Source organism: Cryptomeria japonica, chromosome 3, assembly GCF_030272615.1.
Source record: "Cryptomeria japonica chromosome 3, Sugi_1.0, whole genome shotgun sequence".
Lineage (NCBI taxonomy): Eukaryota > Viridiplantae > Streptophyta > Pinopsida > Cupressales > Cupressaceae > Cryptomeria > Cryptomeria japonica.
In genome coordinates this window covers 856,619,086-856,691,174 of record NC_081407.1, presented here as the reverse complement: position 1 = coordinate 856,691,174, position 72,089 = coordinate 856,619,086, and the positions used below count along the sequence as shown (strand labels likewise).

At 37.4% G+C, this 72,089-nt stretch overlaps 1 pseudogene; it reads left to right on the top strand.

Annotated features, from left to right (window-relative positions):
- Positions 1–32,709: 32,709 nt before the first annotated feature.
- On the top strand, positions 32,710–66,319 carry LOC131066649 (transcription termination factor MTEF18, mitochondrial-like; annotated as a pseudogene).
- Positions 66,320–72,089: the final 5,770 nt, after the last annotated feature.

Genomic DNA, 72,089 nt, shown 5'->3' with positions numbered 1-72,089 from the left:
AAACCTTAACCCCTAGGGTAACCATGAGGTCTTCTCAAGCATTTAATGCTTCTTACATCTTCTCTCAACCAACCTTATGTTGACAATTGTCACCATTTCATTGGTGCCAATTGCAAACATTGATTCCCAACTTTCAAAGTCAACCTTTGATTAACTCTTTCAATCCTGGCCATCCATTGCCCTATTTTTGCTATAAATAGAGCTTTTATTCCTCCATTAGATATATCCAAGTCTTTAGCATCATACTTATACTAAAATCCATCCAAGCTTTAATATATCATTATGCTCATCATTTAGCCTCTCTTTTAAATAGGAATTAATCTAAATATGCATGTTTAGAGTATTTTCCTTATCATTTAGCTTAATCATAGACTAATATAGCATGCTAGGATAGTCTTGTTACTAATCTTATCATCTTATAAACTAGTTTATTGCATTTATAGGATCATGAATAGCTTAGGATGCATTTCATCTTAAAATCAACCAAAGCATCCCTCGTTCTTGCATTTGTCATCCCTAAACCACTTTGCTCAGTGATCTGAGAGCAAAGACATTGGTTTGAGGGACCTTGTGAGATAGAGAACAATGGAACCAACCTTGGGAAGCTGAGCCATACTTCATGACTCCATAGCTTGCACCAAGAAGACCTGTGGCTGTGTGAGCAAGGCTCCCTAGAACTCCATTTTTCACATTTTGAGTTCTATCAACTCGCTTTTCCCGCATACAGTAACAAATTGTTTTAGCTTGTAGAAGATCTTTAGGTTCTTGTGGTGTTCTATTTCTCAACATCAACATGGTATTAGAGCTAAGATCTGCAGCTATCTGTTCCTGTTTTTGAGATTTTTGCATTGGAAGCAAATCTGGGGTTTCAAGCAATTTTTTTTGTGTGTTTGAGGTTAGGCCTTTTTTCTGAGCACTTTGGCCCTAAACGGACCTCACCATCATGCTCAGAAGGCCCAAACACTCCTATAGTCATATAAAATTTATCTATTTTTGACTCCTGAGCAACTGGGTGGTTTTTTTCTCCAAAACTAGGTCGTACGACTCTGGCAATTCAATTTTTTTTGCCCTTTTACGACATGCAGGCCGAATTTTTGATTTTTTCTAAAAAATCACAAGAAATCAACAAAAAATCAAAAATCCCAAAGGAAAAACAAAAGGAAGTGTTCTAAATTTTTTTTTTTTGGCATTTGGGGTTTCCCGCAAGTACCGATGACTTGACAGTCCGACTGTCATATGAAGACCGGACCTGTCCGTCCAGCCCCCCTATTGGCTCGGCCCCGGCACCCAGTGGCCCTCCCTTTGGCTCCCGTCGCACTCTGGCCCTTGCCAGCGCCGCTTTGCCGGCCCCCGCTGGCCCTCCAGGCACCGCCGTTGGAACAGTCCGCCACCCCACTGCTTGATTTTTATCCACCACCACCCAGATTCTCTCTGCCTCCGCCGCTTGGCCCGCCCACCACCACCGCCACCATTCGACCACCTCCTCTTGCCTCCTCCACCGGACCACCACCCTCTAGCCTTTTTGAGGGGGGGTTGGTTTTTTGGTCTTATCTTTCACATCTGGAGTTATTTTGTGGAAAACAGATAGGCGTTGGAAAGATGATTCCAAGACGGACGTCGTGGTGCTAGATTTTTTTTTCCGACTCTACTATTTGACTGTACTTTTTTTCAGTCAAAGTCGGGCTTCATTTTTGCACTTTCGGGGCCGTAGAATGTGCAAACAGACTTCTTTTTTTGAAAATGAATAGGTGATGGAAAGATCTCAACATTCTCTATTCAGATTTATGATCTTTTTTCTCAGAATTTTCATCAGGTACATGAGATATCAGTTTGAAGTTTTTTTGCTTATGCACTACTTCTTTCTCATCAGTATGTACTAGGGTTTGAGTTTATCTATTGTTGGGGGGGTTTTTTTGCTTTCTATCATTTATATCAGAAATACAGAACACCAAAACTCTCAAAACAAACAAACCCTTCTACATATTTTGTCTATTCTAAAAGATCACATAATAAAAAACCCAACAAGCAGGTGCAGGTGCAGGTACAAAGTTTTTTTGTTTTCATGGTAAATCCTTCAGTTGAGTTGTTGACTTCCCACAACTATCACACCTGGAAGCCCCACATCATGAGGCTTCTTAGGGCATGGGGTTTGTGGTCTTGTTTGGATGAGGTTTAGCCTATATTGCAGCATCCTTATGAGCTTCTTCATCACAGGAACAAGATGGATGAGGCCATGGGTTTTCTCTCCTTGCATGTTTCCAACAGTCTTCTGTTTCACCTTGATAAGTTGCTCACTCCTCGGGCTATGTGGTTGAAGTTTGATTCTCTATTTGGGAGGGTTAATGAGATTCAGGCATTACAAATTGAGGCAGAGTTGGTTTCTTTGTTTCTTGATTCCTTTCCCACCATTGAGGATTTTTTGAACAAGTTCAAGACTACCCGATCTGTTCTTTAGGGATGTGGCAAGATCAATACAGACACATAGTGCATTCATTTGATTCTTTCGAAGCTTTGGGGTCATTTTCACTTTTTTGCCTCTACTTTTTACTCCACCATGGATGGCTTGGGTGCTCGTTTCACCATGCCTACCTTTGACATCTTTTGTGAGTATTTGTCTCGTGAGCAGTCTCATCTTTCTCAGCTGGATATGCTTTCAGGATCCAAGAACAAAGCATTGGTTGCTCAGTCCTCTAAGGAGAAACAAAAGCAGAAACCGAAGCCGAAGAAGCCTTTTGCAGGTAGTGAGAATCCCTCCAAGCACGCTCATAAGTCTGAATCTAAACCACCATTTCCTCCCAAGCATGGGAAATCTTCATAGTCTGGTAAGTCTTCCTCCAAGACTAAGAAGAAATCAGGAGATACTTACAGTTTTTGTGGCAAGGAAGGACATCCCATTTCTAGGTGTTGGAAACATTTAGAGGCTTTAGAGGAAGCCATGCAACAACATCACATCTCCTCACCTCAGGCATCTTATCCTTCCACAAGGAAAAGGTCATTCTTTCACTGCTTGAGCTTTGACCTATGAGTCCACATGGATACTTGATTCTGGTGCTTCTCACCATATGATTCACACTCAATAGTTGGTTACTTCTCTTGCCTCTTGTGGTACTTCACAGATTTTAGTGGGTGACTCAGTTCATCTTTCAGTCTTGGGTTCAAGTTTTGTCTCATTGGATGGGGGTACTCTACATGATGTTCTGGTTGTTCCTAACATCTTGATGAACCTCCTATCCATTTATCAGATTTTCCACTCTGGCTCTGGTAAGACAGTTGAGTTCTCACCACATGATGTGGTTATTCGAGACCTCCATGATTCTGATTTGGTTGTAGCTACTGGGAGTGTGGATACTGCATCTCGTTTGTATAGATTTGATGGATTTGAGCCCTCTGTAGGTGTTAGTTCATCTCTGATAGGACATGCAGATTCAGTGAGTAAGCTTTGGCATGAGTGCTTGGGCCATGTCAATTACAAATATCTTCAGCAGATGAGTATAGAGGCACTTTCTCTTGGGCTCCCACAGATTTCCTGCACTAATGGTGTTTGTCAAGGTTGTGTGTTTGGCAAGCATCACAGAGATCCCTTTCTGAAGGGAAGAGCCTCTCGTGCTTTGGCACCCTTGGAGTTGATTCACAATGATCTCATGTCATTTCCCACTCCTTCTTTTTTTGGGGCCAAGTATGTGCTCACTTTTATTGATGACTTCTCCAGACGCACATGGGTGTACTTTCTTAAGTCCAAGTCTGATGTCTTTGATTCATTTCGAATCTCCAAGACATTTGTTGAGAAGCAGTCAGGTTGTTCTATTCGGTAGATACCTACAGATAATGGGGGGGAGTATGTGAATGAGGCTTTTAGAGATTTTTGCAATGAGCATGGTTTGCAGCATCAATTTACTGTTCCTTACACCCCTCACTAGAATGGTGTCGCTGAGCGCAAGAATAGAACCTTACGGGAGATGGTGAATTGTATGATTCAGTCCAGGTCCATGGATTCATCTTTTTGGCTGAGGTATTCAATTGTGCCAACTATATTCAGAATTGGATGCCTCACAAGGCTATTCGACATATGACTCCTAAGGAGGCTTGGTCTCATGACAAGCCTGATGTTTCTTTTTTCTGAGTGTTTGGAAATGAGGCATGGGCTTTTATTCCTGATGCTCAGAGGAAAGCCATGGAGCAGAAGAGACGACCACTCATTTTTGTTGGCTAATGTGAGGATGTTAAGGCATACAGGTTGTTTGATCCTGATTCTAGAGAGGTCCTGTTTCAACGGGATGTTTATTTTGATGAGTGCCTTCCCACAGTGGATACCCCTACTCTAGTGTTTACTCCTTTGCCTCCTCCTTCCACTACATCTCTTTAGGATCTTTTTGAGGATGATTCTAATGATGGTGATGATGATCCACCATCCCCACCTCCACCTGATCCACCTCCAATGCCCAAGTGGGCTCGCTTTACTGTTGAGGCGACAGGTCCTCTGGTTGGTGATCCTTTAGATACTCATCGAACCCATTCTCATACTATGGATTCTAGTCTTTTAAGTCGTGCTATTTCAGATGATCCTCAAAAGTTTTCAGAGGCTACTGATTGTCTTGAGTGGGATTGTGCTATGGAGGAGGAGTATTCTTCTTTGATGAGGAATCATACTTGAGATCTTTGTCCTCTTCCTAAGGGTAGAAAGATGGTTATGTGTTTTTGGTTGTATCGCACTAAGTATGTTGTTGATGGTTTCATTGATAAGTACAAAGCACGTCTTATTGCGAAGGGTTTCTCATAGGTTGAGGGTATTTATTACTTCGAGACCTTTGCCCCTATCGCCAAGATGAACTCCATTCACTTTGTACTCTCACTTGTAGCTTCTCGGGTTTGCCCTGTCTTTCAGATGGATGTGAAGAGTGCCTTCTTGCATGGGGATCTACAAGAGGAAATCTACATGGAGTAGCCTCAGGGATTTGTGCAGGATAGTTCTTTGGTTTGCAGACTTCAGCGTTCATTGTATGGTCTCAAACAGGCCCCTCGAGCTTGGCAGGAGAAGATGGATTATTTCTTTCTCTCCACTAGGTTCACCCACAGTCGTTCTGATCACATAGTGTACATTCAGCTTTTTGAGGGTGAGATCCTGCTTCTTGTGCTCTATGTTGATGATCTCCTCATCACCGGTAGCTCATCCTCTATCATTCAGAATACTCAGCGAGCCTTGATAGATCAGTTTGAGATGACAGATCTTGGTCTTCTGCACTATTTCCTTGGTCTTTAGGTGATTCAATCTTCTGATGGGATCTACATTTACTAGCAGAAGTATGCTCTTGACATGCTTCGGCACTTCGGCATGCTTGATTGCAAGCCTACTCCCACTCCATTTTAGTCAGGGGTTGTTTTGACCATAACTTGCCCCACTTAGCTCATCTTCCCAAGGGATGTTCCATTGTTCTCTATCTCACAAGACCCCTAAAGCCAATGCCTTTGCTCTTAGATCACTGAGCAAAGTGACTTAGGGATGACAATCATGAGAATGAGGGATGCTTTGATCAATCTAACATGAATGCAATCCTAATGTGCATGATATTAATAAAAAGATGAACTAAACTAGCATGTATATGATGATAAGATGAAAGGATTAGTAACAAAACTATCCTAGCATATCACACTAGTCTACCATGATTAAATAAAGATGTTATGATTATTTATATCAAAGAGAGGCTAAATGTTATGTAAAGATGATTTAAATGCTTAGTAAAATGTCTATAAGTTTTATGCTAGAGACTTGGATATGAAATGGAGGAATAAGAGATCTATTTATAGGGAAAATAGGGTAACAGATGGTTAGGATTGGATGATCTTATCAAGGGCCAGGATTGAAAGTTATCAATCCATGTTTACAATTCTCACCAATGAAATGGTGACAATTGTCAACAAGAGACTACTTGAGAGGAGATGGAAGAAACATTAAATGCTTGAGAAGACCTCATGGTTACCTTAGGAGGTAAGGGTTAAGGTTAAGTTAAGGTTATCCATTGGATAAAGCTTTTACCCAAGGGGTAAACTTTTGTGCAAGGGTTAAGGAGATAACCAAGGGTAAAGCCATGAATGCTTGATGAGACCCTTTAGTTAGATGAAGGTTGAGTTAGGCAAAAAGTCTCTAACCATGCCAAGAGAGTTAGTTAACCATTAATGGTTTGGAAGACTTTGGGGACAAATTTGTAAGAGTCCTTCCAAATTTGGGGGAACTCAACAAGTTAGCTTGTTGAAGACATAAAGGCTTTATTGCTTTTGGAAGACTTTCCTCCAAATTTGAGAAGTGACATCCCCAAATTTAGGGAAAATGAATGATTGAAAGGTTTAGGCTAATTGATTGGGATTAGATAGGTTCTAGAAGAATTTAGAAAGAGGGCTAGGAGACAAGTGAGAGATGTAGGAGAATGCAAGTGGATGGAGGGTAATTTTAATTAAAATAAATTTCTTTATTTCAACAAAATAGATGCAAGTGAGGGATGTAATGTAATAACCCACTTATCTTAATCCAATTTTTTTTTAGATGACGATTACTTATTCTTACTGTGTAGGGGAAAAAGCGAGACTAGGTTAATATGCCCTAATCCTACCTTTTGACACACATTATGGAATACGAAAGAGCCTAGAGGTATCACACAATTGGCTACTTCTTCTTGTGAAAGAGAGAGCCACGGGCTACCTATTAGGATTTCTATTCCTTTGTTGTAATTGAAAGATAAAATGATGCAAGTTCAATTCCTAACCCCAAAATGCAAGTATGAACTAATGACAAGATTGCAGAATTGAACTTAAACAATGGAAAGCTGTAAATACAAGGATAAGACAAGAATGCAAATGCATACCCGGAGTTAAAATCTGACTGAAAATGTTTGGGACGGGGGCGCGGGCGCCACTGTCTTGATTCTGCCCCTGAAACTGCTCCAGAAACTGTTGTTTTGCACTCTGGAAAAAGCTATCAAAAATGCTGAAAATGTTGTCTGTCAGGAGGACCAAGGCACCCAGCGCCCCTGTCCTAGGGACCAGGGTGCCTAGCGCCCCTGTCCTGGCAGGACCAGGGTGCCCCACGCCCCTGTCCTGGTCTTTTTCTCTACAATTTGGTGTGGAGTGCTATCTTGACCTTCTTTTCCAGGATCTGTCACCTGCGGCGTCGTCCGAGTCCCGAAACCTGCACTTATATCTGAAAAGGGTATGGGCGGCTATATAGGGTTTTGCCTTAGTCAAACCCCCGCTTTGGTGATTTCCACCTCCATGAATAGCCAAGTTGTATTATAAAATGTATTGTGTGTGCAGACCTAGTGTGTGTGCAAGGTCCTTAAATGCAAGAAAGCAAACTAGAGCAACCTAGAAAGTAAACCCTAATTGCTTGTAAATGATAATGTAAATGCTCTAAATCAAGATGCAAAGTGATCTAAAGCATGAATAAAGGATATATTGAAGCTTATGCAAAGACATGAAAACAACATGAAATCATACCCAACCCTTAAGGGAGGAGTACAAGCCAATCTTCAGTCAGTAATCTCCTATTGTTCTTCAATGTCTCCCAAACCCTAAATGAATGAAATTAATGAATGCTTGATGGATGGATGTTGAATGTTATTGAAGTCTTCAAAGATCTGCTCTTTCGCTACATAGAAGGTCCTCGAAAGCCCCAAAATTCCCATCCTTTCAAATGAAGAAAGAGAGCTCTTATATATGAAACCCTAGGTCTTAATTTCAACTTTTGGCCAACCTAGAGATTGAATATCCCGCCAATTTCTTGGGGTTAAGCTTTATTTTATGATTGGATCGCGCTCCTAAAATTTCGGGAAAAATGTCCGGGACCATGTGCACTTCGGGCGCCATGGTCCTCTCCAGGCGCCATGGTCCTGACAACTTTTCACCAAATTTTTAGGGCCGTCGGATATGATGATTTTAGAGAGAATCCCGAAGTTACAGCTGATTTCGAGATGTTTTGACCCCCGAAATCAAGGCCCCAAGTTCAAAATAGGACCTAATTAGGGTTTTTGATTAAATGATGTATTGGAAGAATAAAATGAAAGGGGCACACTTTAATGAAAGGGCCCAACTTTATGATGTGGGAGATGATGAAATAGAACCTTAGACCTAATTAATTTGACTAATTAAGTGCTAAAGGGGAAATGCAATGCAAAATGCAAAATGCGCCAAGGCGGGTGCTAAACTAGGTGTGAAATTGTACCACCCTAGCAAGTGCGTACAATTTAGGAAGCTACATTTAGCCCCCACTTTAGCGGTCATATGAACACTACGTGCATATGCAAGCTAAAGTACAGAAAAGTAAACATTATTTGAAAAAGGATATATCCATAAGTCTGTCGAACGAAGCCCCCAGCGGTATCTACAGTACACAGTTAGGAACCACAACCTACAAAACCACATGTTAGATCACAAAATCACCTAATGCTTACTAAGGAAGGTGATGAAAATTTGAGGGTAGCTATATGCCCCCCCCTGTTTCGGCTTGCTAATTTTAGTGAGTTGAAATAGGGTATCATGTTTACCACTTCGAATTGTTAAAGAAAATTGATGACAAATGCTCACAAGAAGATTTGATATGAGATCAAAAACTAATGGAGAATCATTTGGTAAGAAAGAGGACTAAATCTCAATTCCAATACAACAAAGAGTGTGAGGATCTCTAACACAAGATGAAGGATGTAAATGGAAACAAAATGCAAAGAGAAGAAAAGAAAGGAAAAAAGCATGAATACACACATTGGTGGTCCATGAGAAGAATAGTGAGAGAGAAAACATGGACTTCTTGCCCCTAGATCTTGTCTAGCTGATCCATGGGAAAAGGACATGGAAAACTAGCCCCTAGAGTCCGTCTAGGTGATCCATGTAAGGGAGGAGAGTGAGAAAGTCTAGCCTTATGCCGCTAGTTCCACTCAACCTCGTGCATGTGTGTGTAAGGGAGGTTAGAAGCACCTCATAGGAGTCTATGCCCAAGTATGCCACAACCTGTATATGTATAGTAAAAAAAGCATGACATCTCACTCTAAGAGTCTGTGCTCTAGTTCCGAGAATGACCCATTGCTCAAAAAGTGTAATGTTTATGTCATAAGAAAATTAGAACAAGGATACGTACCTTCATCACAAAAGAAGATACCCCAAAAATGCAACAATGTCATAGATCCAAGCAAGAGAGTTTTTGCGCTCTTTAAGAAAGGATAAGATAGTTGGAAAGGGATATCCTGTAGTATGTGTAAAGGAGATCCTTAGAGGAGAAGAGATCTTTGTACAAAAGACACCTATCCCTGAGAGAAATTGTCTTAGACAGATATAACATCTTCTAGAATAAGACAAAGAAGAGAATAAGAATGCAATACTTCCTTCTTTTGCGAGGTGAAAGTGATTCTTAATGAAGGATGACGCTCTTTTTAACCCAATTAGGAGAGTGAATTCGTTATGGATGTATTTTACCAAGTGCAAAAGAGGTTGTAGTCAAGGACTTACACCTTGAACAAACAACAACAAATGCATACTAGGCATAACATCAAGTAATAAAGTCCACACCATCCACAAAATAGGAAAAAGTGGATCCTTAGATAAAAATAAGGAACGATCATTGCCTCAATGAGAAGGACTTACACAATCTTCTAGGGAGAGATTTGGACATAAGCAAAAGAAGAGATGTATGAAATCACTCTTGTCCCCATAGGAACAAGAAAATTAGGCTATTATGTTGCTTCAAAAAATATGATTGCACTTGAAATTGTACCATCATGAATGACAATGAGCCCCTAGTAAATGAGCTACCAATGTCACATAATGATGAGCAACATAATAGCCATTAATGTTATTTAAAGACATGATAGACTAAATGAGGTATTTGAATATGACATGTTAAATGCTCAACTATAAGTGAGATCAAAAACATGTATAAAATGATAAAAATTGAAGAAGAAAAGTCACATGAAATCTTAGAAGAGGGATGAGTGTAATTTATTAGAGCCTTATCCCTAGAGGAAAGGACTTTATGATGAATAGGAGATAAAGATTCATAAGTGGATTTAGAAATTTGAGGGGATTCATAAAGAGATTTGTTCATTGCCAAGATTTCCTTATGAGGGGAATGAGAGTTAGTTGAAGTGAGATCATCATCACTACTAAATATAGCATTCACATTGAGAGATGGTCTTTTAGATGCTTTGGTGGGCTTAGAAAGATTATATCCAAGTCCAAATGAATATTCATGCATGTTATGTTCTAAAGGAACTTTAATTCCTTGTTCATTTGTGCCACAACCATTTCCATGATACCCATGCTTAGCAAAAATGCGAAAACCACGACCAAAACGATCAGCCATTTCAGGAAGAGAAGGTGGTTTTTCATAAGACAAAGAATCAAACTCTTCATAATTAGAGGTGTGAGGAGAAGAAGTTTGAGAAGCGGCCACAAAATTATTGCTCATAGGTTCAGGTAAGATTGATTGATCTCTAGTTTCTTCCTTCTTTTTAACTTTAAGCTCTCTAGGAGGAACCCTATACTCACCTACAAAGGTGGGATTAAAATCAAGAGATCCCCAATCGTCTTCTGCGAGAACCTTCTCAGCATCAAAAGCCTTTTCATGTGTAGATTCAAGTTGAGAAGAATCTTCTTCAGGAACTTCAGACTCATCCAAAGAATTTTGATTATTAGAGGGTGATGATCCATCCATAGGTATCTTGTTTAACGAGTCATCACTAAAAGAGGAAGGCTTAGAAGAACTCCCTTTGGAAGTAGATGTTTGCAAACAAGCCTAAAGATTAGTATCACCTATCAAGGTATATGTCTTATTGTTATAAATGAATTTAACTTGTCTATGCAATGTAGAGGGGACAACTTGCATACTGTGAATCCAAGGTCTCCCTAATAACAAATTGTATGTTAGATTTCCCAACATAACATGGATAGGAGTAGGCAAAGTAACAGGTCCCACTGTGATTGGTAAGGTGATAATACCTAATGAAGACTTAGCCACATTATCAAAGCCTCGAATGGGATGAGAGTCAGGCTCAATAAGGGATGTATCCACATTCATCTTATGCAATAGATTAATGCTACACACATTAAGGCCAGAGCCATTATCTACCAGTGTTCGTCTTATAGCAGTGTCATTTATGATAACCACAATCATCAAGGGATCATATTGATGTTGAATTTCACTAGTAGGAAACTCATCTTGGGTAAACACAATTTGAGCTTTAGGATTCATCACAGAGTTAACTAAAGATGCTATATTACTAGATGTATTCGGTGGAGGAACATTCAAATCTTTCAAGGCATCTTGTAACATTCCATGATGAGCGGAAGAAGTTTGAATCAAATCCCAAAGGGATATCTTAGCAGGGGTAGCTTTAAGTTGTTCTATGAGATCATATTCCTTACCAAGAACTTGTGAAATACGTGGAGCTTGGGGAAGAATAGGTTGGGAAGGAGGAAGTGAAGTTGGGATAACTAGAGGAGGATTAGGTTCCTATTGTTTCTTGTGTTATAAGTATGGGCAACCGCATGATAACTCTCTCTAGTTAGTTGCTTAGCACACTCATAAGGGCTCTTAGAAGAATAACCTCCTTGCACAGTAATAATAGGTTTCTTAGGAGTGCAAAAAGAATCATTAGCATGACCACCTTGAACCACTAAGATAGGCTTATTTAAAGGTTGAGAATTTTGAGAAGGACAAGCACCTTGGACAGTGAAGAGAGGTTTGTTAGGTGTTTCATTCACATGTATCAAATTGATTGAGGATGGTTTAGAGGAATGAACAAAAGTGTTGGAAGAATTATTGATAGTCTTCTCTTGCACTAAAATCTCATCACGAATTAAATCAATTTTAGGAGAGAGACAAGGGGTAGGCATTGATGTCCTAGTAGGAAGAGGAAAGGTCATATCATCCTCTATCATCAAATGATCTACATGGGGAATAAACTCTCTAGGAGAAGAGTCAACATTACTCTCTAAAGTCTCACTTTTGAGAGGGAGATCTTTGAAAGAGATGTTAACCATCTTGCTTTGAACTAGGGTTTCCTTATGAGTAGGACCAAGTTGAGGAGGGGAGAATAATTGAGATTCAAGGAAGGTGAGAAACTATCAAGGGAGTTTTCAATCTTGATTTCATCCCCTTTGGCTAGGGGTAAAGAATAATCTATACCTTCTTCTAATGGTTCATCCCAAATAGTGAGGTTGTTGAAAGGAATGTTTGAAGTATTGTCAGTTTTGGGAGAGGAGATAACATTGTTTATTAATTCCTCATCCTTAGGAGGGAGAGTATCAATAGATGTGTTAAACTCATCCTCTTTCCTCAAAATATGTTCAGTATGATCTTTAGGGGAGAGAGAATTAAGGAAATTGCTTATTATTTCATCTTCTTTCTCTAAGGGATGCTTATGGGTAAGACCAAATTTAGGAGAAGGGTAAGCATTTACCATTAATTCATCATCTCTAGTGGGAATTTTGTTGGAAAAGGAAAGGCCATCACTAGGAAATGTAGGGATAATGTCATCTTCTTGCACAAAAGGATCCTCATGAAGGGAGTGTTTATTAGGAGACACAAAGGCATCAAGGGCATCATTCAACAAAGCATGATCATATCTATTAAAAGGTTTATCTTTTGATTCAAAAGGAGATATCTCTTCATAGAGGGGATAATTGAAAACAACCATGTTACTAGATTTAGTGGAAGAGCTGATAGGAATGTACCCTTGAGAGGAATCATTCGACTTATCTTTCTCATCACAACGAAATGGCATAGTAACAATGTTTATGAGTTTTTGGTAAAATGAAGGTTTGGTATATTTAGGTTTCAAAAATTCATCTAAAGCTTCATCTAACTCATAATCATCACAAATATGAACATCTTGCAAATAAAAATCTGACATTTTGAAATTGTATAAAATTTTAAACACACAATGCAAAGAAACACACTTTTTTTTTCTTTTTTTTTCTTTTTAATGAAAATGAAATGAAAACACACTAAATCTAGATCTAGATCTAACAAATGCAATGCAAGAGGAAGCAATGATAGATTCACGTTAGGTTCACCAAAATGTGTAGGGGAAAAAGCGAGACTAGGTTAACATGCCCTAATCCTACCTTTTGACACACATTACAGAATACGAAAGAGCCTAGAGGTATCACACAATTGGCTACTTCTTCTTGTGAAAGAGAGAGCCACGGGCTACCTATTAGGATTTCTATTCCTTTGTTGTAATTGAAAGATAAAATGATGCAAGTTCAATTCCTAACCCCAAAATGCAAGTATGAACTAATGACAAGATTGTAGAATTGAACTTAAACAATGGAAAGTTGTAAATGAAAGGATAAGACAAGAATGCAAATGTGTACCCAGAGTTAAAATCTGACTGAAAATGTTTGGGACGGGGGTGCGGGTGCCACTGTCCTGATTCTGCCCCTGAAACTGCTCCAGAAACTGTTGTTTTGCACTCTGGAAAAAGCTGTCAAAAATGCTGAAAATGCTGTCTGTCAGGAGGACCAGGGTGCCCAGCGCCCCTGTCCTGGCAGGACCAGGGCACCCCATGCCCCTGTCCTGGTCTTTTTCTCTGCAATTTGGTGTGGAGTGCTATCTTGACCTGCTTTTCCCGGATCTGTCACTTGCGGCGTCGTCCGAGTCCCGAAACCTGCACTTATATCTGAAAAGGGTATGGGCGGCTATATAGGGTTTTGCCTTAGTCAAACCCCCGCTTTGGTGATTTCCACCTCCACGAATAGCCAAGTTGTATTGTAAAATGTATTGTGTGTGCAGACCTAGTGTGTGTGCAAGGTCCTTAAATGCAAGAAAGAAAACTAGAGCAACCTAGAAAGTAAACCCTAATTGCTTGTAAATGATAATGTAAATGCTCTAAATCAAGATGCAAAGTGATATAAAGCATGAATAAAGGATATATTGAAGCTTATGCAAAGACATGGAAACAAGATGAAATCATACCCAACCCTTAAGGGAGGAGTACAAGCCAATCTTCAGTCGGTAATCTCCTATTGTTCTTCAATGTCTCCCAAACCCTAAATGAATGAAATTGATGAATGCTTGATGGATGGATGTTGAATGTTATTGAAGTCTTCAAAGATCTGCTCTTTCACTGCATAGAAGGTCCTCGAAAGCCCCAAAATTCCCATCCTTTCAAATGAAGAAAGAGAGCTCTTATATATGAAACCCTAGGTCTTAATTTCAACTTTTGGCCGACCTAGAGATTGAATATCCCGCCAATTTCTTGGGGTTAAGCTTTATTTTATGATTGGATCGCGCTCCTAAAATTTTGGGAAAAATTTCCGAGACCATGTGCACTCTGGGTGCCATGGTCCTCTCTGGGCGCCATGGTCCCGACAACTTTTCACCAAATTTTCAGGGTCGTCGGATATGATGATTTTAGAGAGAATCCCGAAGTTACAGCTGATTTCGAGATGTTTTGACCCCCAAAATCGAGCCCCCAAGTTCAAAATAGGACCTAATTACGGTTTTTGATTAAATGATGTATTGGAAGAATAAAATGAAAGGGGCACACTTTAATGAAAGGGCCCAACTTTATGATGTGGGAGATGATGAAATAGAACCTTAGACCTAATTAATTTGACTAATTAAGTGCTAAAGGGGAAATGCAATGCAAAATGCAAAATGCGCCAAGGCAGGTGCTAAACTAGGTGTGAAATTGTACCACCCTAGCAAGTGCGTACAATTTACAATGCTACACTTACCTATTCTTAATTATGTTTGATTCAATCGTATACCTGTACATCTATCAAAATGAGATAGGCATCCATCCAACCGGGATGGGCATCTAACCATACGGGTTAGGCATTTAACCATACGAGACTAGGCATCTAACCATACAAGACACGAGGTTTCATCTATCCAATTTGGGATAGGTATCTACCCAAATGGGGTAGGCATCTATTCCTAAGAATAGGATATGCTCTGGCCAGAGACTTTAGGCTCATCAGGACCATCCGGGTCCTGAGCTAGTCTCTAAAGACTACACTCGCCTACTAGGAGTGCACCGAGGTCATCGTCCTTAGGAGTATAAAAATAATTACATAAACAAGCTTGAGTTCTGCCTCAGAATTCAGCCTAAAGCCTCGAGAAGTCAAGCGAATCCATACAGGATTCCTTCTGAGTATGCATTGAATTAATTTTAACCTTTCAATTATTATTTGCACCATTGATTAAAAGACCAAGGAGCTTCAAGAACCAACTACTCACCCATAACCAAATCCTAATCCCCATCCCCGAACGCCTGAGTACAAGGGACAACTCCATCCCTAGACTGCTTGCATACCCATTTCAACACGAGATCAAGGCGAAAAGTATGTAGTTCTGGTTTCTAAACTATGGTTTAATCTAAACTGTATGGTGGGTATGCAACCCTTTATAGGGTCAATGTCCCAGACAGTTTCTCTATAGTTGCTACCCACGATGGTAGCTCTACAACAAAAAGGCTCAAGGTGGCCTTCCGCTTGTGGCCTAAGATAACTAAGTCTTATTTCCTATTAAATACGTCACCCTCAATCTGTTATTATCCGTAGAAATCATTGGGATAAAATAAATTTCCAAGATCATAACACACAACCAAACCCTAATGGGTTTTTCTAAGGTTTAACTGAGCGGATGCAAAATTCATTTAAAATTTTATTTTTTTAGATTATCGATCCAAGAGGGATTACCCACCCCTTGGATTTTAACTTCCAAATGACCCTTATTTCTCCCCTACGATTTAGAGGGACGATGCCACATACATCGTTGTTGCAGCTTTATTAGGCGTTAAGTGCAGTAGTTCAACACGACGACATTACCCGTAAGTGTGACCCAGAGGCACCATAGATACCGAATGCCGCTAATTTTTGGTTTCAACTCCTCTTGTTTAGTCATCTAACTAGAGATTTAACTTTGAATTCATGAATCTTAAATGAAGCAATATACCAATACAATTATGAAAAAGAAACTATTATATACAAGGAATTATCGCTTGAATTAAAAAACTAAAGTATAAATTTCATGTAATTGAAGGGAACATAAACAAATCAACTACTTGGGAATAGTATTTTCTTCGAAGGAAAATTATGAAAATAATTAAAAATTTGAAAACTGGAACTAAATACATGAAATTACTAATTGCTTGGAAACCATGGCACTTTCAAAGATAACTTATGAAAATGATTTGAATTACTTGCAAGATATAATTGTTTTGGAGCAAACCATTACACAAAAAGTATGATTCCTAGTATTGATTTTCTTGAAAGAATAGAAAGACTTTGGAAATGAATTTTAAAACCTACTTGTTTGAAGTGAAAAGTATTTAATAATAAGCCCAACTAATTCTTCCATATGAAGTAACATAAATTTCATCTACAATGATAACATTACTTTAAATGTGAATTCTAATACTTGAAAGGTACTAAATTGCTTGAAAGAAAATTAAACGATTAAATAGCAAGACTTTGGAAAAAGAGTCTAACATTTATCAAACTTAACACACTATACCACAATTTAAATAATTTGAAGGAACTTATATTTCATTTAATAATAAGAAAAGTGTTTAATAAATTAATTTATTTCATATGTTATTTGATCTCTTAATTATAATTCATCGCCGACATATTACTTTTAAATAACTCCTTATCCATTTTTATCCCAAATATAAGGATTATATCTGCATTTAAATAAGTTTTAGAAGTAAAGTTTTATTTAAATAATTAGAGAGCACATGATAAGGTCAAAAGTAAATTTTACCCCACTATCATCCAAATATGAAAAGAAATAAAATCCTTTTTTTTTCTTTTTTATTTTATTTTTTAATTTTATTTTATTTTTTTTAATAAAATTTACAAACACTTAAATTAAGATTATTCTTTTTAATAAATTTAACAAATGATTTTTATAATTTATAGAAGGGCAAATAAGAAAGTTTTAAAGCTTTTTAAAGAACTTACTAATTATCAAAAAAAGCAATCTTCAACACAATTTTATCCCTTAGCATTTTAAATTTTAATCCTCATGTAATTAAATAATAAGTTGGTTAAATCATTGGTTCAAAACTATTGGTACAATTTAAAATTAAGGGTGTTAATATCTATTTATAAAATAAGCAATTAATTTAATATAAATATGATTAATTTTTATACAAGAGAACATAACGACCGACCAATCAAATCAATGATAAATTTACTATAATTGATTTTTATTTATTTTATCTAAATTTATGTTTATCAACAAAAAGATTACTTAATATAAAATTATCTTCACAAAATGAATACCCTCATGAAATCAAATTTACATATGAAGGAAAGAATTTCCTTTTTATTATAGTGAATACTGAAATTTAAACTAAACAAATTAAGTAAGCAATCTCAACCCTTAGATTAGATTTAATCTTAGCCCTTAGATGTAAGGTTCACCCACAACCCTAAAATCTTTATACTAATACTAAAATTTAGGGCTTTTCTTTCATTTCATTATTGTGGATCTTGTAGGGAAGAATGTAAGAAGAAGAATACATTCAAAAGAGTTCTACAAAATCTACCATGGGAAGAATGGAAGAAGAAGAATGCATTCGAAGAGTTCTATGAAATCTACCCTGAGGAAGAATGTAAGAAGAAGAATGTATTCAAAAGAGTTCTACGAAATATATCATGCCTCTCTGCGAGTTTGCTACCCTTTGCATCAATCGGATTCCTATTTGCATAAAACCATCTTAATAGGATATTTTTTTCTTTTCAGTCTTGTTTGTAGATTAATGTATCCAAATTTATGCAGATTTTGAAAACCCTTTTTACAAGGATTGGATGACTGATTTTGTTGTAGTTTTTTTTTTCTTCTTTTCTTTAGTTATTCTATTTTTTATTTATTTATTTCATTTTATTATAATTTCGTATTAAACTATTTCTATATAAAAAAAATTATTTAATTTACTTACATAATATAATAGACTATTTCTGGAACAATAGATTCAAAATTATCTTCATGGTTGTTAAGAGTTTTGACAAATTTAGTTGACATTAAACTGTTTTGCACAATAGCATAGATCTATAATAGTTACTCATATCAATTCTAAATTTAACTATTTATATTTAATTTAACTAAGTCTAATTTTCCAATTACTTAAGTTTCAAACTTTCAAGTGAAAATCAAGCATGCCTAGGTCATAGCCTTCATTCTAAGCAACTGGTTAACTGCAGAATCTACAAATTATAAGCTACTGTATCATAATAAAAAATATTGAGACCAATGATGGTGAAGAACTAGATTTAAGGGGATAGCTTAAGATAATATTTCTAATTATATTGTCTTTTAAAATAAAAATTGTTAGAGTTGCCTGAAAAGAGTAAAACCATATTTAATTTGATTTTCATCCCATAGTTTTTTTTCTCTCTCAGATTTACTTTCCATTTCCAATCAATAATTTATGAGTAATTATTTCTTAGATGAAACTAATTAATTCATTAACTAATTTTCTTTTCTGAACCCACATATAAATATTAATTACCTCTTTGCCCTTGTTTATAACTAATTAAATAAAAAGTCAGTTCAATTAATACAAATTATTTTGCATGTTCAATTTTAAACAATATGTTTTTGTAATCAATTGCAATAATAATATTTCCTATACCAAGCTTCAAAATAGGATAACCTAACATTATTCCACTATTCTCATTTAGTATTAAATCCAGACAATTATAATTTAATAATATTTAATTTAATAATAATGGATTGATATCTTCTCTTTTTTTTTTGTATTTGAAAAATTTAATTTATCATTAAACTATGTTAAATTGGGTATTTCAAGATAGATATGCAATGAATCTATTTCATGTATTTTATTGATAAATCTATTTAAAAAATATTAATTCATAATTAAGATAAATGTTGTTTCCAATTAATATAATCGAACTTTTATGTTTCATGTTATGAATAAATTAAAACACCATTAGCTTTCTTGAAATAAAATGAGATTGAAAACTCCAAATTTAAAATATTATTTGGAACCAATAGAAAATCTTAATAATAAATAAAACTATATTTATTTCCTTTCTAAAAGACAAACAATTTTTATTTTATTTTATTTCCTAAGATATTACAAAGAAATAAAAGAAACTTCATATATATTTTTTATTTTTTTGAAATACAACTAAATTAATTTTATAGATCAAACCTACTTAATCGTTTGGAGGAAAATTCACTTATCTGATAATGCTCTCCTTTGTTGAAGATCTTCAATCTCTTTGATTCCTTCTTGACTTTTCCTCTTGCTCCCTTCGATCCTTGTCCTGCAACTTGGTATAGATCTCATCCAAAACCCCTAGAAAATCCTATCTCCTTCAATACAATATGTCTACCAAAATCCTCCTACTACTAACATAATTTGCAAGAATTCAAAACTACATATCAAAGAAAACAATGAACTCCCCCTTTTCAAAAATATAGTGTTCAATACATAGAAAAGAGAGTCATTTTCCCACTACCATGTATGTTAATTGGTTTTGAGATTCTTTTCTTGAAATAATCCCATGCAAAAATGACTATTGTCATAGTGGGGGTTACATGCAAAAATTTGAATTTGAGATTCTCTTCTAGAACCTTCTCATTTCCTCCTTCAACATGTGCTAAATAACATATTGAGAAAATAAGTAATTTTTAAATTAAATTCATGCAAAATGATTGTTGTCATAGTGGTGGTTACATTTGACCATGCATTAAAAATCAAAATTTGAATTTTCCTCCATTTTATCAAATATGAATTTCATAACTCCTTTGTCATAAAAAAGCCATGAATAGAATTATTCTTGTCATAGAATAATTTGTAACTCCCATGTCATATATTTGCTAAATATAATATTTCTTCCTTAATATTTTGATTTTTTTTTTTTAAAGAATCTTCTTATTTCTCCTACACCATGTGCTCAATTAGAATATTGAGGAAATAAATAATTTCCAAGTAAATTATGACCTCACATGCGAGTCACCACTTAATACTCATTTTTATTTAAAATTTTGACCTTATTTAATTTATCATTTTTAACTCATAAAAGTAATATTAAGAATAATAGTAATAATAATAATATTAATAATAGTAATAATAATATTATTATTATTAATAAGGATGATAAGGATAATATTATTAACAAGTTTTATTGGGTTAGATGAAGGTTGAGTTAGGCAAAAAGTCTCTAACCATGCCAAGAGGGTTAGTTAACCATTAATGGTTTGGAAGACTTTGGGGACAAATTTGTAAGAGTCCTTCCAAATTTGGGGGAACTCAACAAGTTAGCTTGTTGAAGACATAAAGGCTTTATTGCTTTTGGAAGGCTTTCCTCCAAATTTGAGAAGTGACATCCCCAAATTTAGGGAAAATGAATGATTGAAAGGTTTAGGCTAATTGATTGGGATTAGATAGGTTCTAGAAGAATTTAGAAAGAGGTTGGGAGACAAGTGGGAGATGTAGGAGAATGCAAGTGGATGGAGGGTAATTTTAATTAAAATCAATTGTTTTATTTCAACAAAATAGATGCAAGTGAGAGATTTAAATAGATTAGATTTATTTATTTGAAGTGAATAATTTAATTAAATGTAAATTTAATCAAAAGGAGATAGAAGGGATTTAATTAAATAAAATGATTTATTCAATTAAATGACATGAAAGGTTTAGGTGAATTTAAATAAATAAATTGAATCATTTATTTAATCAAATAGAGGAATGTAGATAATTTAATTAAATTAGATCTAACTAAATAGAGGAATGAGAATAAAATGAACATTAAATATTCATTTAGGAAAGTGGTCATTTTTATACGTCTACAATCGTAAGTATTCTATCTAACTTTTATCAGGCACTAAAGTGGCCCAAATTTCTAAATGTGTGGGGTTAAGGGGAAATAACACTTTAGTGGGTATTTGTAATATTCATATGGTGGACTTCTTACCTCATGTAGACATTATTTATGGTGAATAGAGGAAGAATATCTTTGTTAATATTTATTATCTATACTAAATATGTAAGGAAAACATTACAAGTATTAAAATTCTATAAAGAGAGAAAAGTAAATTGATATGATTGAATATTTCAAATAAATACAACAAACATAGAATAGTCACGCAGTAAGAAAAAATTGTCAAATCGTTCCACATAAGCTAATAACATATCACAAATATAAATACTATTACCATTCTCACAATTTCAATATTAAAATAATTTTTTTGAACTATTAGGAAAATAAAGTGTCACATAGTGGCTAGTACCTACTTATAGTTTGTTGTAATTTATTTGTCTAGATGAAAGTTAAATCTGTAGTGATTCTACAAGTTCATAGGGATTTTGTCTCTATACTTTTAGTAACTTTTACTATGGTTTTATTATAGGTCATATAAAAAAAATATTGGCATCTCTAGACTTTGTATGCACTATTAGGGGTGGTGGTTTTTTCCTTTTCTCCAAGGTTAATGGTTTTGAATTTTAATATGGAAAAGGGAAAGATAGGAGGTCTAAAAATATAGGTAAGACAAGAATTGGAGAAATACAGTGGAAGAAAAAAGAGGAGGGGAAAACATGATCGATAATTTCACTATCTTGAGGTGATTATGAATCTTGACCTACAATTGTGAATTTTATGTATCTAGGAGCTAGATAAAGACATGCATAGGCCATGTACATGGTTGTTTTAGAGTCCATAATTTTTTTTCTTTTGGATCCTAGTCATTCCATTGGTAGAAGAAACATGTTTGATGTACCATAGTCCTTGAATTGTGCATCATTATTTTTATTTTTTTTGAATAAAGGGGTAAACACTTTATTGACATAAAATCATAAGAATTACACAGAGAGTCAGAGCCTAGAGGGCCCAGCCCGAGGCCACAAGACCAGCCCCATCTTAACCAACTTCAAAACCATCCCTGTCCTCCGTAAGAATCTTTTGCAGGTCCTGACTGTATTCCTCGGAAAGAAGCTCCCAACCATCAACTTTCCAATCACTATCATGATCCGACGCCCATTTGGCCAAGCAATCTGTAGCTCTATTCCACTCCCGAGGGATGTGGATGAAAGACACCTGTTCCATTAAAGTACTAAATTGGAGAATCTGCTGGACAATCCCAGCCAACTGCCACTGAATCCCGCTAAGCTTCTGATCATTCAACAAATTAACAACCACTTGTGAGTCTGATTCATAAATCACTTTCCTTTTACCCCTCTCCCAAGCCCTCTCTAGTGCATAGAGAATCGCCCATCCCTCCATAACGTTATTGGACTGCCACCCTCTGTGCACAGAAAAGCAGAACACAACCTCCCCCCTGCTGTTCCTGCCAACACCACCAACTCCAGCCGGGCCTGGGTTCCCCCTTGAAGAACCATCAGTATTAATCTTGAGAATCCCCTCCGAGGGTGGAATCCACCTTCCCACCCTTTGCACCTTCTTTGTAGCCCCTCTACCTCTCCCGACACACGCTGAACCAGAAGACATCTCCTGCAGACCAAGCCTACTCACCAAATCAGTCTCCTCTCTACTCAGTGGAAAATTCACCTCACATTTAGCTTCCACTATCTCCCGAACCATAGCAATGATCCTATTCCAAACTTGTTGAGCAAATAATCTATCCTCCCGAAAGATCCTCCTGTTCCTCTCAAGCCATATCTGCCACAGAATGAAGATGGGCCCAATATACCAGACAGTCTAGAGGAAGGGGGATAGGATAGGAGGTCTTCCCAACCTGTTCCAGAACTCAACCAGAGAATCTACGTGGACACAAGGATGCTTCCATGTCCCCCACCAGTAATGCCAAATAAGCTGAGAGAAGGGACATCTATAGAACAAATGTGAGGAATCTTCTTCCCCATAACCACACAAAGCACAAATAGAAGGTCCTAGAAATCCCCGCCTATGGATATTATCCCAAGTTAGACATCTATTCCAAGCCAAAGTCCAAGCAAAACAACTACACTTCAGCCAAGAGACCTTATTCCACACCTGTTTCCACCAGACCACCTCTCTTCCCTCTAATCTTTGTTTCACCAGTTCCCGGTAGCCACTAGCCATAGTATAAATTCCCTTAGGATTTGGAAGCCAAGCCAGCCCATCCCTACTCTTAATGGAGCTACAATGTCTACTCACCAAAATGCCCTGCAGCTCAACGCACTCTTCCTCCATCTCAACAACCGGCCACTCAGAAGGCACCTTCCACCACTCCATCTCCAGCCGACCACACCTATAAGTAACATTAAAGTCACTCACCCTAGACCATCCCGCCTCCAAAAACCTCAGGCAAAGATTCCCAAGGTTAGGGAACTGGTCTAGAATGGGAGGATAACCATCCCAAGAGTCATACCAAAAAAGGGCCTCTTCCCCCCTTCTGCATATCCAAAAGAGTCCATCCTCAATGAGAGAGGCCCCCCTTTTGAGAGTATTCCAGATCGAAGAGCCCTATCCCTCCAGCGGATACCTAGGGATATCCTCCCTCGGGATCCTTTGTATATACTTGTTAGCCAGAATCCTGGCCCACCCTCGATCCTGCTCCACACACCACCTCCAGTAAAGTTTAGCCACCAATGCTTCCCCAAAAAGAACTGACTACCTTAAACCAAGCCCCCCTGCCTGCTTCGAGCTACACACCAAATCCCAATTGACCAGACTCCATTTGGAAGTGGAGAGATTGTCTGCCCATAAAAATTGCCTAGCCAGAGAATCCAGTTCCTTCAGGAACCACTTAGGCACCACATGAAGCATACAATGGTAAATTGGAAGAGCCTAAACCACCGACTGAATCAACTGAACCCTTCCAGCAAAGGATAGCCATCTATGAGTCCAATGTTCAACCTTCGATTGAAACTTATCCAAGAAACCCTGCCAAGTCTCCCTAGGAGGGTTGCCAGGAGAGATAGGAATACCCAAATAAATCAAGGGAGCAGCACCAACTTGGAATCTCAAGATAAGGGCAACCCTTCTTTGGATGGCATCAGGAGTGTTGAAGAATAGGATTGAAGATTTATCCTCATTGATCAACTGGCCCGAGGCCGTAAGATAAACATCCAAGGCCTTACGCAGATTAGTAGCTTCCCTGATCTGAGCCAGCCCCATCAGGGCTGTATCATCCACGAACTGCAAGTGAGATTGCTGTTGCAATTCATTACCCCAATTCCATCCCTAAATAACACCTAGCCCCACATTACGCTTAATCAGCCTTCCCAGACCCTCAGCCATAAGAATGAATAAATATGGGGATAAGGGGTCCCCTTGGCGAAGATCCCTAGAAGCCCCAAATAACTCTGTATGGTCACCATTGATAAGCACTAAGAATGAGGTCGACCTAACACAACTCATAACCCATTGGACCCACTCATCAGTAAAACCAAAAGCCCTGAGGATCTTCTAAAGAAAGGACCACCAAACTCTATCATACACTTTAGCCATATCCATCTTGATGAACATAGCTTTTTCCTTGGATGATGCCATAGAGTGAATGGTTTCTGTAGCAATAACCACACCATCCAAAATTTGTCGCCCTTCCACAAAACCACTCTGCTCCTCAGAGATAACATTCCCCAAACAATGCTTCAATCTATCCACAATCACTTTAGATATGATCTTATACATCACATTGCAGAGGGAGATAGGTTGGAATTGGCCTAATCGGTCAGCCCCCTCACATTTGGGGATAAGAGCAATGAAGGTTGCATTCAACGCCCTCAACATCTGCTTATTTCTTTGAGACTACTAGACAACCTCCAATAGATCAACTTTGATAATATCCCAGAATTCTGGGAAGAATTCAACTGGGAACCCATCTGGTCCAGGAGCTTTTCCTTTCCTCATGTGAAAGACAACCCTTTCCAGCTCTTCCATCAAATAGGACACAAAAGCTTCTCATTCATCTCCCCTGTGACCAAAGAGGGAACGCAAGCAAGAACCTGATTCTCCACCACCACGTCCCTCTGTGAGTCCTCCCTGAAGAGGGTCTAGAAAAAATGAAGCGACTCCCTTGAAATCTCTTGCAGGGATAGGCACTGCTCGCCTCTATCGTTAACCAGAATAGGGATGGAGTTTCCATGTCTTCTCACTTTCACTGAGTTGAAGAAGAAAGCAGTGTTCTTGTCCCCCTCCTTCAGCCAATCAATACGAGATCTCTGCTTCCAATAAATTTCTTCCCAAAGCTCCCATTCCTCCACCACCTTGAGAGCCCTGTCCTCCTCCCTAAGCAAGTCCTCGAACAACCCATGCTCTCTGATTTCACTGGTGATCCCATTCAACCTACTCTGAGCAGCTTCCTTAGCATGAAAGATGTTCCCGAACCCCTGATAGTTCCACTGCTTAAGTTGAAGCTTAACAAATTGCACCTGCTTGGCAAAAGAGTACATAGCTGTGCCAAAGGCCGACCTCCCTTTCCTTCACCACCCCGCTACCAAATCTTGCAAGGTAGGATTTCAAAGCCACATAAGTTGGAATTTGAAAGAAGGTGAGAGAGCAACCCGAGCTGAAGAAGACACCAACTTGATGGGCCAATGATCTGACCCTCTCTAGTCCAGAATCTCAGAGCTAGTGGACCAATCCCCCCCAATCCAAAAATTAGAGACCAAAAAGCGATCCAACCTCTTTGTTATCCAAAAATATCCCACCCTCCTATTGTTCCAAGTGAACAACCCATTTCCAGGCTTAATGTCAACAAGGTGCAACAAAGCTATATTATCCTGAAATAGGTAGGAAGAGGGTTCCAACCTCATAACCCCCCCTTCTTTTCACTCAACTCGAGGATTGCATTAAAATCTCTTGCCATAATCTAGAGGTGAAAGGGGGCCAATCTTCGCACACTTGAAATATGGGCCCATAAGTTTTGCTTACACTGATAGTCTGTAGGGGCATAGATGTTAGAAAAAAAGATAAGTTCCCCAGTCTCCAGACTAGACATAACTCCGGATATCGAGGATCTGGATGCAACCCACCAGACCGGGCAAACTCTTAATGGGTTCTAAAGGCAGGCCACACCTCCAGAAGCACCATCTGCCCCAACACATTGACCCTCACCTCGCCCCCATAGCTTAGGCACCTGACCCATCATACTTTCCACTGAAAGTTTAGTTTCTTGCAGAAATAGGGCATCAGGAGAATGATTCCTAATCAAATCCCGAACAAATTTTTGTCTAGGGCCACTGTTCAAGCCCGTCACATTCCATGAAAGCACAATCATTTAGGAGTGTTGGAAAAGTGAGTATCCAAAGTCTTCACTGACCCTAACTCAACCAGGTTCTCCCCCATCAATTTGATCTTCTCCAGATCTTTCTTTCTGCCCACCTTTGAACTCTTCTCTGAAGCACTTTTCTTAATATCCTTCTGATGCAGCCCCAAGTGAACATAGGGCTTATTACTTCTAGCTCCAACCGGTTCCATATTCAGAGCTAGTGGAGACCCCTCCCCCGCAATCAAGATCACCTCAAGGCCTGGAGAGATTTCCAACTGAGCCACTACAGGTTGATCCATCTCCATCTGCTGACTTCCAGCCACAAGCAAGTCTTGGGAAGGATTCTCAATTACTCTTTTAGGAGCCCCCCCTAAAGCACCTTGATCCAAAGGGGTAAACCTCAGGTTTACTTCTTGATGGCCAAGGTCATCCAAAACTTCAAATCTGTTGAATGAGTCTCCCTCTTGATGCTCCTATAATGGCCTCTTCTGTCCTCGGTTCCTATTCTTTGTCTTAACTGGGACAAACCCATCAGCACCCTCACCCTCGACCATCATGAGAGCTTTCCCCTTCTCAACCCTATCTAGGCTCGGGTCAGACTGCTGAGGTTGGCATGCAACTGGCTTATATCTAGTACATTTACGTTGCAGATGACCATACTCATGACATAGCTGACATCGGAAAGGTAGAGTCTCGTAATCTAATTGCTGAACCCAAGAATAAGAGCCTGCGCTCATATCTATAGCATCTGGCAAAGGCTTGCTAAGATTGATTTCAACACAGATGATAGCATAGGTCATTACCTTTCTCCCAAGGGTTTGTGTTGATGAGCCCACAGGCCTCCCAAGTAGAGCGGCAAGCATCCGCAGCACATCCTCCCGGCAACATTCCACTGGAAAACGAGGTAACTGAACCCACATTGGAACCCGATTTGGTAGCTCCTCAACGGGATTAAACCCTGCATGCCAAGGCTTGATGAATAATCCCACCTGGTTGTAAAAATACGGGCCCCCTTCAAAGATCCTATTGCGATCCTCCATGCAATTGAAAGTAACCATGAAGTAGTTATTGGCTAACAACATGATTTCCATTTCCCCTTCTGGTGCCCACGTCCTCCGCGCTCAGTTTTCCAAAAACTGCAAGGAAACCCTCATTCCTAAAAACTTGCAGTACAATGAGTGTTTTGAAAAATACTCAATATCTTCTGCTATCAGCTCTAGAGGGATAAGTAACTTTGGTTGCTCGCTACATCTCTCCAGACAGCCATTAATCTTCATCATGCACAAATTTGCACCACTCCCCAGCCCAGAATCTGATGCATACATATTATTGTTAAAGGTCTTCATACCCTGAGGTGGGGGTTTTGATCCCACCGCTGCACAAAAATCCAAAGTAGGTGCCACCTATGAGGCCTCACTCCCAAAACTTGACATCGCAATGACAAAAAGGAAAAGGATGTTAAAAAACCACACCCCAACCAACTGTTTCAAAGTGGCTCGGATCCTGAGACCCACGAGCCACCCCTATCCAGATCCCCACCCGTAGGCCACCTAAACCCCACCCCTGCACCGCTTCAACACCACCCCCACGCCGCCAAAGCTCTGCCCCCGCGTAGCCTCTGCCTCACCCCACAGCCCCGAGACCCTCCCCACGGCTTCTGCTCCCCGCCCAACACTTCCACCCCTGCCAAACCCCCGACACCTGCAACTCCCTCCTCAGCTGCACCAGAGCCGATCACAATGCGCGAGCTATGGCCGTGAAGCCCGAGCTCGGCCGCATGCCATCGCCCAGACCAACATTGTTTTCAGCCCTCATCATTGTTATCTATAATGGTAAGAACTTATTTACTACATGATGTCATTAAGGGAGTTGCAATCAAGGGAGAGCCTTTTTAAAACTATCATCTAGAGCATTTTCATGGTTTGGGTTAGAATATTTATAATATTAATTAAATGATGATGGACATTTCCAATGGATTGAAGATAAATTCATCCCCTACAACAAAATCTTGTTTGCTATTATGATGACAAACAAATAAATTGGTTGAAATTCCCCTCTTGTGAAGTGGGAGAGATATGAAAAAGGTATGTTGTGTGGTGACTTAGGTAGACTATGCAATTTCCCCTCCATCTTGTTGCTACAAACTTATTATAATTTGAATTACTTAGAAGATGGGAGGGGTGAGATGTTTTTTCCTTCCTTCCAGATATGTGTTATACCTTTTGTATTACAGAATAGTCGAATAAGTTAATAGGTGGTATTTTTTCCTTTGTGGGATGGATGACAAAATATTAAAATGGAGCAATGCTGCATATAGTTTGTTATGGAATACATGTGTTATGTATTTTGTCATGGCATTTTGATTTCAATATAGTAAATATTATTCTATTGGTCAGTTGAAAAAGGTAACAAATATACCAAATATGGTGCAACATTGTTTTGAATTTCTTATGGTTTAAGCCATCATTCTTATCTTCAAGAGCATTTTTTTTGTAGAATTAAGTAGAATGCTCTTTATTTTAGACAAATCTAGTGAGCCCATAAGTTGGCATATGAACTTATAATAGTTTTTTTTTTTCATCCATTGATTTCTTACATAGATATGCTAGCAAAAAACTAGATTAGAAAACACATTGAATATATACTTTTAAGAATTGATGATTTTTTTTTTTAAATTTCAAATCTTTATATCAGGTAAAGTATTCAAAATTTAAAGCTTTAACTTGATATTGAAGAAAGATAAAGCATAAAAAGGCAATACTTCTCTCAAAGATCCAAGTTTTTTTTGGACCTTTGAGTTTTCAACTTTCATTGATAAAGATAAATAATTTTTTATTTAAATTGGATAAAAATTGTTAAAAAAAAGAGTTGATGGAATGTTCAAACATATTTAGATGAAATTGTGTAGGAGTTTTTGTATCAATATTTCATATCACATTTTTGTGATCTATATCATGTTTTTGGAATAAAATTGTACATAAATTTTGTTATCAACATTAAACATGATATGAATCCATATTATGTTAAATGTTGATATAAAATATTTTGATATGGATCCATATATCGTGTTAAATGTTGATATAAAACATTTTGATATGGATCCATATATCATGTTAAATGTTGATAAAGCATTTCTTAAAAATTGAAACAATATTTAATATATGCATTTTTTCAATAAAAAAATATTTATACAAAAACTTTCTAAATGTTTATTAAAAAATTTGTACATAGTTTTATTCAATAAACATGATTAGAATTATAAAGTTTGATCTTAAAAATTGATACATAAAATCCTATAGATTTTTATTCCCATAACACTTAAATATATTATGATAGATAATGAGAACATAATGTCTTTGATAATTAAGAGATAATGTATTAATTTTGTAAAGGACTTAAAATTATGTAAGCGACAATGAAGGCCTACTTAAGCAACAAGTAATAAGATATTAAGAAGGTACACAACTTAGATCATATATCAACATATATCATTAAGACATTAAATAAATTGAATTTGTTTTTTCATTAATGTTGTAAACCAAAGTGTCTTTCAATGTAAATCAAACTCTCTTATTACCACCTATTTTATGGGTAAGTGTACCAAGATGGGGGACCAAAAGGGGGTCTTAAGTTGCTACTTCTTTTTTTTTGTTTCTAAAACCAACAAAGTATAAACTTTGATGAGAAACTAAAGATAGACACACTCAAAATTTGAAGATGCAACGAGAATAAGAGTTGAAGTGCTTTGAATCTGCTTTCTTAAATACTAATTTGTTTTGAAAATAATGGAGTTTAAGGGTTCCAAAAAGGGGTACCACATTTATTGGTCCTGGTTTTATCAGAAAAACATAACATAACACCAAATGTTGTATCCCTAAAATATTAACTTTTTTTTCTAGAATTTTGAAAATCACTCACTAGCTAACACCATGTAGTTTATGCCAAATTTTTTGAATGATTTTTTATATGAATATATGAGTTTTTACAAATTTTTGAAGTGGACACATCTTGAAAAATAGAAATTTGAGTGTGCGGGTCCCTAATTTTTTTGAAAACTAAATGAAAATCATTTTTTAAAAAAATGTGTAGAATGGAGTCTAGTTTCTAACATTGTAATTTGTTTCAAAATCCGATGAATGATTAAAAAACTATGCCCAATATAGTAGATGCTGGTTTTTGACCAAAAAAAAAGACTATAACAAAAAAAATAGAGTTGAAAACCTTAACATAATCAAAATTTGAAAATAATTATATGGTTAGATAGCTAAGAGAGAGCTTAAGATGATTTCAATCTTTTTTTATTAGCATTGAAACATGTGCAAACCTGATGGAGAGTACAAATGAAAATATGAAAAAAATTTATATGTTTTAAAAAAAAAAGTCTTGGGCTTGAAATGGTCGTCCAATCCTTTGGGTTGGATGCCCAAGTAAGATCCAAGCCTTTGGTGCTTCTCAAAGAAAGCCATTTGGTGTGTGCCAAATATGGCATGCACCAAATTTAAAAAATACAAATTTTACATTTGACATGCACCAAATATGGTGCACACCAAAAGCTTTACATTGAAAATATTTCTTTGTATTTCTCTCTTTCTCCCCCAAACTATGGATTGAATTCTCTCTCCCTCTCTTATTTATTTTGTCCATTCTCTCTATTGTTGCATATCCCTCCAAACCTCTCTCTTCCCATATCTAGCTCTCTATCTCCCTCCCTCTTTACCTCACTACCTCTCCCTCAACTAATTGTTCATATTCTCTCTCTCCCTTATATCTCTTCCGCTAGGTCTCTCCCCCCCCTTCTCTCTCATGAATTCTCCATCCCCATGTCCATAGTTCTCTCCCTCCCTTTATTCCTCTCCCTCCCTATCTCCCCATCCCTCCTTACCCCTTTCTCTCTCTCTCTCTCTCCCTCTCTCCCTCTTTGACCAATATCCACTATATCCATTAAGTCTCTTTGACCAATCTCTACTCTATCCATTAAGTTGGTGCAATATTTTATACACACAACCTAGTTGAAGTGTTTAATGGGTTAACCTTATGTCCTAAGTGAAGGCTCATTTAATTATCTTCCAGGGACGTTTCTTCAAAGCTGGCATTGGCACTATATGTGTAGCATAAGATTCCTAAGCTTCATATCAGCGCATGAAAAGAGCACATGCAATCATTGAAAACATAAACAATGCTTGAACAAGAAACTAACTAATATAGTAGTTGTTGTGGGTGACTCTAAGAGTGGCACAGTAGTGGTTACGAGTACAGCTATTAATATAGCTAACTAGAAGTTGGTTGCAACTAGACTCTTAACTACAACGATATTAATGAACATGAAATAACAAAGAAAAATTTATAACTTAGTTATTGCATTCAAGAAACTGAACAACATAAAAGAAAAGGGAGGCTCATATTACCTCAAGTAGTCCTTGCTTGAGGAATGTAGTCTCTGTGAGGAACTACAATATACTTAAAAACTTTTAAAACAATAATCATCTATCATTGTTAACTCATGCTTAAAACCAAACAATGATTATGCTTAAGTTCTCATGAAGAACACAATCTATATTGTCTGCATCATATATTCAATTGAAATTGCAAAAGTACATTGCTTATAACACAATCTATATCCCTGGTTCTGGAGGTTGCCCTTCGGCATGCGTTGTCCTTGGTCCTACGCTAGGTGATGTGTCATCATGCCTTGCAATTGATGGTGGTGTTGTTGCTGCATATTCTTGGATTTTGGATGCAAATCGTGTTGTTAGTGGGGTTGCTAAGAGTTTATATGCGGATTGATTGGGTAAGGAGACTCAGTCGTTCCCTATTTGTCACTCCATTTCTATTAACTTGGATGATGAAATGATTAATGAAATAGATCAAGTGGCCTTTGATCTATCTTCTCATGGGGTTATCTGTCGATTTAAAGGCTTTTGGCCTAGTCTTCCAAGGCTTCGTGATTGGGTCTCTAAGCATTGGGAGCCCCTTATTTTAGACTCGGTGCAGATTTTCCCTTTGGCCAAGGGTTTCTTTGTTGCTAAGTTTGAAAAAGCAGCTGACAGATTATTCTGTGTGGTCATTTTTTTATTCGGGAGAATCGTTACCCTTTGATGATTAAACCTTGGCATGAGGACTTCGTTCCTTTGTCTGAATCCTTTTGTAAGATACCAATCTGGGTTAGACTTCCTAACCTCCCTCTTCACTTTTGGGTGGATCCACTTCTTGAGGTTGTGGGGGATGCTTTGGGAGATTTTTTGATGGTAGATGTCAAGTCTTTTGATATCCTTCATTCTACCTATGCTCGTATCTTTGTGGACATTGATTCTTCTAAGGGGTTTCCTGAGGAGATTAAACTATCGACTCCCAAGGGTTTCTGGATCCAACCTGTGGATTATGAAGGCATTCCCTTTAGATGTAGAAGGTTCTTCAAGACAGGTTATGTAGCAGCTAAATGTGATTTACACAAAGTTAAAGCAAAGAAGCCCTCATCTTGGTGGACTGGGGTTTTCTCCCATCATTACATGGTGTTAAAGGGCTCTTCTTAGATGGGTACAGGGCCTGATATTTCTTCTAAAAATATGGTTGAAGATGATCCTCCTACCACTAATGTGAATGGTGAGATGGTTCATTTGGAGCCAATCGATGGTTTAGAGTTGTCAAATGTTGTTGGATCTGCCCCTGTTGCTAGTTTTGATAGGCTTGAGGGTGTTGTTCATGTGTCTAGGGAGGTTCCTGGAGTGGTCCATGTGATTGTTGTTGTTTCCAAGGGTGTTTCTGACCCAATTCCTGCTATGCCTATTGGAGCTTCATTGATTGTTGGCTATCCCTCAGCTGCTAATTTTCCTGCATTGAATTCATTGGAGTGGCAAGATGAGGCTACTAAAGTTGAAGATGGCTGGATACCGGTTAAAGGTAAACGGTCTAAGAGGTCCTCGCCTTCTATTGACATGACCCTTCGATCCTACATGAAGGGTCCCAAAGGGAAATCCTAAGTGCGGGGGTTGTCTTAACCCTTGTGGGAAGTTGTGATTTGTTTGTTTTGGGTTCCCTATAGCTTCTCAGGAAACTTGTCTCTTTGGGGTTTCTACCCTTTCTTTATCTGGTAGGCCTGCTGGTTTTCTATGTCTATTCTTTTTAGCAACTTCATTTTGCTTTTTTTGGAAGCTATAGAGTCAGTTGTGCTTTTTTTTTGGCTATGGTTTTTATTGTGTATATCTTTGCACATCCTACTTTGTTGGGTTCTAGATCCTGGTAAAATCTAGTGGGTTTTGGGTACCTTCAAAACCTATTGTATGGGGTTTCTAGTACTCTTAAAACCTATTTTCCCCTATTCAAAAACAATAAGGAAAAAAAAGATCTCGAGTGCAATAACACTTTCACTATTTAAGGCATTCAAAGAAACTATATCTTTAACATCTTACAACTAGCTCTAAATAGATGTTGCTTCTCCCTAACACTGCAGTGACTTATTTCAAAAGGAGAAACAAAAACAAAGGATTAACACTACATGAGTTTTCTTCAGAACAAACTCTTTTATTAAGTAGTAACACATAATTGAGAATGTGGTTGTTGCATTAACTTTGAGAGTAACAATGCACAACTCCATGGTGCTTTATCTTCTAGACTCTTCTTCAATTGTGACTCCTCTTCGACCATGGTTCTTCTTTCCATATTCACTGCTTCCTTGCATTGACAAAGGTCCACCTTTGTAATGTCCCCCTTTTGAAATATAATTTAATAATAGGTAATGATAATAATATTAAAATACAAAAGAATAAAAATAAAATTTAAATAAAAATATAAAACAATATAGTTAAATATAATTAAAAATTTATTAAGTTAATGAACGGTCAAAAGACATGGAAGGAAAAGTTGTACTCCCTCAAACATAATTTATAAAAGGGAGAAGAGAACCTCATTTGAGAAGGGGGAGAATTTGGAAATGAGAAATGCAGAATTGATTTAATTAAGAAGTGTAGATCTGATTTTGGAAGGTTGTGTCCCTTTCAAAGGGCATAAATAATGAAGAGTTACACTCTTTCAAAGGGTGCAAATGGTGAAAGGGTGTGTCTCTTTCCAAAGGGAATATATGATGAAGAGGTGTGACCTCTTTCTCACATTGAGAGATATAAAAAGGAATCAAAAGCATCTAGTGACATCACCGTAGATCAGATTAGAACTGTTATTAATTTATAGGTAGTAGCATCTTTGTTCTTGGTGGTATGCATGGGGATGTGCTGAATATGTATGCTTAATATATGAAGCATGATAATGTTGTTATGTAGAATTTAGTAGTAATATCAATATAGACTACAATATGTAGGGGAGATTACAAAGAGGTGTGATTAATAATTGTAATTTGTATAAAGAAAGATTAATATTAAGGACTTGGGATGTGTCTCTTACCAGGGGAGTTATCTTTCCAAAGACATCATATAAGAGGGAGAATTTCAATGCAACACTCCATAGCATATCATATTGGGTGACTTGCCAAGTATGTGGAAGGTAATACAAAATTGAACTGCCAACATAGAAGAGAGGTGGGTGCATATGCAATGGCAAATTATATACATCATTTCCAATGTTATTCCAAGGACACTTTCAGGATGGAGGAGTATACTGGGGCAATTCAGTCATTTATAGCCTCTGAAGATTAAGTAGAGAGTGAGAACTATCACTTTGAAGAATCTATTATTCTAAACTATTAGCTCTGTTGAGCAGTAATGCAATAATGATTTATAACATTAAGACATTTATCTGAAAATATACAAATCAGTGAAAATTATCGAGATAAGTTCTATCCTCTAAACTATTCTTAAAATTATATATTAAATATTATAATGAGATGTATTCAGTTATGATAAAATTGTGTTTATTAATTACAATTCTCACTTTATTAAAAAAAAATTGATGTCTTAGGGCTAAATTAAGGCAAATCCCAAATGGGGACATTACAACCTTCTTTGGTTGTGGATGACACAAAGATACATTGACCACAACCAACTCATGCTTTCTGCTACATGTTAGTTCCAACAATAGAAGTAACCTTCATAGATCATCATTCATAATATATAACAATATTTCATTCATTAAAACACATTGCATATCCATATCAATGTAGCGCGCACACGTGCACGCGCGCACATACACACAACAAGTGATAATAATCAAAGTAGCAAGTAGTAGCAAATAAATAAATAAACACATGTCATTAACATGACTCATCACACCCCCTAACGTTACCCTTTTCTTGTCCTCAAGAAAACCATTCCTTAAGAGTAAGACCTAAAACATCTAGTCTATAATCTATAGTCTGGGTTGCTTCGAAGGTTTATTTTGAGTAGAAGCCTCTAACCTTTAGTATTTTTTCTCTACGCTCCCATTCTTTCTTTGCATTAATATTCTGATTTCCTGTCTAGTACAACTTTGAGTAAAGGAGTGGAGGATGGAACTTTATTGACAACCATGTGATCCCTCTATCTTCTGTAGCTCTTATGTATATTTTAGTTCTGAATTCTAGGGCAATGAAGTTATACAGAGAATGGGGTTCTTTCCATTTAATTTCTTGGGGTAATTTCATCCATCTATGTTGAATATGCCCCAAGATCTTCTTTCTTACTATCCCATACATAAATGTCATGAACCTCTAATAATGTTGTCTTTTGAGTTCATAAAGCTTTGCTATCACTTCCTGTTTATTAACCATTCTGAACCATTCCGTTGCTATTTCATTTGGCTCCTCACACTCAGCTCTTATCTTTAATGGATGTGTATTTTCCCTTTCTTTATATTGTTGATAGAGTACCCCTCACTCTTTCTCATTCCTAAGATAGGATATGAGTTCTTTGAGTTGTAGGTCTCCCACATAGTATAAAGGATTCCATGTGGCATTGTAGGGAATAGTTAGATTGTATAGGTAGAACTCACACATTTGGTCTTGTGTGTCTGAATCAACTTTGGAATATGCAATTAAAAATGACCGTGGTGATACAAGAGAAATTGGCAAATTATTTAATAATTGACTAATTTGGAAACAAAGAAATTTCTCTTGCAAGTATAGTGCATATACCTAGACAGGAAGGCAACAACTTCTCATTTGATTGGCTAAATCAGCCATTTGTACCAAATTAACAGTCAATTTCTTGACTTCTACAACTTTCTCTTCCAATTGTGCCTCATGCCAATATTTGAGCAACTATTTTTCCTTTCCCATTGCAATCTATGCCATTCAAATTTCAACTGCTATTTCAATCACTCATATTTCATAGAAAAAAAACAAGGTATTTATTATGTTAACCTTTTATATTTGTGATAAGACAAATTATTATTAATATGAAATACTTCGATGCATATACATTGCTATCCCAATTGATATACACACACGAATACTATTTTTTCACTATGATAACAATACTTGTTTAAGTGAATATTTTATTTTATAAATGACACATATGGTAGATAGCTAAAAAATTATTTATTTCACTTGTTAATAAATGTATTTATATCTTTTTTATATAATATTTATAAATTCTTTTGTGTTAAGTATTGATCCATTTTAACCAACATTTGATAATTTTTTTATTTATATGTTAATTATTTATTACAGTATATAATAATAGAATAGATATGTGACAAATAGTCCCTCCCCCTATTGATTGCTATAATATCTGTCATACCAAATGATTAATAATGCTAAAACTTCGTATGATCAATTCAGGCTTTAGCAAGCTTATTGTCATTTCTTTCTTTATCCCATAAAAATGGAAGAAAACTTCGTACGACTGCTTAGCTAAGGACTCCCAAAACACAAACCCTGATAAAACCCATATGAAATTCTCACTCCAATCTCTCTGAGCATGCATGTGATGTGAAGAGACATAAAGACAATCACAGAGCTATGTCCTCTATTTAGCACCGCAATACTTCAAGTTCAATTTTCATGGATTAATCTCATGACTGTTCCACTTACTGGTTGTTTTTGATACCACTATTGTTTTCTAATTCCTGTGGAAGATCAAACTTATAGTTACAATTTATCCTAAAATTTTGTCAATGCCCACAAATGGGTTCTTGTTAAAAAACTCTTTCAATACCTCTAATTCTGGCTCTGATCATTGTGATATACTCTGCAGTGTCTGTTTCAGCAAGAAACCCTAATGTATGACTTACCCATGTTTCAACGGGCACTGCTACATCCTAAATTTTTTTTTTCTAAACAGAATTGGGTTAACTGGGGTTTCCATTATTTAAACTTAAAACTGCTGCCTTCAACTTTTGCTCAAACTGCTAAACTCTCTGGGAAATCAGGGGTAGAGCCCCAGGTTGAAATCCTAGAGAATGTGAAGCACCAAGTTCAGCAAGTGCTTCAAGATTATCTTTACTACACAAGGGAATTTAACTTTTCTGATGCCAGAGATATTAGCATCAATGCCCCACGTTTTATACACAAGCTGTTGTCTAGTGTACTTCAAAAGAAGAACTTAACCCGAGCCCTTAAGAAACATCTGCTTTATAATCCAATTAATGAGTTTGAGCCCTTCTTTGAAAGCATTGGTATAAAGCCTTGTGATATCCATAGCTTTTTGCCTCAACATCAACTATTTATGAAGGAAAACCAAGCCTTGCTTGTAGTTGTGTCAACTTTGAGCAACATTGGATTTCCAAGATAGGAGCTTGGGAAACTCTACAAAGGGCACCCAGATGTATTCAGTTGTTCTTCAAAAGAATTGCAAAATAAACTGCAATTCTATGAGAATCTTGGAGTCAGTAAGGCTTCTCTCATGAGAATCATAATCAGTTGCCCATCAATTCTTAATGATAATTTGTATAGAAACTTCATGGTAGTTATGATTGGTTTGAATTGTTTCCAACTGGAGAAAAGAAGGAATTCTTGTTTGATGGAAACAAATTTGTGCAACAAAGGTATTGTTTTGGAAAATTTGATGCTTTTAGTGGGTATCAGTTGCTCTTGGGACGAGATAAGTAAGTTATTTCATACCAAGAGTGACCTCCTTAACAACGGTTCAGAAGAATCTCTATACTCTATAATAGAATTTTTGTCAAGCTTAGGAATACAGAAGGAAAATATTTTCAGATTTGTCCTTGCTTGTCCCGAAATTCTGAATCTTGAACTAGTCAGACCTATGGAGATTGGTGCTGCAAGTGTTGGGCTATACCAAGAGACGGGAAAAAATTAATTTTTATAGGGGCAAATTGATTAAGCTTCTTGAATGCACAATTGGAATAGTTTTTGAAAAGCAAAAATTTTCTGCATTCATTAAAAAACATCGTAAGAATCCATTGTGGAAAGATGATCTAGAAAATATTTAGTTTATCTTATCGGATAGAGTCAATGTAATTAATAAAGCTAGTGCAAAAAATCAAGAAAATATTCAGTTTATGTTATTGGATGGAGTAGATGTAGTTAATAAAGCCAATTTAGAAAATTTTCAAAACATAATAATGGAAGGAGGAGATTTAGCTAATAGAAAGAAAGATCTAGTTGTTGACAGATTTCAACAAAAGCATTCTGCATCTGTTCAAGAACTACAAATTTGTGAAAATTTAGAGAGCCTTATTCCAATGCATAAGCTGAACATTTTCTTGAAAGTAGGATTAGCCAAAAACTTTGAAAAGATGACTAAAGTTGCCAGAAGGATTGAGTGTACATCCAATAAGCTGCAGGAGCGACTCAATTATTTGTTGGGACTTGGACTGCCCTTTTGTGCTCTTTGTAGGATATTTTGGGTGCAGCCTAATATATTCAACCAACATTTGTACTCACTTCAAAAGAAAGTTGATTTTCTTTGCAGTTCTGTAAGCAACCCAATCCAGGTCCTTTATTTATTTTCAAAGTACTTGACTCAAAGTCTTGAGCATAGAATCATACCTGTAGACGTATAAAAATGACCATATTCCTAAATGAATATTTTATGTTAAATCCAATTTAATTAAATTACCCGCATTCCTCTATTTAATTAAGTAAATTACTCAATTAAATTCACTATACCATTTAATGAATAAATCATTTTATTCAATTAAATTCCCCCTATCCACTTTTAATTAAATTCAAATTTAATTAAATAATTATCCTAAATTGAATAAATCTAATTTATTTAATTTCCCCAAATTGCAACCAAATTGAATTAAATCATTTAATTCAATTAAATCCTATTATCCCTCCATCCACTTGTAAAATCTTACATCTCTCACTTCCATCCTAAATCCTATTCCTAATTCCTTCTAGACTCTTCTAATCGCTTCTAATTAGCCTAACCCATCTTCTAAACTTTGTCACATCCCTAAGCAAGGTGAGGTCACTTCTCAAATCCTCAAAGTCTTTGATAACCATTAAAGGCTTCAAGCCTTCAACCACTTAATTCCTCAAAGTCTTTGATAACCATTAAAGGCTTCAAGCCTTCAACCACTTAATTCCCCAAAGTCTTCATAACCATTAATGGTTAACTCAAACCCTCCCACATGGTTAAAGAATTTCTTTTAACTCAACCTTCATCCAACCTAAGGGTCTCATCAAGCATTTAATGCTTTGACCATGATTATTTCTTAATCATTTGCACAAGGGTTTATCCTGGGATTAACTCTTAATCCAATGGGTAATCTTAATTTAGGCTTGACCCTTAACCTCTAGATAACCATAAGGTCTTCTTAGGCATTTAATGCCTCCAACCCATTCTCTCAACCCAACCCTATGTTGACACTTGTCACCATTTCATTGGTGCAAGTTGCAAACATGGATTCCCAACTTTCAAGCTTGGCCCTTGATTAAACCTTTCAATCCTGACCATCCATTGCCTTGTTTTTGCTATAAATAGAGCTCTCATTCCTCCATTTTAAACATCCTTCAAATTTTTAGTATCATACTTATGCTCAAATACATTCAAGCTTTCATATATCATTTTTATGCTCATCATTTTAGCCTCTCTTAAATCAGGAATTAGTCTAAATATGCATGTTTAGAATATTTTCTTTATCATTTAGCTCAATCATAGACTAAATATATCATGTTAGGATAGTGCTCATACTAACCTTGTCATCTTATCATCTAGTTTATTGCATTTCTAAGATCATGCATAGCTTAGGGTGCATTTCATTCTAAAATCTATCAAAGCATCCCTCGTTCTTACATTTGCCATCCCTAAACCATTTTGCTCAGTGATCTGAGAGCAAAAACATTGGTTTGAGGGACATTGTGAGATAGAGAACCATGGGACCCACCTTGGGAAGCTGAGTAATACTTCGTTACTCCATAGCTTGCACCGAGAAGTCCTCTGTGTGTGTGTGGACAGGTATTTTGAACATTTTCAAATATTGAGTTCCATCGACCCGCTTTTCCCGCATACATTTCTGGCGCCCACCGTGGGGCTCGACCCCATATATCAAATCGGTTTTTAAATTTAACCACTTTTGCAGGCACGTGGGAAAAATGAATTAGCGCATTAAGATCACTTTTTAGCGCATCCAGTTAACAGCCTAGCACATTCAGTTCATTGTTTAGCGCGTGGAGTCCATCATCCAGTGTGTGAAGTCCATCTTTTAGTGCATCAAATCACTAATTTTCCTATAGGTCTCAGCGCGGGAGAAAAACAGAGCAGTGCTTTCGACGCACAGAGTAGCGCATCCAGTAAATAGTGTAGCACATTGGGACATTATTTTAGCACATCTAGGTTATATTGTAGCGCGTATAGTCCTTTCTGTAGCGGATCACAAACAGAAGGCAAAAATTAAAATTGTAACCGAAATTAAATTTAGACTTGTAAAAGTCCACCAAAATCCAGATTTTTCTAACTATTTGATTGGAATTTTTGCAGGACTCTGACAATTTCTTGCAGGTAGAGATGGATTTTATTTGTAGAATTACAAATAGTTCTAGATTTTTGCTTAGTTAAGTTAGTTAAAATTTAGAGTCATTTTAATTCTTGTTGGATAAAATTGAACTCACCTTACTTTGGGCTGTAAAACGAACCACAACAACAATCTTTTCTTACTTTTTCTAGGAAAAACTTTCTCAATTTGAGTTCTAAAAGGAACAAAACAATCTTTATTTTTGCAAGAAAGGGGTAAAAAGAATATCACCATCCTTTGGTGCTTAAAAGGATCAATTTTACATTTTGCAAGAAAAATGAACCTCACTTTAATTTTTTTTATTTAAAATCAAAGAGGGAAGTCCTTCCCCTTTTATCGATTTCTTTTGTTGACCACCAAGATCAAAATTTTGCTTTGTTGACCAAATTATTTTCCTAGATTAGAAAATCATCACTTTGAAGGAAATAAAAAGAACACCATGTTTTCATGGAGCAACAATCTCCATATAGATCTTAGAAAATCATTGACTTGAAAGATAAAAAGAACCTTGTTTGCCTTGTCTTGAAAGTAGAAGGTATATGCTCTCCCCTTAATTGGGTAATAAAAAAGCCAGCCTACTCTTATGCTTTCAGTCATACTGCATTTAAATCCTTTAGCAGGCCTGCCTTCCCGAGGAGTTGAAATCAACTCTTAAAGTCGTTTATGGCCTGTGTGAAGGGAACGACGTAAGTGGGGAATGACTTTGATGCCAAGAATTCCAACCCACTATAATCAAATGTGGAAAGTGACGAAAGTCCTTTTCAACAGTTGCGCGTAGCGATTAGCCTTCCCCTAATATCCTTGAGATACGTAAAGCCTTTGTTCTAAAGGTTGGGAAGCCTCCTGAGGGAGTTTATCACTGACGGCTGAACGGGAAGCTTGATTACGAACCATAGAAATAGAAGCTTTAAACCGAGTCAGTAATGAGACATTTATAACATCATAGTGCAAGGGTGGGGAAGAATCCGCCCCCAAGATAACTACTCAACTATGAAGCAATTCACTTTGGGTTAATTTCTGACAAAAGGCAAAAAAATGGGCGCCCTCTAGGGGGTGACACGACTGTTTGAGCTGACGGAGTATCGAGACTAGTGGGCTATGATATTATTTATGACCCTTGACTAAAGAGTCTTTCTGAAGTGTATTATTCATATCAAAACCTGTTAAAACATTGGGGATTTGAACACATCCTCGCAGAACATACACTTTTTATTAGATTAGGCAAAATGGTTGTACTTTTTGTGTCGTGCTTGCATTTACTACTTCAGAAAATCATCCATCAAACTTGAAAAATTCACGACAAAAATTCAGAATTTGCAAAAAACCAACCAAAGGAAAAATTAGGGCAGTTTAGTGCATAAGAGCAACTTCTTAGCGCATGCAGACTTTTTGTTAGCACATCAAAACATCAAATTAGCGCGTTGGTTCCAAATAGTAGCGTTTCATCTCAAGGCAAAATAGTGTGAAAACATTTAGCGCATCAAAAAAATAATCTAGCGCATGGAAGCATCAGCTTAGCGCGTGGAGGCTAAACATTAGCACATCAGATTCATAGGTTAGCATGTTGCAGGCCCAGGGTAGCGCGTAGATTTTTCAAAACAAATAGAAAACATTTTTGAACATTCAAAACTTTAGCGCGTGTTTGGGGGCAGCCTAGCACGTGTGGTCCTTGTTTTAGCACGTGGGGTAAATTCTGTGGCGCATATAGTCTCTGTTTTAGCGCGTGATCCAAAACACAAAAATAGAGGGCAAAACAGTGAGGGATTTTAAAATTTTTGAAAACATTTTCCAAAGCTTTCTTCATCAAACATCATTTTTCATCAAACAAGAATAGCAAAAACAAACCGTTGAGACTATTTCTTGAGCTAAATTTGTGTCAAAACAAACGCTGTAAAATCCTAAGCGAATCACATGATAAAACATGTCTATCTTATCATAATTTGAAAACCTCATCATTAGTATCAACAGAATCCTTTACCATCTTATGGATTTTATCTCACAAAAACACTTGTTTAAAATTTTTTAGTTGTCAAATCAAGTTTCCATATCGAGAAGCTTTTATCCATATCATTTGATACACTTTGTCATGAAGGGGCATCTAAACCTTCACTTTGATAGAGTAAGATTTGAAAATTTTCAAACAAGATCAACTGAATCCAAACAAATCAAAGGAAACCATTGATTACTCATGCATGACTAATCCTCATATTCTAAGAAGAAAGAACCTTTATCGTAACATCACGTTGAAGAAACAACAACCTAGTTTTTCCAAATTCATCAAGAGAAACAAGTTTTTATACATCAATCGTCAACTATTCAAATCTCATCGGGTATTCCTTCATCATGTCAAACGTTATATCCAAAACAAATCCAACGAATTTGACAAAGAACCCTTGAAGACAAGAGCCTACAGTCAAAAGTCTGCTTTTAATCAAATCATAAACTGTAGAGGAAAAATCAATCCAGCATTCTTGCCCAATGAGTGTATCACTTATAACACACCTCGACCAGAACCACCCACCCCCAAGCAACATATCAACAAGGCTTTTGTCCCTTTCATCACTGAAAGTTTCTACTAAAATGCCTGTTACTCGCTCTCAAAGAAACCAACAAAGCGAGACACACACCAAGTCTAGTATGAATCGAAGATTGTCAAATCCTTTTGAAGTTCCACCCTTAGAAGAACCTGAAATTTCTAAAGCACTTCTTCGGGAATGTCAGGAAAATCCCTCATTCCAAAAGCTTGTCGAAAGGCTCATGGAAAATGACAAAGAAAAATATCTGCTCATGCTTACAAGTAAAGATGTTAAACTTCCTGAAGATTTAGACTCAAACATCTTTAAAACTGGATCTCGACAATATGCATATCAAGAGCAAAAAAGAGAAGACGAAACTCATAACTTTGAACAACACATACCTGCCATTTACCACACCTTTTCAGCTGAGAACAAATACAAGGGAAGAACTTTTCCCTCGATAAGACAACATACCTTTGGCTGCCCTTACTCAACAAATGCAAATGTTGCAAAGGCAAATACAGGATATGCAACAAGGGACAACAGTGCGATACTTTTTAAACGAAATTTGTCCTTATCCATTTGACAGAAGATTAAACATGGTCCCTTTTCCTCCAAACTCAGACGTTCCCAAATTTGATAAATATGATGGGAAAAGTGATTCCTGAGATCATGTTTGAGAATTTTGCACCATGAGCCTTGAATTTGCTCATAATGACACCTATTTGATGAGGTTATTCCCAAGAAGCTTGGGAGGGCAAACTATGGAATGGTTATCCAAAATTACACCACCTGTCAGATCATTTGATGAATTGGTTAACAAATTCATAACCCAATATTCCTACAACATCCAACATGCCATAACCATGCTAGATGTTTGCAACACCAAACAAAAGAACAACGAAACATTCATGGTGTTCCTTCAACGCTGGCGATGTATGGTATCTAGATATCCTCAAGATATTCCCGAAAAGGAGAAAATGGAAATCTTCATCGATAACTTGAATGGTGAAATGAGTTATAGACTAAAACTTCAATGTATACAATCTTTCGCTAAATTAATTGAGAATGGCATTCAAGTAGAGGAAGCATGTGTCAAAAAGGGAACACTCAAATTCTACAAGGAAGGAACCAACTCATCAAACTACAATAACCAGAACAACACCAACCTTGACAAATCTCGATTTTGGACTCGAAACAAAAACGAAGGCAACAATGAAACACATGATCCCAAATCTAAGCAACCAGTGCTCGCATTATCTGGAAATCCTCAAAACATGAAAAATCCTAAGAATGCTAATCCAAATGCTAACACATATGCACCAAACACTGATCAAGGACAACTCAACACAAACAACACCAATGATACTCAAAACAAAAACATGAATCCAAGACCTAACAACAATTCATGCAACAACGCAAACAATTTCCAAAAGCGTCTCTTCACACCACTGGGGCAATCACTAGAATCAGCATTCAGAGAACTTTTGGCACACAAGATTCTTTCTTTGCCTCCAATCAACCACTATGAACCCCAAATCAAACCACCTTGGTGGAATGATTCACACTATTGTGATTACCATCGTAACAAGGGTCATCAGACGAACGATTGCATGAGGTTAAAACATGTGGTGCAAGATATGATTGATCGAGGTGACTTAACAATAGATGGTCTCAAAACAAATGGTGATCATGGAGCCTTTAAAAATCCTCTTCCAAATTACAAAGATGGAGCTTCAACCTCGGATAATACACGTGAAGCTCGTGTCAACCATATCTACAACAACACCATAAATCACATATCAGCTGAAGATTATCAAGTAAATGTCATCACCATCCGAGATAAGCGTGATCATGAATCTATCAATGTAACAACCCAAACTCAGAAATATGTCTTGAAAGGACATACTACACCTACAACTACCACACCAAAAATCCAATATGACTTGGTTAGCCAACTACACAAAACTCTAGCATAGATATCTATACTAGAATTGCTGAAACTATCACCAAAGCACAAAGACATATTGGAACAAGCGCTCTTGGAAACTAATGTACCTCAAAATCTGGATACAGACAGATTTCAAGCCATGGTCACCCATATGACAGGACCCCATAACCTCACCTTCTCAAAGCATGATGATGCTTCCTTAAGCCATCCGCATAATACTCCTCTCCATATCGAAGTCATTGTTTGCACTCACCGAGTAAAAAGAGTCTTAATAGATGGAGGAGCCGGACTTAATATATGTACTTTAAAGCTTATCCGTGCATTAGGCTTCTTAGAAGAATCTATTGATCCCTGCAAGAAGATTACTATAAAGGCATATGATGATGAGGAAAGGTCTTCTAAAGGAACTATGACATTACCCATTCAAGTAGGACCAGTACAAAAAGCTACTATATGTCAGGTCTTAGATATTGATCTCACCTACAATATTTTGTTAGGACGACCCTGGATACATGAAATGCAAGCAGTACCTTCTATGTATCACCAGTGTGTCAAATTTCCTTATGACGGACAAGAAGTCTCCATATCTGTTGATCACAATCCATTTCAACATTGCAACGCAATGGGGGTAGCCCAAGACAGTTTGGTTCCTCATAATAGAGAAAAGCAATGATCTTCAACATCAGATCAACAAACAGCGAAATCCAACTCCTTATTGGGAGACTTCAAACAGAAAATGCAAATCAAAGACCAAGGTATGGGAGAATACTCTTTGGAGCCTTTGTGTTTGGCCAAATTACCAATATCACCTAGATCTCATGGATTGCCTACTACATCAACGCATCTAGTCACTTAGCCCATCACCAAATTTGATGGTACCTTTATCCAATTGGGCACTCTGGCACATGAATCAGAAGACAAGGATATTCTTAGCTAGTTATACAAAGATGAGAAAGAAGATCATAGAGCAGCTGCTCTAGATATTGTTCTACCTACACACCTATATGGAAAAGGATACTTAATCATGCAGCAAATGGGATATGGCGGTAAAGGACCTATTGGGAAACGCAAGGAAGGAGTCACTGAACCTATAAATCTTCCTTCACAACCCAATAGAAACAAAGTAGGATTGGGTTGTGGGTTCACTTTCTTATTACAAAGGCCACCCCACCTAACTATAAAACCTCAATGGAAAGTAAAGATGAAGTACAAAGAAGAATCCTGGCAGGAAGCACTCTTTGAATCAGTAGAAACAATCCACAAGGCATGAGAACGTCAAGATCAGAAGTTACATCAGGAAAAACTTCTAAAACACAAAAGGGCCATATCTACAGCAGTAGCTCATATTCAAACACTAATATCTCAAGAAACAATAAAATCATCTCCAGATACCATTATTCCTCCCCGAGGAAGCACAGTCTATGAACAAATACAGAAAATAGAAGACGGATCTGACACAGAATCAACAAAAACTATCAAAATGGTATCTATCATCAAAGATTTGTTTTCACCATACAACATACCAGTTTAGAGCACTGATAGAATCTGGGATGATGCCTCGGAGACTGATTCTAATGAATATAAATGGGGTACCTGTTCCAATGCTACTACAGATATCCCTAATGATACGGATTCTATATTTCTTTCTCAAAAAGAACATAACGCAGAAGATAGACCTCTTGAATTTGGACTGCAGAATATCTATGACGCCGGGGAAAGCAAATAGAAACATTATGAACAAGTCTATGTGGAAGATAATACCATTGAAGACCTTGATGAAATCCTAGACTTCTTTAAAACCAAGCACAATCACGATGAAAACTTTGTCCTAACACTCACAGTAGCTGCACTTGATCCACCTAACGATTCCTTACCACTTGTCTTTCCTGACCTCATTGATTGGGATGAACCTGAAATCCATGATATACCACTTTTCCCAGATGATGAATCTATTATCCATTACCTATGTACCATAAATCTGGAAACAGGCTCTACCAGTGAACAAAGTAACAATATCTGCAAACCAGGGAGTGCCAAGTCTCTCAGTCGCAAAAACGAACCAAGTAAAAGATTTGATGCTGAAAACCAATCAATGGTAGTTCTAGATCACAAAAAAGTAAAAATAAAGAATGCATCGGAAGGTGAAAACCTTTTTAAGGCACCTAACGATGGGAGACTTGACACTCTTCCTGAGCACTTTCATGAGCAATCACCCATATTGATTGAGCCCACTCAATCAATCAACATTGGTACCACAGAAGCAGTTAGAAACCTACACCTTGCAGAATCTCTGACAGAGGAAGAAAGATCAGCATTCATCATTTTCCTTAAAGAACAACAAATTAACTTTGCTTGGTCATATGTTGATATGCTTGGAGTGGATCCACACTTAATCATGCATCACTTGTCCATTTCCTCAGGAGTCAAACCAGTCAAGCAAAAGCTATGAAAGATGAATCCACAGGTGACACTCATGTCAAAACTGAACTAAAGAAATTATTAGACGTCAGATTCATCCGACCCATTGACTATGTAGAATGGATTTTCAACATCATTCCAGTATCAAAACCACATGGTAGTATCAGAATATGCACTGACTTTAGAGACGTCAACAAAGCTTGTCCAAAAGATGACTTTCCTCTGCTCAGTATCGACATAATTGTAGATCTTACAGCAGGCCATGCAATGCTCTCACTAATGGACGGTTTCTCAGGCTATAATCAAATCAAAATAGCCCCAGAAGATCAAGATAAAACCGTGTTCACCTGTCCTTGGGGAACGTACTGTTGGAATGTTATGCCTTTTGACTTAAAGAATGCAGGGGCCACCTATCAAAGAGCAATGACAACAATATTCCATGACATGATGCACACATTTATGGAAGACTATGTGGATGATTTACTAGCTAAATCCTTCACCAGAGCAGAACATCTTGGCATCCTAACAAAGATCTTTGATTGATTGGAGAAATTCCAAGTAAGGCTCAACCCTAAGAAGTGTGTCTTCGGGGTTACATCAGGCAAGTTACTAGGCTATATAGTCTCAACTAAAGGTATTGAAGTAGATCCAACAAAGGTACAAGCCATTATGGACATGCCACCACCACAGAATATCAGTCAACTCAGATCTCTACAAAGACGACTTCAATCAATTCGGTGATTCATCGCTCAACTAGCAGATAAAAGTCTACCATTTAATCATTTACTACACAAAAATGTACCATTCAGATGGGAGACCAAGTGTGCAGAATCTTTTTACCAAATCAAACAGTACCTGATGAATCCACCAATTCTAGTACCACCGGTCGTAGGAAAGCCACTTATCCTATATATCTCAACAACAGATATATCGCTGGGGGCACTATTGGTGCAAGAAGATCAACAAGGAAAGGAACGAGCCATATATTACATCAGTAGGACACTAAATGGATATGAACTCAACTATACGTTCATTGAAAAGGCTTGCCTAACAGTGGTCCTCGCATCTCAGAAGTTCCGACATTATATGCTAGCACACACCATTAAGCTAGTCGCAAAAATTGATCCTCTCAAATATTTACTCAGCAAGGCAGTTCTTACAGGCCGATTGGCTAAATGGGTCATGATTCTCAGTGAATTTGACATCCAATACACAGAAAGACAAGCAATCAAAGGACAAGCAATTGCAAATCAGTTGGCTGAAGCACTGCTACTAGGCAAACACACCATGGAGATTGAATTTCTGGACAAGGACGTTCTTTCTCTTTCTACTAAACAATGGACCCTATACTTTGACGGATCCTATACCCAACATGGTTCAGGTGCTGGCATTCTGTTCATCACTCCTGAAGGACACACTAGACCAAGATCATATAGGCTTATGTTTCCATGCATAAATAATGTGGCTGAATATGAGGCATTGGTTATAGGCATCAAAATGGTCATAGAATGGAAAATCATAGAGTTAAAGCTCTATGGGGACTCACAACTAGTTGTCCATCAAATCAACAATGACTATCAGACAAAGGATGACAAGCTACTACCCTACAAGTGAATGGTGGATGACTTCAAATAGTATTTTGTGCACATCACCTTCGAACAAATACCAAGGTTAAACAACAAAGCAGCCGATGCAATGGCTACTATCACTTCATTACTACAAATTATAGAGCAACAGAGTCGTTACAAGATCCTGGTAGAGCAACTGTTCTCCCCCGCCTATGACCACTTTGAATCCTGGGTTATCTATGCCTTGACTGGTTTAGATTCTCCATTATATGGACTGATATATGACTACCTCAAGCAGAATATCTTACCAATTGACCAATCCTGTAACCAAAAATGTAACTTTATCTGGCAAGCTGCCCATTACACCCTTACCACTGATACTTTGTATTGTCGAGGTCTAGATGGTACTCTTCTTTGTTGCCTTGATCGTAATGATTTTGATTCTGCTTTACACGAGCTTCACGAAGGTATTTGTGGCACACATTCAAGTGGTACTACTCTTGCTAAAAAGATTCTAAGGATGGGATACTATTGGCCTACAATTGAGAAAGACTCATATCACTTTGCTAAGAAATGTCCTAAATGCCAGATCCATGGTAATCTGATACATGCATCAGCACAAGAACTGTAGCCATTTACAACATCCTGGCCCTTTTGTCAGTGGGGACTAGACTTAGTTGGCAAAATTCATCCTTCATCTTCAAATGGACACAAGTTCATTATAACTGCAACAGAGTACTTTACCAAATGGATAGAAGCAGTTCTCATGACCACAGTGACTGGGAAACAAATTGCCTCTTTTATCCTCAATTATCTGATCTGCAGATATGGTATTCCAAGTTCAATCATCACAGATAATGGTTGGCCTTTCAAAAATCAAGATGTCCAAGAACTATGTGAAAAATTCAAAATCCAACATAGGTTCTCTACACCATATTACCCACAGGGAAATGGTCAAGCAAAAGCATCTAACAAAACAATCTTGAAAATCCTAAAGAAAACAATAAATGATGCAGGCAAAGATTGGTACGTCCAACTCAATCCAGCACTTTGGGCATACAAAACCAGCATCTGCACACCTACAAGAGCAACACCATACTCATTGGTATATGGATCAGAAGCCATTTTACCCCTGGAAGTAGAAATCCCATCTCTCAGAGTCTCTTTGAAAGGCTTAATCCCAGATGAAGAGTATCGAGTTAACTGACTCCAAGAACTTGAACTATTAGATGAAAAATGTCAGCATGCTTATACTCATCTCAAAGCATATCAGCAATGTATGTGCAGGAGCTACAATCACAAGGTCATTCCCAGAAACTTCAAAATTGGTGACCTAGTCCTCAAAGAAAATCCTAGAAATCAGCAAGATCGAGAAAAGAAAGGGAAATTTGAACCTAACTGGTTGGGTCCCTATGTTATCATATCGGTCTATGGATCAAGTGCCTATCAGCTAACAACTTCAGAAGGAGATGTGCTCGATGAACCAACTAACAACATCCATCTGAAGAAATACTACACTTAAGTAGCCTAGTGCACGGAAAAAGCCAAAAACAAGCCAAAAAAAAATCAAAAAATTCAGAAAAAGAAAAAACATAAAGTACAATAAAAACAAATGGTGAAAACCTGGTAAACAGGAACTCTTGTGAAAGAATGGCTCCTCTATCTATCTCCATACCATTTTATCCGTCAAAACACTATCGGCCATTCCCCGACACTTAGCAAATATCCATTCAGGACATACTTAGCGTAGTCACTATCCTGGTTTATCCATATATATCCTCTTACCACAAATACACCATGGCTTGGAAATCACTGTACATATTCACATCAAGAGGCACACTCAGCTAGGGGCATTCAAATCGTCTAAATATTGCAAACATTCAAGACATCAAGGCTATTTGCAAAACTCAAAAGCATGACATCCAACAAACCAAAAACTACGCTTCATCGCAAAACAAAACAATTCACAAAAATACCAAGGATGGATGATTTTTTGAAGTACTAGATGTTGCATTACAGCATAAAATCTTGACTAGTTTTGCATTTTGAACTTTTTTGATTATTTGGATTCTCTTCCTTGTCTCACTAAATGCTTCAAAGCTAGAGATCATGAGGAACTTCCAATATTTTCTTAGTCTTCTGTCTGGGAGGTGATCACTTGTATTGTGTGAATACTTGCCTCGCGACGTGATACATCAAATATCACTGAAGGCCTCATTCCACTTCACGCATACAAATGATCTAATCTTGTCTGTTTACGCAATACGCACTCAGGTCGTCCTGGTTCAATTATACCTTAACGCTTGTGCTATCTTGCAAAATCAAATATCATGTAAAGTTTTCTCAGGTCATTATGGTTCAATTATACCATTATGCTTGTATAAATTTTCAACATATCCTAAACAAATCAATGCTCAATGATGATACCTAAAAAGAAAGCAAACAACATATGGCTATATCGGATGGCAAATACAGAATGAGGATGCTACCAAAAACATAGTTGCATATCATTTTACAATTAGTTGCATATCATTTAACATGTTTTCATATCATTTTACATTTAGTTGCATATCAAATCATACTGTAAAGCGGAAAAATCGAACCCTAGTCGTTCTCCCCTCCCCAACTCCAAGGAGAGAGAAGGGAGAGCCACTAGGGTTGATGGTTTTCACTTAGGAGAGACTTTACATTCAAAAGAGGGGTTGAAACCCACAAGATCCAATCCCACGCAATGCAAGATTGGATTCTATATGAGTTTCAAGGGTTGTGACATCAAGGATACCCTCTTTTGTAAAGAAATGTGGATAGAATGATTAAGCTAGGAATGCATAGAAAGTGAGAAAGATTCGCTTATAAACTGAGTTAGGGATATAGGATGAAGCTGCGGACCTGGAATTAGCAGTAAAATGTCGAGACGACGCTGTCCTGCAAATTTGAGCAAAAGTTGACGGGACGATGGCGCCCGGTGTGCACACGGTCCTCCGAAAAATCCGCGAAACGAAGGGGGATCTGTTCGTCTCTGCACAAGGATTCCAGATCTTCAATTTCAGCCGCGTACCTGCAACCTACACACAGAAAAGTGAAGATGATTGGGGGGTTAGGGATTAGGGGTTTGCCCTTAGGTCAAACCCCGGTTTTGGAATTAACCAAGAAATGAGAAATGCTGTAAATGTAATGTAAAACAAGTACTAATACCTTGTTGTAAGGATGTTTGTATCCTTATATGCGAAGGTATAGATGTTGTTGTATGTTGTATGTTGTATGTTGTGGTATGTGATCTACTCTTCAATGGTTGAATCCTTGTCTTGAATGCAACACTTAGCCTTGAATGGAGACTTAGAACTATCAATTGCTTGAAGGAATGCTTGAATGCTTGAATGTTTGAATATCGTTTCCACGTCTTGTACACATATGTCCTTCCTCTTTTTCTACCTCCCCAAATGGGAGAGGAAATGTCGTTTATATACTTGTCAATTAGGGTTAAAAGACTGATTTTTCCGACCTTGGGCCGACCAGGAAGTACTATTTTCCAAATTGCAAACATAAAGACCCGAAGTCCCATAGGAGATCGGGCCCAAAATAGGGCCAGGGACCAGGGTGCTGGGCACCATGGTCCCACCTCCAGGGATAGCAGGGTGCAAGGAGGATCAGGCCAGGGTGCTAAAAAATGTAGTTTTTGATGTCATGAACAAGTTTCGGGGTCTCCATTCAGGTTTCGTGTTGCATCGCCATCGTGAAGACCCAAATGCAGTCGAAATTGCAAGTGTCGCAATTTTAGGACGCTACATTTAGCCCCCACTTTAGAGGGAGTATAAGCGTATGCTCATACTTCCGGTAAAGTACAAGGAAACAACATTGAAAAACTTTCACCACATCAAGGAGGCAAGATACACCAAGCCCCCAGTGGACTAAGGATCTTACGACTTCGATTGACAAAGTAAAAGGGAAGATCATGAGGGAGAACCATGACTGTCAGTAGTAAGGTTCCCTCACTATGAGTCATGCAAGAAAGATATCAAAAATTTTCAAGGCAAAGCTAAATTTGTCAAGAAATTTTCAAGTATCTTGAAAAGATATGAACGGGATGTATGCCCCCCTACGTTAAAGCGATCGCACACGCCTCACCAGGGGTGATTGCTTTAAGGTAGTGATACATATAAGAAATGAGAAAGGAAAGGAGCACGTTATTACAAGGATTTAGCCCCCAAGTGTGAGATAAACCCAAGGATAATAGACACAAAACACAAAGCACGAGGTGACTTCGCTTTCCTTGGGGTTAGTATGCTGTATGATTATTCATGTATATCATATGTATGTATGCATAATTGTTCTTCATTCCCCAATCAAGGAAGGTCACCTAGAAGAAGGGAACACATGTGTCTTTTGAGTCAACATGAGAGAGACCAAAAAAAGATCTCAATGTTTTGCATCGTCCTCAAGTAGACAACACTAAGGACAACAAATAGAAGAATGAGAATAACACATAGAAGAAGTAATGAAAGAGAGGATGAGAGAATCTTCTATGCTAATGAAACTAGTCTAGCACGTCATCTACCCTCCGATCTTGCTGATCAATGTTTCGGGAAGGTAGGGAACATGCTAGAGGAGGAACATCCAACACAGCAGATGGAGCTATCACAAGATCCAAACAAGGGCTATGTTCATGTTCCAAGCCACGTTGTTCTTGTCTAGGAGCTAGGATAAGTGCTTTAGAAAATTCGTTAGATAGATGGTTATTAACATCAACATATTCATATTCACTATCAGAATGAACAGGAGAAGTAGCATTTTCATCATGAATGACATTTTCATCTATATCATCATCAAGATTTATAAAAATAGGATCTTTAACTCACATAGGATCAAGACCATCATGCATCTTATGTTTAGGAGATTTCGGCTCAATCGTCGGCTGAGGAGAAAATGGAATAATATTAGTTGAAGGTGTTTTTGGGGATTGCAAAGTTTGAGAAGCAGCTGCCTAAGCTCTAAGACGACGCTTTCATCGGCATTCACGTGCAGAATGATTTCGTCTAGTCTTAGTAGGAAGTTGCGAAGATTGAGGAGGAGGAATGTTCTCATCCTTATCACTTGGGTGTTTAGGTTGTGGTCTCTTAGGTTGAAAAATAAGAGAAGAGAAAGGTCTCTTCTCTCCATAAGAGGAAGGAGGAGGAACTGCTCCATATAAGGGAGGAATATTTGGTTTAGGAAGGAGACCAAGTCCATCATGACGAGGAGGGATAGGTCTACTTTTAGGAAGTTTATTAGTCATAGGCATAGTCACATCCATAGGGATGGGTTGGGAATCTTCTTGAGGAAAGACATTAGTTTTATCTTTCAAAGGAAGAGCTTCCTTCTCAAGAACGATAGGAATGTTAAGTTTGGGTGTTCTAGGTTCGCTTAGAGATAGGATCATGTCTTTTTTCCACTTTTGATAAGATTTGAAAAGATGATCACTTCGTGGAGGAAGAGACTGGAATTGTTTAGGCCAAAAGTAATCAATAGGAACGCTAGAAGTTCTTTCAGCTGGTTTAAAGAGACTATGATTGACAGTAACAACTTCACCATTATGGGGAAATTTCAAACACTTGTGAATAGGAGAAGCAATAGCTTTCATGGAAGATAGCCAAGGATAGCCTAGCTTCACACGAAATTGTTCGGATGATGGAATAATAGCAAAGTCCACATCAAGGGATTTGTTATGGACCTCAATAGGTAATGTAATAGAACCAATTGCAAGAGAAGAAAATGCATCAAATAGTTTCACAACCACATTTGTTTCATCATAGATCACTTGATTCAATTGCAAAGTAAAAAGAAATTCTTCAGTAATGACATTAACCATGCAAGAAGGATCAATAAGCACTCCACAGCAAGGTGTATTTTTTACTTTTGCAACTATATATAAAGGACCATCAGGTGCCCTGATAGTTTCACTAGAATCAAAGGTGATGGAAAGTTCTTTAGGGATTTTCTGCTGCTCCACAAAGTTAATCACATTCGGAGTCATAGACACAAGATCATCAGGTGAGACAGAGGAATCAGTAGTATCAATCGCATTAGAGGTATGAGAAGGCAATGGATCAGTAAAAATCTGAAGATTTTGGTTAGGAGGAGCTACAGATGTATTGCCTTTATCATTCACTCCAGAAACAGAGATAGTATTATTATCAATCAAATCTTGAATTTTACCCTTTAAAGCAAAACATTTTTCAGTATCATGCCCAGGTTGAAGATGAAATTGACAAAAAGATTTGTTATCAAAATAAGGTGAAGTAATCTTTGCAGGATCAATTTTCCTTATAGGAGGAAGAGTAAGCACATTTTGTTCCAATAACTTATTCATAATACTATGCAATGATTCATTCAAAGGAGTAAACTTTCTTTCTTTCTTGAAAAACTTAGAAATAGGAGGCACACCTGATGCTGCATTCACATTGTTGTTGATGATGTTATCATTGAATTTGATAGAATCTCTGTTCGGTTTAAACTTCCCAAATGGTTGTTGACTACTATCACCCTTATCACTCGGAGCCATAGGATGTGATTGTTCCATTTGACTCACAGTCAGTTGATAATTGTGAAGAGTTGCGCACAACTGTTGGAAAGAAGTAAACTCAGAAAACAGGAGTTTTTCTCTAATGTCTTTTTGTAAATTAGAAATAAAGATTCTTTGAATGTCATTGTCAGGTACTGGAAAATAAATTTGAGCATACAAATGCTTATATCTACCAATGAAATCAGTCACTTTTTCTTTAACACCTTGTTTACAATGCATTAAATCAATCAAAGTAACCTTAGGACTTATATTGTTTTGAAACTGTTGAATAAAAGCATTTGCAAGTTGTTCAAAAGAAGTAATAGAATAAGAAGGCAATGAGCAATACCATTGTAGGGCTTTATCTCTTAATGTTCTAGTAAACAGTTTTGCAAGCAACCTTTGGTCATAAGCAAAATCAGTACATATTGTTTGAAAGGTCTTAACATGTGTTAGAGGATCACCCTTACCATTATAAAGCTCCAAATGCGGAATTTCAACATGTTTAGGGGGAATAGCTCGAACAATGTCAAGAGAAAGTGGGCTCGCAACATCAAATGTGGGCACACTAAACTTAGATTGATTCATAGAGGCAATTTGTTGCTGTAAAGAAGAGACAGTTTGTGCAAGATTGTTAATGGTTGCTTCAGTCGAAGAGTTCATATTAGACGTGTTAGATTGTGATGGAGGTGTTATGTTATTGAAAGAAGGTAGAGAGTAAGGTGGTGGGACACTATGATAGTTAGTCATAGGAGATGATTGGACAAGAGGAACACTACAAGGAGGAATGGAAAACGAATTGCCCCCTTGTGTCATGTTCATTTGTGGTGATATAATAGGAACACTCATTGAAGGAATGAATGAAGAAGTTGGATTGAATGAAGGAAGAGGGTTAATTGAAGAAGAGGGATTGCCCCCATGACTAGTGATCATAGGAGTAATGTCTTGTATTGAAGTAGTCATTATGTTTGATGTAAAAGTAGGTATACTAGCAATAGAAGTCGTCAAAGGAATAGAATGATTGTCTTGAGTAGGAGGTTGTGTGTAACTTAAGGTTTCGGCACAACTCTTCATAGGCATCACATTCGAATCCACAATGTGTGCAATACCACGCAAAATATCAATTCCATTCTTATCACTTTGAAGCATACGTTTTAGACCCTCAATTAAAGGAAGAGCTTGACTATCGGGGTATTCTTGAGACATCCATTGTCAAAAATCATCAAATTGATTATCCAATTTTGAAAGTTGTTCTACAGAAACCTCATGGAGAGCTTCTTCATTATTAAGAGGATTAGAGGAATTACCCATGTCCTCGTTAAAAAGGCCATTCAAATTAGGTTCCATCTCCTCGGTAATTAAACCTTGGAAGGACTTAATTCTAAGGCTTTGTCTAACGGGAATAGTGTAAGTAGGACTTATTGTTGTAAAACTCATGCACTAAAGAAAGAGAGAAAATTTTGAATTTTAGAGGTAGCAAATTTTAGTAAAATCAACCAATCTTCTAGATTTAAGCTGTTAAATACAATCAGGACAATCTCCCGAAATTTCAAAAAAAATGTCCGGGACCGTGGCTCTCGGGGTGCACACGGTCCTCGCAACTTTTTTCGAAATTTGCAGGGATGAAAGTTATGATGATTTTAAAGCTAATCTAAAAAAATTGAGTGATTTTACGATCTGTAGATAGGCCAAATTAAAGTTGCAATCTCAAAATTGAACCCTACCAAGATTGTTGAAAAATGTAAAATTTGAATTTTGAAAAAGAGGGGGAAACTGAAATTTTGAATTTTATGATTTTAGAGGGAATACTAAAAGCAATACAAGCTTTGAAATTTAGAAGTTGACTCAATTTCATGCAAAATTCGATTTTGAAAGTGGAAATCAAAGTTGTTGTAATTAAGCACTTAATTTCAAAAGTCACAAATTGCAAGAATTTGAATAAAGCACTGAAATTTCGAATGAATGCCAACACACTTTTTAGATTTAGGACTATAAGAAACACAATTTTGATATGAATTTCAATTTCAACAATTTTTTGAATGATTATAAGCCTTTATCCGAGCAATCGCTAGACCAACTTTGACTTTAATTTTGAAGGTGTTAAAATTGATAAAATCAGCCAAAATTCTGGATTTTAGCAGAAAAATACAGTAAGATCTAACTCCTGAAATTTCAAAAAAAATGTTGGGGACGATGGCGCTCGGGGTGCACACGGTCCTCGCAACTTTTTTCCAAATTTTCAAGGATGAAAGATATTGTGATTTTATTGCGGAATCCAATGTTACAACCGATTTGGAAGTGTTTTGATTAATGAAATTATCAGTCAAAGGTTGAATCAAGAAGGTCTTAAAAATTAGGATTTTGACATTTAACCACTTAATTTTCAGAATTAAAGCACAAATATGAATTGACAATTTGCAATAGAAGGGTAGATCTGAAACAAGCATTAACAATTAAACATTTCACAAGTTTAATTACTAAAAAGAAAATTTTAGGGTTTTTATGCAATTAGCCACTAAAATTTGCAAAAGATCAAACATGGAAATATAATTAGGAAAGCAAAATTTTCAGATCTAATTATGAATAATCAGAATGAGGATGTTCACGTCAGGTTCACCAAAATGTAAAGCGGAAAAATCGAACCCTAGTTGTTCTCCCCTCCCCAACTCCAAGGAGAGAGAAGGGAGAGTCACTAGGGTTGATGGTTTTCACTTAGGAGAGACTTTACATTCAAAAGAGGGGTTGAAACCCACAAGATCCAATCCCACGCAATGAAAGATTGGATTCTATATGAGTTTCAAGGGTTGTGACATCAAGGATACCCTCTTTTGTAAAGAAATGTGGATAGAATGATTAAGCTAGGAATGCATAGAAAGTGAGAAAGATTCGCTTATAAACTGAGTTAGGGATATAGGATGAAGCTGGGGACCTGGAATTAGCAGTAAAATGTCGAGACGGCGTTGTCCTGCAAATTTGAGCAAAAGTTGACGGGACGATGGCGCCTGGCGTGCACACGGTCCTCCGAAAAATCCATGAAATGAAGGGGGATCTGTTCGTCTCTGCACAAGGATTCCAGATCTTCAATTTCAGCCGCGTACCTGCAACCTACACACAGAAAAGTGAAGACGATTGGGGGGTTAGGGATTAGGGGTTTGCCCTTAGGTCAAACCCCGGTTTTGGAATTAACCAAGAAATGAGAAATGCTATAAATGTAATGTAAAACAAGTACTAATACCTTGTTGTAAGGATGTTTGTATCCTTATATGCAAAGGTATAGATGTTGTTGTATGTTGTATGTTGTGGTATGTGATCTACTCTTCAATGGTTGAATCCTTGTCTTGAATGCAACACTTAGCCTTGAATGGAGACTTAGAACTATCAATTGCTTGAAGGAATGCTTGAATGCTTGAATGTTTGAATATCGTTTCCACGTCTTGTACACATATGTCCTTCCTCTTTTTCTACCTCCCCAAATGGGAGAGGAAATGTCATTTATATACTTGTCAATTAGGGTTAAAAGACTAATTTTTCCGACCTTGGGCCGACCAGGAAGTACTATTTTCCAAATTGCAAACATAAAGACCTGAAGCCCCATAGGAGACCGGGCCCAAAATAGGGCCAGGGACCAAGGCACTGGGCGCCATGGTCCTGGGGGACCAGGGCGCTGGGCGCCATGGTCCCACCTCTAGGGACAGCAAGGTGCAAGGAGGATCAAGCCAGGGTGTTGAAAAATGCAGTTTTTGATGTCATGAACAAGTTTCGGGGTCTCCATTCAGGTTCCGTGTTGCATCGCCATCGTGAAGACCCAAATGCAGTCGAAATTGCAAGTGTCACAATTTTAGGACGCTACACATACATCTCATTTTCAAGATACATCTCACAACATATCCAATCATACATCTCATTTTCAAGATACATCTCACAGCATATCAAATCATACATCTCATATTCAAGATACATCTCACAGCATATAAAAACATACATCCTGCATCATGCATTATATCATCATCACATAAACAACATAACCCACATAACATGCATCCATATAAACACACCACATGATCAACGAAAATGGTGCCGTATATATATATATCTCAAAAATAATCAAAATGTACAAAATGTATCAACACTGTGTATAGTACAAAGAATACAAATGATCAAAAATACAATAGAGACCACGTCTCTCAAGTATGACTATCCCCTGACAAAGATGGTTTAGCTCCAGATGTACCCGCCCCTGGATCTCCAGGAGGGTCCTGTCTCAGTGGCCCTGTGACACCTCGGCTCTCAGACCGCGACCTAGTATCTCGAGTTCGACTAGATCTCGACTATGCAAAGCTTTGTACTCGACGATCCCTGGGTACCGCCGCCTCATAGTGCCGCCGATAGTACTCCACCTCCTGAGCTCTTAATGCTAGCTTTCTCAGGGTGTCTCTCATCGGGCCACCCGCCGCTGCTCTCTGCATGCTGGATACCAACTCCTCCGCTCGCCCCCTTCGCTCTATCTCAGTGTCTCACTCAGTAGTCAACTACGCAATCTGCCACTGATATGTCAAAATCTGTGCCTGCAGCTACTGTACAGTCACCTGTAGGGTCTGGATCTGCGCATCCTCAATATGTGTAGGGACCCGAACCTGTAGTGGTACCTGTGCAAGGGCAACTCCTCCTACTTAGCCTGTCAGAGGTGCTGGAGGTGGGAGCACATCTGTCCTCCTCCTCTGCGCTGGTCGCCTCACCTCATCAGCACCCCCCACTGCAGCTAGCACCTCCCCCACTCTCCCCTCTCCACCGGCTCCAATAGCCAATCCACCTCTCCCCTTGTCTATCACCCCCTGTCTCACCGCTCACTCCACACCCCTATCTCCTCTCCTAGCTCTACCTCCCCGCCTCCCTCTAGCTCCTCCCCCTCATCCATCTCCTCCATCCTCTCCATCATCATCATCATCTCCCTCTCCCTCCTCCTCATCGAAATCAAAAGCTGGCCTCATCTCCTCCGGATCTGATATCCTGGCCACCGCCCACGCAGCAAACAATTTGGAAAACTCATCGGTCATGCCCGCGTCTAGAATCTTTGGGGCATAATCCCATATCTGCTTTGCCAACCCGACAAACTCCTCCACTGCCACTACGCTATCAATGGTCGGACCCCAATCACCTACATCCCGCGTTCGACGTGCATATAGGCACGCTCCCTGTGGAATACCCTGCTGGTGCCCAAACTGTCTCAAAACTCGAGTCACCACAAACCTCTCTATCACAAACGGGGTCCTCTCGATCAGGTATCTGGTCATAAAAACAAAAGGCATCTCCAACCCATCCTCTGCCCACACCTCACATCCTATGTACGGTCGCCAGGTGACCATATCTATATCATCGAGCACTCTCCTCCAATGCTCTAGTTTGCCCAGCTTGCGCTGGACAACTAGACCCTTGTATCCATACGCATATGCACACCCCACTGGCCTGTCTCTGTCTGCTAGTGGCCTCGCCGCTAGAATGTGCTCCCAGCACCATACCTGCAACAGTGTCGTGCCAGCTAACAAACTGCCGTAACCGAGGTATACCACCTCATGTAAGCCTCTGTATAGATGGGCCAGCATAGCTGATTCCCATGAAAATCTCCACCCCTGTGTCACCATCTCCTCCAATACCAGCCCCCATCCCATAGAGAATCCCTTTGACCTACGATCAGGACAAAGGAATCCACCAATAAACCCTGCTAGTACAGATGGTAGGGGTGCGTAATCCAAGTCTAAGAACTCCTGCCACGAGATCTCATAACCACATACCGTCTCATCATGGAAAATACGGTGAAGAGCCTCTATACCACCCTCCTCCGACTGCTCATATGGTAGTAGTGCACCTACTATGGGAATCCGTAGGATCCTATAACAGTCCTTTGCTGTGACTGTCATCTCTCTAGTAGCAAAATGAAAGGTGTTTGTGTCGCTATGCCACCTCTCTGCAAGTGCTATCAGTAGCCCCTGGTTCACAGTGAACTGAGGCATATCCAAAAGGAAGGTCAACCCACATCTCTCAATGATGTTGAGATCAGCCTGAGACAACCGCAGTATCAATGTCCACGGTCTCGGAAATCTCTCTCGCAATTGCACCACACCTAATCGCTCCTATCAACAAGCAAAACAAATCCAATATCAGTTTCCACATCCAAACAAAGATATCAAAATCAAACTCACATCAACAACATGACACAATTTGTTCATCTACATCAAGTTCAAAATCCTATCATTTCATATCAACTTGTAAAACAACTCAAGTTATCAAAAACCATATCAAAACTTGTAACACAACTCAAGTCTCCACAATCACATAAACTTGTAACACAACTCAAGTTTCCCACCCATATCAGCTTGTAACACAACTCAAGTTTCCAACCCATATCAGCTTGTAACACAAATCATGCTTCACACATTGAACTTGAAACACGATACGCAAACCAATCATATTTTGATCAAAACACCACATTAATATCTATACATAACTTGAAATATCGCAAATCAAAACAAGTTATATCAACACTCATATTGGACAAATCTATAAAATCATGACAGCATGACACAACAAATTTTCAAACCACATCATCTTGCAAAGAATTTTCCAGATGCGCTAAAACAGATTCCCGCTGCGCTAAAATTCACCCACGCGCTAGGCTGTTTTTTCCTATGCGCTAATCTATTTACTCTATGCGCTAGACTGACTCTACGTGCTAAATCTTCCCTCCATGTACCACCTACCCCACCCCATGCGCTAAACCATACCCACGCGCTAATCTATACCTCCCGGGCACTACCTGTTTGACCCTATGCGCTAGGTTAGCCCTACACGCTAAACCTGCGAACCCCTGTGACTCCTATGCGCTAGGTCTACCCTACGCGCTAACCTACTGACCTGACGTGCTACCCGACATTCGCCATGCGCTATTTTCACTAGATGCACTAACCTATATTTCCTATGCGCTACCCTAATTTATTTCAAATGCACCCCTAAAATAAACTTGATGCACTACTTAAAACTTTGTATGCGCTAATCTATGAGTTTGACGTGCTAAAACGCTAAAACCGAGTTTTAAAAATTAAAAAATGACCAAAAACGACCAAATCAAAAATCAAAAGAGGGTCAAAAATGTTGACTTACTAGTGGTCCATACGTTGCAGGTCTCCGGTACCTCCGAACGTGTTCGAAATGGTGTCTAGAATACAGAATAGGCATTTTCTCTTTAGACCAAATTCTCTTTCTCCAAAGTCAACAAAACACAAATGAATCAAATCAAAGCTATTTTCCCCTTTTTATAGGAGGAAAATAAAATTAGGGTTAGCCAAACGGACCTGTAATATGGTCGCGGTCTCCCCTATACCTTACACACTGTACATTATCAGGAGATGAATCAATTTACACACATTTTACATCGACAAAATCCTACACAACACACACAACTCATCAACTTAAATAAAAAAATTTCAAAATATTGATTCATCTCCCGAGGGGGCATCACCATCAAATATCAAAACTGGGGCATCACGCATCAAATCAAATCTGGGGCACGGCTTGCAAATCAAAAAAATAACACAAAAGGGCATTTGATCATAAATCATGATAAAGCATCATTTTCTTTGAAATAACATGTGCACACACGTCACTTCAAAGAGGGGCAAAATGTAGATGTATAAAAATGACCATATTCCTAAATGAATATTTTATGTTAAATCCAATTTAATTAAATTACCTGCATTCCTCTATTTAATTAAGTAAATTACTCAATTAAATTCACTATACCATTTAATGAATAAATCATTTTATTCAATTAAATTCCCCCTATCCACTTTTAATTAAATTCAAATTTAATTAAATAATTATCCTAAATTGAATAAATCTAATTTATTTAATTTCCCCAAATTGCAACCAAATTGAATTAAATCATTTAATTCAATTAAATCTTATTATCCCTCCATCCACTTGCAAAATCCTACATCTCCCACTTGCATCCTAAATTCTATTCCTAATTCCTTCTAGACTCTTCTAATCGCTTCTAATTAGCCTAACCCATCTTCTAAACTTTGTCACATCCCTAGGCAAGGGGATGTCACTTCTCAAATCCTCAAAGTCTTTGATAACCATTAAAGACTTCATGTCTTCAACCACTTAATTCCTCAAAGTCTTTGATAACCATTAAAGGCTTCAAGCCTTCAACAACTTAATTCCCCAAAGTCTTCATAACCATTAATGGTTAACTCAAACCCTCCTAAATAGTTAAAGAATTTCTTTTAACTCAACCTTCATCCAACCCAAAGGTCTCATCAAGCATTTAATGCTTTGACCATGATTATTTCTTAATCATTTGCACAAGGGTTTATCCTGGGATTAACTCTTAATCCAATGGGTAATCTTAATTTAGGTTTGACCCTTACCCTCTAGATAACCATAAGGTCTTCTCAGGCATTTAATGCGTCCAACCCCTTCTCTCAACCCAACCCTATGTTGACACTTGTCACCATTTCATTGGTGCAAGTTGCAAACATGGATTCCCAACTTTCAAGCTTGGCCCTTGATTAAACCTTTCAATCCTGACCATCCATTGCTTTGTTTTTGCTATAAATAGAGCTCTCATTCCTCCATTTTAAACATCCTTCAAATTTGTAGTATCATACTTATGCTCAAATACATTCAAGCTTTCATATATCATTTTTATGCTCATCATTTTAGCCTCTCTTAAATCAGGAATTAGTCTAAATATGCATGTTTAGAATATTTTCTTTATCATTTAGCTCAATCATAGACTAAATATATCGTGTTAGGATAGTGCTCATACTAACCTTGTCATCTTATCATCTAGTTTATTGCATTTCTAAGATCATGCATAGCTTAGGGTGCATTTCATTCTAAAATCTATCAAAGCATCCCTCGTTCTTACATTTGCCATCCCTAAACCATTTTGCTCAGTGATCTGAGAGCAAAAACATTGGTTTGAGGGACATTGTGAGATAGAGAACCATGGGACCCACCTTGGGAAGCTGAGTAATACTTCGTTACTCCATAGCTTGCACCAAGAAGTCCTGTGTGTGTGTGTGGACAGGTATTTTGAACATTTTCAAATATTGAGTTCCATTGACCCGCTTTTCCCGCATACAATACCCACATACAAACTATATCAATGGCAAAGGGCAAACAATGTTCTTAAGTTGGAGATTAGTTTCTCTTCCATCATTAGCCCATCAGAGAAAAACTTTGAGAAAAAATATGTAATGCTTCACCCTGAAGGGAGGAACTATTTCAGATAATGCAGGCTCAGATATGAACATGCTTCATCTACTCAAGAAAATCAGTTTATTTTATTAGATGGAGTAGATATAGTTGATAAAGCCAGTCTAGGAAATTTACAAAGCTTAATGATGGAAGGAGGATGGAAGGAGGAGATTTAGCTAATAGAAAGAAAGACTTAGTTGTTGACAGCTTTCCACAAAAGCATTCTGCATCTATTTGAGAAATACAGATGTGTGAACATTGACATAGGTGTATTCCAAGGCACACAGTGAACATTTTCTTGAAAGTAGGCTTAGCCAAAAGCTCTAAAGCAATGAATGCAGCTACGAGCAGTATTTGTTGTACATCAGATAAGCTGCAAGAGCTATTCAATTATTTGCTGGGACTTGGATTGCCATTTTGTGCTATTTGTAAGATACTCTGGTGGTCTCCTACTATATTCAACCAAAGTTTGAATTCACTTCAAAAGAAAGCTGATTTTCTTTTCAGATCTGTAAGCAACTCACTCCAGGTTATAGAATCATATCCAGTATACTTGAGTTATAGTCTTGAGCATAGAATCATGCCCTGGTACAAACTGTATAAATGGCTGAGAAAAAATAATGTTCTTAAGTCGGACATCATTAGACTATCAGAGAAAAGCTTTGAGAAAAAATATATAAAGCTTCACCCTAAAGGGAGTAACTATTTCAGGAAATGCAAGCTCACATGCGAGCATGCTTCATCTGCTCAAGAAACATGAAGGTCTGAAATTTATGAAGGGTTGATTCCAAGGCACGAGCTAAACATTCTCTTCAAAGCTGGCTTAGCAGAAAACTCTGTGCTGATGATTAAAGTTGCAGTTGGGATTCCTTATACAGGCAACAAGTCGCAGGAGTGATTTGACCATGTTGTGGGACTTGGATTGCACTCTCTTTCTTTTTGTAAGATCTAATTAAAGCCTGCATTCCATTCAAAATAAGGTGGATTTTCTTTACTGGTCTGAATGCAATCTGTCCCATTTTCTAGATTCGTTTCTATAGTTCCAACTTCCTGCACTACAGTCTTGAGCATGGAGTAATGCCAAGATTTAAAATTAATGAATATCTAGGGACAAAAAGCGTGCTCAAAAGTCAAATTTTTCTTTCAGTTCTATGATCAAGTTATTAGAGAAAGACATAAAACAGAAATTTGTAAATGATCACCCAGAAGTGGGAAATAGTTTCAGGTTTTGAAATACAAAGGAGGATGCTGCATCACTATTGTTATTTTTAATTTTAAACATTTTTTGATAAGGTGTGAAAGAAAGACATACAAAATATATTATCTTGATTAACAAATCATCCGTAGTGCTGGCAAATAGTAAAGGAACAATTTATTCAATGAATACCAACCTGCCATCAGTTTTTCCAAAGCAGAGCTACCAGAAGACACAGTTTAGTGTGCACATGTTGCTCTTTCTATCTAATGTCTTAGAAATCCACTTAAGTAGATGCCCATAGAATTCTAAATTATGTCTGAGATTCCCAAAAAGTTTTGAAGTAATCTCAAAGCATGAACATATGTCTCAGGTACTGCACTCTATCGCTATAATCATTTCGAGTTACAGTATCTTTTCGTGACACAATTGGAGGAAGTATTTCCCTATTAAATCATGATTTTATATCCATGATATTTTTTCTGATTTTAATTTGTGGGAATACCCCTATATATTTTTGCTTGTAGACTTGTAGTCAGAAATGTTACCTGGTCAGTTTTCTAACTCGACTCTGTCTTTCCTGGTCAAATAAATTGTAAAACATGTCAACCATGAAAGCATTGATAAATTTGACTGAGTTTAAGAAATACACCAAGTAGAAAGTGACCTAAACATCTTTACATTGTAAATCCTGGAAAACTATAGCAAAATGAATCAATATCACAAAATCTTCAATGATCTAATGTTTTTAAGCCTTTGATGATCGATCTCAAATTTGATTGAATATAACATATCAGAAACAGGGACAAGGCAAATCAAGTCATATATCGTGTGTTTATGCCCAAAACACCATATAAAATGCTGATACAACAATGTGGGCATTTAAACCTTGATAATATGAGGTTTAGTATTTGTAAATTAAAATTCTTAAGCTCTGGCTAATCAACATATTTCATGTTCAATTAGAATGTTTGCAATAACAATAAATCTGATATGAATGGTATTCACCTTCTGAAAGTCATCAAAATTGAAGTGGCAAGAACTGATCCATAATTGACATTAATATTCCATTGCAGGATCTTTCAACACAAAATCTTACAATCAACTCCTTGTTGCTCACAAGCTCTGTGCTTAATTAAACAACATGCTGCTTAATTTAACTGATTTCTAAGCATCGTGGGGAATATAGATGTTCATATTATCCATATCCAATTCTGCTCTAGATGTTATTAACATGTAACCGTGACATAAACAAGTGAGTGAAAGACACAAGAGATTTGTCTTGGGAAACCAAATTTAGAAAAAAATATTGAGCAAGAATCCACTTTCAATCAGTTATAATTTGCTAATTCAAAGAGATATTAATATCCATGTAATCCAATTGGATCTAGGAAAAAAATGTCAAATATAATAAATGTGAGTAGCTCAATGTGAAGGTACAGTGCTATGCTAATTATTGAGCACAAACACAATTTTGAGTGTATGTTTTAAATTGATTTGCTTTATTTGTACATGAATTTTATAATTTTTTTAAATTCAACAAATTTTATCAAATAATTTACAAAATATGTGTGTCGGTTTAGTACACCCACAAAAGTACACATGCACATGCATATACATTCACCTACTTGATGAACTCACATAGACATACAAATTCAAATAAATTATAATTTTAAATACAATCAAGCTTCATTATAAATTATTGTAACATACACACGTGTGTGCACACACACACATGCAAGTTTAATTACCTGTTGATTTTTAATATAGTCAAGCTTTATTGTAAAGTATTTTAATACATACACATGCATATGTATTATATTATATATTGGTTTCTAACTTACAATCAAATTGTATTGTAACTAGTTGTATAACACGTGCAAGTTTGAATAAATGTTGGTTTATAATACGATCGAACTCTATTGTTTATTATTGTAACACACACACACACACACACATGCATGCTTGCACAAACAAGTTTGAATATATGTTGGTTTTTAATATACTAAAGCTTTATTGGATTTTATTGTCTATAGTCCAAGACCATGTGAACTTTATTGTAATTTATTATATTTGTTCCTAAGACATGTGTTGGCATTTTATCTTCTCTATCTACTATTTCTTTTGAGGAGACTAGTGTTGCTATGTCTATGGTTTCTAATGATATAGTACAACATGGAGATCATGTTGTAGACTTTGAGGAAACTATTGAGGATATTTATCTCCTCTTTGATTTTAGCTCTTATGGAGATGCATCTGTAGGTATGTTTGTTGTTGCGCCAAAAGCTCAAGCTATCAACGCTCGCTACAAACGCTCGACTTACCTAGACCCATGGGAGGTGGTTAAGCCATGTCGCAAACCTCGAAGGAGGTGCTGACCACCAAGTCAACAATCTCCCCCTCAACATCAACTGAGGGTTCTTCATCGACAAAATGAAGGAGAACTCCTGATATTCAAACCCGCGACCTAAGGCTTTGATACCATTTGTAGGTATGTTTTCCGTTGCACCAAAAGCTCGAGCTATCAATGCCCACTACAAACGCCAGACTTACCCAGACCCATGGGAGGCAGTTAAGCCATGTCGCGAACCCCGAAGGAGGTGCTGACCACCAAGTCAACAACATCATATTCTTTAGATGTCATGAGGGCACCTTCAATCTATGTTGTTATTTCTCCATCCATTCATTTTTCACAATTTAGCTTTGGCTTGGAGACTTTTGAGAAATATTTTGAGGAGGCATATTTGTCTTTAGATTTTGTTCTACATTCATTTCACAAGTTTCTAGATTTTCACCTTCATCAATGTGGCCTAGGATGCCTGAATTGATTATGGTACATTTCAACACTGACATGGTGACATTTGAGGAAAGGTATCACACTCATATTGATCTTTCTTCCTTCATATTCTCTTATTTTGGAGTTCTCTTCTACATTCTTGGTTTTGTTTCTTCATAAGGGGAGGAATGTTATTTGGCAATTTTCAATTATCTTCAATATTCATTATTAGGCCCCCACCATCACTATAGGAGATTCTACATTGAGGGGGTTCCATGGTCTCTTTTCTTCTCTCTTATGGGGGAAACTTTGACCTAAAATTGAGTTTTTTCATCATACTTTTGGTGTGAACAATGTATATTACTTAAATTAGTTTACCTCTTACATCTTACTCACACTAGTTATAATCTTAAGTTGTCCTATGTCTCACCCTGGCCAATATAATTAAAGGGTTCTTATTGAAATCTATTTATCAATCATATCTATGCACACATATTGTACATTTGCATCTTTTGGTAGAATAGATATATTCTCTTATGTTTGGTCTTTCTTGTACTTTCATTAGATATCCTAGATCTTGTGTAAACACCTTTGTAAGATTTGGCTAAAAAGCCACCCAAGAGAATGAAGAAAAGCAAAAATAGAAATTGGATATGAGCTAAATAAATTCTATTCAACTCAAGAGAATGCAAAGCATACAATGAATGAGAATGCTCATCTGAGAGTGATGGGTGAGTATACATAAGACTTACCTCCCAAGAGACTAAAAACACAACCAATGTAGGATAAAGTGAAAAAGTCCCTAAGTAAGCTTAACTAACTGTGAAGAGAGCTATACTGGAGAACCAGCTAATAAAGAACTAGATGGCTAAAGAACCCTATTCACACTAATACCTCTCCTTAAGTGCAACTTAGGGAGAAATGTAGACAAAAAAATAAAGATTGGTCCTAACAACTAGGCTTGATGAGGTACCCATGTACAAAAGATCCTCTCAAATAGAAAAGGAAGGAGAAAACCCAATTTGAAAAAACTCCCCTCATGAGAGGAGGAAAATACAAAAAACTCTCAAAGAAGAATGTGAAGGACAAAAACCTAGGTGAGGAAAAATGTCCCCCCCATGAGAGATTTTTAGAGACAATGTAGCCCCCCAATGTAGAAAATGCACCAATGGTAGATGCTTGAAATTGGATGTAGAAGATGGTCCATGATCGTCGAACAATGTTCCTCCCCTTAGGAAGAAACAAAACCAAAGATGTATGGATTATGTTTTCCCATTTTTAAAAGGATGGTGTAGGAAAAAATCTCATGATGTATGGAAGTCTTTGAAAGATGTTCAATGTCCCCATGTCAATGCTCAAAGTTGCCCCTTCCAGATCAGGTTTACTAGGCCACATAGCTGAAAAAGACAATCCAGGATCTAATGAAGATGAATGTAGAATATGGTCCAAAGACTCAAGTTTCTCCTCTAAAGATAAAGAGACCCACTCCACATGTTGTACATAAGTATCCACAATCACATCAATCTCTAGAGAATGATCATGTAGAGAATGAAGAAGAGGGTCAGTTTGTTCCCTCACAACAATTGAAGAAAGGTCATCTTCATCAAAGAGATGATATATGTCATCAATAGTGTCTTCCAAATCCCCAAGATAGGACTCCACAAACAAACTTGCAATATTTGTCAAGTAGTTATCCCAAGAAACTATATCTGGAAGACAATTTATATCATATTGCACAAAATCACAAGAATCCAAGACTGTAGCAACACAAACATCATCAGTAGCAACAATAGATGTAATCTCAATAGGAGGAGATGAAATGCAAGGCTCAAGAATTGGATCACATGTGAGAATTCCCAAGTTCAAGTAACCAAAGTTCTCCTCAATATCCGAATTCACACTAGAAGAGTGGTTATCATTTGAAGAATCAAAGTGATCAATAGGAATGAAGTCTGAAAATGAGTACAACTGAGATGTATGATCCACCACCCTAGTAGCAAGGATCGCTCCACTCTCCAAGTCTTTGATGTGTTGGCAATTAACACTCTATTGGTTGGTTTCACTATGTTGCCATTGATGACAACATGGTATCTTGTTTCGACTTCATGTTTTCGTTCACTTGTGTACTGACGGGCACTTCACAGACACTACACTAGCATCGACAAGATAGAAGGATTTCTTTTGTTACCAGCAATGCAGGCTGACAAGGTTTAGAATAAGGTTATCAGTATTGGAGGCCGATCTCTTGGATCCAACATCGACAATTGTTTTTGATATTCATGTATTTATGTTATCTAGTCGACATGTGTATTGATATTGTAATTATCTTTGTAAGCTGACATAAGGCATGATAAGTTGTATAGGGTATATAGGTCAGCTGGATTAGATCATTTTGATATTGGATATGTATTGGGATATATATGGATGTGATATAATGTGAATATGTATTAGGAAGGAGATGTGAAATATATCTGAGAGATCATGTATGTGAGGATATTTATGTAAGGGTTATTCTAGTAAAGGGTTTAGGGTTTAAGACCGGAACATGCAAAGCTTAACCGGAATTGTATTCAGGCATAGGAGATGCTATTTTTTGCAGTTCAACACTTCTCCGGATTGTAGTCTGGATTTATATGTAGTCAATGAGGCTCCTTTTGTGATTGAGCAGTGTGCTCTAGGTTGTAAGCCTTCCTGCAAGTGTAAGCCCCTTATATTTTGTAATATCTCTTCATATGGCCAATGAATTGATATTGTGGGTCACAAATCCCATCGTGGTTTTTCCTCTTTGAGGGTTTCCACGTATAATTTTGTGTGTTATGGTTCTCATTTATGTGATTGGC